The following is a 70,513-nucleotide window of genomic DNA, read 5'->3' as shown; positions in this document are numbered from 1 at the left end:
CAAGATTTGAAGAAAGGTTGTATTTGTTATTGATAAGGGGTAACTCTAGTTTGCTTACAAGTGCTTCTAGTGAGTTCACCCTTGCTCTAGATTGGTCTAATTCTAAAGCAGTAGAGTTGTATCCATGCACAGCTTTTGCAGCATCAGCCCTTAGGAATTCAACAGTTCTTTTTGCAGCCTCAAGTTGTCTCAAAGTCTCATTCACCAAAGCTTGAGCCTGAGCTGATTCCTTGCAATCCCTTAGCTGTGTTTTCATGTTCTCCACAAGAGAGAGAGATTCTGCTAAGTTATGCTTAAGGTTTTGAAGTTCCACGTCTGATGATTCAGCAATTTGGGTGTGTGCATTCTCACAATTAGCTACTAGTTCAAGTTGAACCTTGAGCTGCTGAATTTCATTGATGGCAGAGGTTAATGCAGCAGAGTTTTCTGACAGCTTCTTTCGGGCAGCCTCCAGCTCGGATTGCCATGCCTTATCGTGATCTTCTATGGTTTTCTGGAGCTCAATAACACGCGCTTCTTCAGTGGAAGAGAGCTTCAGAAGTTGCTCTTGAGAATCTTCAAGTTTCACAGACAAGGCAACTAGTTGCTCCTTGGACTCTTCAGCATCTTGCTGAGCTTGCTTCTTGCATGATTCAGATAAACTGAGTTGGTTCCTCACCACCTTCAAATCCTCTTTAAGCTGAGAAAGTTGAGATTCCAACTCAGATATTCTGCTAGGGCGTTTCCTCTAAAGCAACAGAAAAATATAATGGTTTAGAATTCTGGACAAAGAAGTATTGTATAATTGTTGTTGTGAGTTGTAGAAAAAAACACATCAGATTAGTGCTTCTTGCAACACGGATAGAAAAAACCCAAGCACAACAGAACACTAAAATAAGAGAAGTAAACAATAGAGGCTCAGAAGTGGATCAACCCAAGGTTTCACAGGTCTTGCATATACAATGCCATCACACATAAATAGAACCAATGATAAGTTAATAAATGGCAGTCGAGTAGCTTATTTTACCCGCTCTCTTTATTGATTAGAATACACCGAATGTTCAAGAACAGAATCCTTTAAAAAGACCCCTTTAATATATATCTAACTGCTAACGCGCTTTTGTACCAAAATTAATTGCTCACACTATTAGCCCCCCATAATTATCTTCTCATTAGCTAGATCAGTATATCATATAAAAATAACAATAACAATGTAAAATGAAATTAAAGCCAACTCTAACCCGTACATTAACTTTTCAAAAAGTAAGCCCTGAAAAAGAAAATCATAATAATATCCGACACTTTCGGCAAAAATCAAAAGCGCTATGATTTTTTTTCTTTTTAAGAAAGAAATTAAAAAAAAAAATTGGCTTGTTACCTTCTAAAAAAAGGCACTTTTTAAATAGGAAAAAAAAAAAAAAAAGCCTGTCCCAGTAATCACAATGATTCCTTTTGCCAAGGTTCCAACACATGCTATTTCTTATTGCTAGAAGACAAATGATAATATATAATAATAATAATAATAATAAATGTTACCTCCGGAGCTGGGCTTCTGGGTGATCTACGCTCAGCGACTTTGGGACTTCTATCCTTTGGTGTTTTATTAGCTTGGTTTAAGGAAGATGCAGAATCGGTGTCTAGTGTAGAAGGCCTGGGTTGGCGTCCTGCACGAGGAGGAACCTTCTGAGGCACCTCAGAGGAGCTAGTTCTGAAATCATAATATCATAGTTTTATGAATTATATTGATCATGTAAACAAAAGAAAAACTTAGGTATATGGGAACCCATATCTCTCAGTTCTAGCAATAAAGGCTTTTCCATTTAAAGCAAAAGCAATGTCTTTATTTCACTCCGAAACCTGAACTTGTTAACTCATTACAGAGATTCCTTTGCATGGTTCAGCATAGCGTTGATGCTCCGAACCGTTGGACAGATTTAAAATGGCAAAATGCAGATTAAATCGAAATTACAATTACTATTGGCGGAATGAGTAATTGAGTACTATAAATACGTGAGTAATAATACTCCCATAAGTTACAAGAAGTCGTGTCAAAAGTAACGTGAATTTCATTAAGCATGTAATTAATTCGACCTGCATATTATAACATTCTCTATGCCCATAGTTGTAAAATCAACGTTATGATCATTGATTTACAAGGTCATAAACATTGAAGTTTCGAAAATTGACCGAGACTGTTATTCTTTCAAAAGATATATCATCAACATTGTACAAATCAATGATAATTAGTGACGGTGTTATCTGATGCTATATTGCTCCGTCCGAAAAATATAATAATTGTTCTATAACATAACATTATAGCCATTTGAAAAGCAGCGAAATCTATTACCTTAGAACAACCAATCTGTTGTTCACACTTTTATTATTATAATTACAATAATAATTGAGAATAACTGCCTCAGGTCCCAATCTCCCATTCTGCAGTTAAAGCCGCTTACATAAAATGCATTTGAACAAGAAACTATTAGTCTTTTGAAGAAAAAAGAAAAGTTTAGGCTTTTCAAGGAAAAAGCTTACCGTCGATATTTTTTTCTCATATAGGAAAAATTAGGAAAAGCCCAGCAAAATTAACGGCACAAACTTGGTTTAGAGACGAAATTCCATGTAATGAAAAAATTAACCCCCCCAAAAAAAGTCAAGCATCATCATAATTTAAGATTCTCACTACCCGAATTCCAGAATGTTTCAACACCAATAGCTAATAATACCTTGATATGAAAATGGCATGAACTCAGTGAGAAACTTTGTAGAAACAAAGTTGAATCGAAAAGGCCAAATTGTGATGCGTTGACAAATATTTTCTTGCGCTATTGCTAACCGTGTGTAAACTTTAACTAGACCCCACTAATATTACAAAGTTGTATATACAGCTAATGCATTAAAGCTTTATATCTTTGAGCACAGTCTATTCGATCCATATATAGCAATGAACACGTGAATTTGAATCATGAGAAATACCACATCTATTAAGGTGAACATTCACAATCCCGCTGATTTAGCCTTTTCAAAGCATTTAAGCAATCATATATCAATTTGAACTAGGAAAGTACAATGTAACGTTTGAAACAGAGAAAGAAAAAAAAAAGTAATTGCCAAGCGTTTTCAAGATTACCTTGTCTTTGGGGTCTGCATGGTTTAAGTCCCTTGTATCCAGGAAAGTAAAACGAGTTAATAATTAGGACCTCTCTACTTGAATGCTCCTTGGCCCACAAGGACTATAACAGTTCAGAAAAATATCATTAACTGATGAGACAAGGGAATCCAATGTGAAGATGAACGAAGTTAGGGGGAAACATAAATTGGTTCATGCAGAATGTATGCGATCCTAATCATCCACTATCAAACCATAAATGCAGAAGAAATATTGCTGAAGCAATTTTCACGTCTCATTTCTAAAATTTCCTCGTTTATTCTTCTCTCTTCGACGCACAATTCAATAATAGATATCTAATATTCAAAACACCACTTAAAAAATATATATAAACAGGAAAAAATATGTACCTGCAACATGTCAGCTACACATTAGAAAAAAAAAAAGAAATTCTTTGAATAGACTCTTCAATATATTCTTTTCATTATATTTTTATTTCTTGTTAAATTAAGTGAGATTCACGTCATTTGTAATTTTTAATAAATTTTAATTAATAATGAATAGGGTGTTTGAAAAAGTGTATTAAAAATTATATTGTTAACAATTTTTATTTTAAATATATTAATATAAAAAATAATTACTTATTTTTTCAAAAAGAGACTTTTAAAAAAGTTCATCCAAACGCACAAATCTCATTTTGATTATGAAAAGAAATAGTTTGACATGAAAAACATGTTTACTCTAAAATGTCTTTTTATTAACTGATGCATTAGAATTTTTGGGCAAACAATTCCCAGATTGTATTTAAGAGGGACGTACAACTAAAGGACGAAATCACAGGGACGTCCAAATTACAAATTTACCCATACCGCTAGTAAAATCCCATGCATGTATCATGGGTATTTTTGTCATCCGCAAGTAAAAATTTCTTACCCTCCCATTTTGCCGTGAAAGAAGGGCTTTTGCCCCCCCCCCCCCCCCCAATTAGCTTATTGTTTACACAAACATAATGATTGTATAAAGGAGTGATTTTTTGTAATATAACTAGACAAATGTGTGGGATTTTCGTAGAAAAAGAAAAACCCCTGAAAATCGCGTTATGTAAGGACTTAAATTTACTTAGAACCAAGGAATCGAATCTAGAGCAAACGAGAAAGCATGGGCAACACCATTAAAAACTGCAACAAATGAGAGTGAAGGAAGCACTATTTAGAAAACTATTTATCTTAAATATTGATAAAGAGGAACAAACACGGAACTAACAAAGAAACAAAACAAGTACGTTATGGAATCGACCTTTCTTAAAATGTACTCCATTTGTTTTTCTAAAAGGTATACGTTAAAACATAAAGCTACAAAACCTTGCAGCTCCTGAACTTGATCCAAACAGAGAACCGCATTAATGTAAGTTATAATTTTAGCACAACTTTTCAATAATAAATAAATTATATAGCAGTTTAAAGTGAAAAAAAGCAGTCATAAAGAAACGCAATAAGCGCATAAAAAAGCATCATGGCATCATTTAGGATTAATAAAAAAACTTTTTTTCCTTCCTTAAATTAAAAAAAAAGAAAACAGATTTTCTGGGAAAAAAACCCCAACAAGAAGATGAGAAGGAGAGGACGAAATTCAAACCTCTAAGCTATATGGATCCTAATGAACCACACTTATCTTCTTTTCCATAATGTGCTGAAATGGTAATTATAATTAACCTGGACAACAAGTAAAGTAATATATTAGAAACATAATGTTTATGCACTTATGCTAACCTCTGCCAAATTTGATGCGTTTTCTTGAATCCAAAACGAGAATGCAGAACAAGAAATGACAAGGGGTGAGCCATACCCAGTGAACTTGAATGTACATATATATATAAACTCAAAGTAGAAGCTTCAATTCATGAGTTTTCTTGTGCTGTATGGGAGTGTGTGAAGGAGTAGAGAAACTACGCGAATTGGAGTGAGTGGGGGAAGAAGTGTTGAGTCCTTACTCCTTAGACATTTGTCCTTTCACAACGTTAATTGGTTTGAAGTAGAACCTTGCGTCCGCAGCTCTAGCTAGATTCGCACTAGGATTTTGACCCATGCGCACGATAGATATTTCCTTACATCTCCATTATTTAAATAATTATAAATTATTACATATTGTCGTCTTATGTATAGTTTTTTATTTTTTTCATATACGTCTCAAAAATATAAGAAAAATAACTAACAAAATCATTCCGGTTTTTTTAAAATTTCTTGCAATGTGATTGTTACCAAGTAAATACATTTCAATGCAACTCATGCATTATATAAAACAAAACAACAGTTTATAATTTATATATAAAATTTTTATTACTTATTAGTTATTATGCAAATGTTGATTTTTAATTGAAATATTAATGTAAATTTTGCAAATTACATGCTTTGCTTATCTTAAATTTTACAATTTTTTCTAAATTATATGTATTTTTTACTTGAAATAATCTTGTTCGAACTAAATTTAAATTTTATATATTAATATGAGTTTATGTAAGATATTAATTACAATAAATGGGAGTATAATAAGAAGTTAAGTAATGATATATAAAATTTAAATATTAATTAATTTTAAATTTATTATAAAATCTTAAACGTAAAAAGAAAAAGAGGGAATTGGTAGACATATATTTTTTTTATGTCAACAGGTAGACATATGTTTCATAGTCCTTTTCTTAAAAAATTTCACGGACCCACCAAAAAATTGTTATGCGGGTCATATGATGGTCTCTTTTTCTTATTGGGCTGCCCGGGTATCACTTGTTCTGTAGTCCAGTATAGACAAAGGAACATTCGTTTGCGAATTAGGAGTTTGTAGATTTTACTTTTCTAGAAGCATTTTAAGAAAATATATGTATGATATTTGAGAAAGGGATATATCAAAATTTTAGGTGCTGTTGATTGAAGATCTTTTAGAAATGGAACACGTAATTCAAATAGGTTCCTTGCACTTCAGCCATAATCGCAAGACTCTTATCAATTTATTCCATATTATCGCACTTCAGCCACTGTTCTGTCATTTGCATTATGCTAATGTTATACTATCTTTTTATAAGTTTTTAGCCATTCTCTTACTAATTTATAGAAAAACTATCAAATTAATAAAATATATACCTGAAGACATATACCAAACATCATTCTTTTTTCTGATAGATTAAAAATTACTAAAAATATTATGAGAAGATTTATAAGTATTCTTTACATTAATGCTTGCTCCTTTAAACCAGTCAAATAGAAACTATGAACACACTACTGATTAAAACAGTGGACAAAGGGTCTGGGAGGGTGATTCAGAACCGGGCTTACTTAGATTATTACCTTCAAGACCACTCGGATTGGTTTGAGGAATGTGTAGCCAGTGATAGCTATCAGGGGAAGATTAACTCTTGTATTAGAGACTCTACGGTTTGTAGTAAGCTTGGGAGAACATTGCGTGGGGTCCCCGAAACTGCTGAATAAATAAGAAGTCATAAATAATAATAATTGTAGTCATGTCATGTAACTTAAGTATAATTGTGTTTTGCATGTTGTAGTCTTTAAACTATAGTCATTCCAAGTGAATAATACTAATATTATTTGTTTTCAAAAAAGTTTAATTTGTATGCAAATATAAATGTTCTCAAATTTATTCATATTGTAACTAGCGATATTTAATGTTAATACACGTGGTCGATCAATGGGTTATGAGTTGAGCTGCTGATAACTCTTGTCTTTATGATGGCTCGACACATCACAATATTGGTAGTTGCTGTTACGTCTTGCTCGCAGATTTTCATCTTTTATAATGAATGGACAATTTTCTCAGTCTTATCATTATCCATCTTATTTTGCTTTATTTGGCAGATCAAGACACTGGCAATATTTTGGTCCTTGGGCTAGTGCTTGGTCCACACACATTGTAATCCATGCCCAATGCATTGGGCTACTAATCACAACAATAATAAGAATAAAAAACTTCTTAGCTTTTGATAGCATGCTGAAACATTTTTCCCATCTGGTTGCATTTATAATGGAAATAAAAACAATTCTAGCTTGATGGTAACGAGACACAGAGGATAAAGACATACATAAACCAAAATTTCATTTTATTATGAAATGCAAAGGAACAGAATGAAGTCGTATACAGTTGGTATACATTTTTAGAAAGGTCATATTTAATAACGCTAAATCAATGTATATATATCCAGAATCATTTAAACTCATATATAATATAAAGATACATGTATGTGACGTGATTTTTCGAACAAATCCGAAATATTTTCCCTTTGTGTTTGCAGTTTGGATGTTGCAAGTCCCCAACAGAGTGCGGTTTTATAATAGGTGGAGCAACGACCAACAACTGCTATATATGCTATATCCTGTGACTCTTGCAACTATTAAGAAGAGTTGGAGGAATGTCTCGGTGATTAATATTAGTGTGGTGCTCATCGTTGTGATTTGTCTACGTCATTGATTATGTGGCGTATAGGAACAACCGCAAGATGGATAACCACGAACCCTTGGGTGAAACAAAAGATGACAAAGGAACAACCTAGCTAGCTGCAACTGTTTTGGAATCCATGGGGTGTGTGTTGACTCATCTCAGGTTTTAAGAAGGATGTTACGTAACCTCATTGCCCTATGTTGCTCTCGTGCATTTGTATCGAAGACTTGGTTTGATCTTGAAGGGTTGGATGCATATTATTATGTTATCACTTTGGTTACACTAATACAACTTCAGTTCCTCCGAGGATAAAAACCACTTTGTCATTTGTTGAAATCTTAGCATGATACCTTTGTAAATTAGAAGACATTATTTTTTTTGGGTACTAATGATAGAAACTAATCTCTTTAGTCAAATTGAATTTTATTAACTTTAATAAAGTAAAGAATGATGCTATTCCATACCGAATATATATATGAATTGTAACGAACCAAAAAACTAATCAATTATGGGAAGAGAGATTTTTTGTATGTTTTTACAAACCGCATTTGAGAACAAACTGGAAGCATATTCTGTATTCATAAAAGCATTGTTATTTCCTACATTTATATTTGGTATGGATTATCAATGAAAGGAAAACAATCAAATTATGTAGGTGCTTCGAGTTAATGGCAAGAAAAAGAGAACTTATTTATCAACCACATATGAGAACTTGTTTGACACGATTTTGTATCCGTTTTGCAGAGCATTAATCCTTTTATATAGATAGCATTGCTATTTCATATAAATATACGAGTTATAGTGATAGGAAACCTGACCAATCAATTTTATATGACTCTGATTCATCAAACGGACCCTTGTGATTTTCGAAAGATATTTCACACCACACGTAACTTTTTTTGTTAAAAATAAAAATATTTGGACACTTGATTTATGTGGTTGCCGTATATGTCAATTGGATCCTATCTGAACATTCAACATCGGGCACGAGCCATTGGAGGGTTCTTGTTCCTCAACTACACGTGCTAATTAGGGTACTCAACTAAAAAGGAAAGTGTATCTGATAAAGATGAGGTCACTTAACTATTTATGAGAGTATAAAAGATAACAAAAATCAAATGAATATCTATATATATTTTTAAAGTTCATTTACATTAAAAAAAAACACAAATATAACATGTATTCATCTTTCCCAAAAAGAATATATGCTTTAAGATAAACAAAATATAAATTAAGCATATCTAGAAAACGAAAACATAATATACTCAATTATAACCCACACAGCTACAATTGCATTTGAAATTGGAGGTAATTACGTGCAACATCTCTTGTAAAATCTAATCAGAGTTATAATTAAAAACCTTATCATAAAAATGGAAAGAGAAAATGATAGATTTTGATATGAATAAACAATAAGAAATATTTCCATTCCAAATAAAAACATTGGCTAATAAAACAACATTTTCGTCATATAGTTCTTCCATCACCAACAGAACAGCACAGAAAAGTGAGAAGCGACGAGCGGTCCAAAACAAAAAAAAACCAAAAAGTAAATATAATTAATGGTTTGTGACTCTCCTTTTGTATCGATGCCAAGCTCAGAATTCTGACGGCGACGGAGAATCAGCTTCTCACCCATTAAAACGCATTTTCCCTTAGACACACACTAAACCCAAACAAACAAACCCTAAACCTACGCCTCCAACAATGCCTCATTGCATCTCTCATCTCCACAATCACAAACTCCCACTCTTCTCCTTCTCCAATTCGCGTTACCGTAACGGTCACCGAAACCGTATCTCCACACTCCTTTCTCCACTCACCCGAAACGACGCCGTTTCCACCACCTTCCGCACATGCCTAACCAAAACCTCACTCATTCGTTGTTCTCACAAACCTCTCTCCGCCGTCGCCAGCCCCGCCGTCGAAACTGCCACCAAAGTTGGCAAACGAACGGACATAAAGAAGATTCTCATTCTCGGCGCGGGACCTATTGTTATCGGTCAAGCGTGCGAGTTCGATTACTCTGGAACTCAAGCGTGCAAGGCTCTTAGAGAAGAAGGCTATGAAGTTATTCTCATTAACTCGAACCCTGCTACCATAATGACCGATCCAGAAATGGCTGACCGCACCTACATCACTCCCATGACTCCTGAATTGGTGGAGAAGGTTCTCGAATCTGAGCGACCCGACGCTCTGCTTCCCACCATGGGTGGCCAAACGGCGCTCAACCTCGCCGTCGCGCTCGCCGAGAGTGGGGCGCTTGATAAGTATGGTGTTGAACTCATCGGAGCTAAGCTCGATGCGATTAAGAAAGCGGAGGACAGGGAATTGTTCAAGCAGGCTATGAAGAACATAGGGATTAAGACTCCTCCTTCTGGCATTGGCACCTCGCTTGCTGAGTGCTTGAAAATTGCGAATGATATTGGTGAATATCCGTTGATTGTTAGGCCGGCGTTCACTCTCGGCGGCACCGGGGGCGGAATTGCGTATAACAGGGAGGATTTGGAGGAAATTTGCAAGGCAGGGCTTGCTGCTAGTTTGACTAGTCAGGTTTTGATTGAGAAGTCTTTGTTGGGATGGAAGGAGTATGAGCTTGAGGTTATGAGGGATTTGGCTGATAACGTTGTTATTATTTGTTCTATTGAGAATATTGATCCTATGGGGGTTCACACTGGGGATTCAATCACGGTTGCGCCGGCGCAGACTTTGACGGATAAGGAGTATCAGCGCCTCAGGGACTATTCCATTGCTATAATTAGGGAAATTGGAGTGGAGTGTGGGGGTTCCAATGTGCAGTTTGCTGTTAATCCGGAGAATGGCGAGGTGATGGTGATTGAGATGAATCCCAGAGTTTCGAGGTCTTCGGCTTTGGCTTCCAAGGCAACCGGATTTCCTATAGCGAAGATGGCAGCGAAGTTGTCTGTTGGTTATTCATTGGATCAAATCCCTAATGATATAACAAAGAAGACACCTGCTAGTTTTGAGCCCTCCATTGATTACGTGGTTACAAAGGTAAGCAACTTGGTTATCAATGATGCCATCGTATTATGTGATGTGAATGTGGTTTGGTAGAAAATTCAAAGCAGAGCAAGTATAAGTATTAATATTTATGCCATCTCGATGACAATGTATTCGATTGAACTGTTTAAATTTGCATTTACTTTTTCCTGTGGGTTTTTTGCGTTGCAGATTCCTCGGTTTGCATTTGAAAAGTTTCCTGGTTCTCAGCCAATATTGACAACACAGATGAAATCAGTTGGAGAGGCAATGGCAGTAGGGCGAACCTTCCAAGAGTCATTTCAGAAAGCAGTGCGCTCACTAGAGTATGGCTACTCTGGATGGGGGTGTGCTCAGGTGAAGGAGATGAACTATGACTGGGAGCAATTGAAGTACAGCCTCCGAGTTCCTAACCCAGAGCGCATCCATGCTATCTATGCTGCGATGAAGAGGGGGATGCAAATTGATGAGATCTTTGAGCTGAGTTATATTGACAAATGGTTTCTCACGCAGCTCAAGGAGCTGGTTGATGTGGAGAGTTTCTTGCTGTCTCATAATCTGTCTGACTTGACAGATACTGATTTCTATGAGGTGAAGAGAAGAGGATTTAGTGATAAACAGATAGCATTTGCAACTAAATCCACTGAGAAAGAAGTCCGAAGTAGGCGAATATCACTGGGCATTACTCCAGCATATAAACGGGTTGATACCTGTGCTGCAGAATTTGAAGCTAATACTCCTTACATGTATTCTTCTTATGATTTTGAGTGTGAATCGGCTCCCACCACGAGAAAGAAGGTTTTAATTTTAGGTGGAGGACCAAATAGAATCGGTCAAGGGATCGAGTTTGACTACTGTTGTTGTCATGCGTCCTTTGCTCTTCAGGTTCCTTTTCTTCTCTTTTGCATTAATTAGATTAGGTTCCAGATTTTTTCGATGTGGAAAGTTTTAAGTCGGGTGCAAATGCTGCATGATATCATACCAACTCTGATATTTTGTATCAGTTTGGTGTTTTTAGAATGATTAAATTGCCATGCTTTGGTTTGAATTTCAATATGATAGGAAACGGTTCGCACTCATCTTGAGATTTGGCCACCTATGGTTTTTTCGTTTTCAATTTTCCTGCTGCAGTTGCTACTATTGTTAACATGTCACCCTTATCTATTGCATTTGCAGGAAGCAGGATATGAAACAGTCATGGTGAACTCAAACCCCGAGACAGTCTCCACAGATTATGACACCAGTGATCGTCTATACTTTGAACCCTTGACTGTTGAAGATGTTTTGAACATTATTGATTTGGAAAGGCCTGATGGTATCATTGTACAATTTGGAGGTCAAACACCATTGAAGTTATCTCTCCCCCTACAACAATACCTAGATGAAAACAAGCCAGCATGTGCTAGTGGGTTTGGTCATGTATGCATATGGGGAACATCTCCTGATTCCATAGATATTGCCGAGGACAGAGAGAGGTTCAACGTGATGCTTCATAAACTAAAGATTGAACACCCAAAAGGAGGAATTGCTCGGAGTGAAACAGATGCACTTGCCATTGCAACAGAAATTGGATACCCAGTAGTTGTTCGCCCTTCTTATGTTCTGGGCGGTCGAGCAATGGAGATTGTATATAGTGACGATAAACTGGTGACTTACCTTGAAAATGCTGTTGAGGTGGATCCAGAGCGCCCTGTATTAATTGACAAGTATTTGTCTGATGCTTGTGAGATTGATGTTGATGCACTGGCTGACTCACAAGGCAATGTTGTAATTGGTGGAATAATGGAGCACATTGAGCAGGCTGGGATACATTCTGGTGACTCTGCCTGTTCTATTCCCACTAGAACTGTACCAACTTCTTGTTTGGAGACAATCAGATCATGGACGGAAAATTTGGCTAAAGAACTGAATGTTTGTGGGCTCATGAATTGTCAGTATGCAATAACTCCATCGGGGCAGGTATTTTTGCTTGAGGCCAATCCTCGAGCTTCTCGTACAGTTCCATTTGTATCGAAAGCAATTGGCCATCCCTTGGCTAAATATGCTTCCCTTGTCATGTCCGGAAAGTCTCTTCACGATATACAGTTTACAAAAGAGGTTATTCCTAAATATGTGTCAGTCAAGGAAGCAGTTCTTCCTTTTTCAAAGTTCCCAGGCTGCGATGTGTTTTTAAGTCCCGAGATGCGAAGTACTGGTGAGGTCATGGGTATTGACCCTTCTTATAACACTGCATTTGCCAAGGCTCAAATTGCTGCCGGCCAGAAGTTGCCACTTTCTGGTACCGTGTTCCTTAGCTTGAATGACTTAACCAAGCCTCACCTTGAGAAGATTGCAAAGGCTTTTATTGAGGTTGGATTTCAGATTGTTGCTACAAGTGGAACAGCTTATGTTCTTAACGTAGCTGAAATCCCAGCAGAGCGGGTGCTGAAGCTGCATGAAGGGAGGCCTCATGCTGGTGACATGATAGCCAATGGAGACATTCAGCTGATGGTGGTAACCAGTTCAGATGATGCACTTGATCGGATAGATGGTCTGGCCTTGAGGCGGATGGCTTTGGATTACAAGGTTCCTATTGTGACAACAGTTAATGGAGCTCTGGCAACTGCTGAAGCCATAAAGAGCTTGAAGGCCAACGCTATCAAAATGATCGCTCTTCAGGACTTCATTGATGATGAAGTTAAAGAATGAGAGAAATTTTGCAGACAACCTCTTTCTCTCTGAATTGGTCGGGGGATAGATACCCGTAAGCACCCGTGGTTTTTCTGTCTTTGGTATTGCTATTTTATGCTCTAGGTCTTTTTGCCTACCAAAACATCAATTCTTCCATTTTTTTTAAAAATTTGAGATAAATTATTGGACAGTATTTAGGATGTGTGGCATGATTTGAGATTAACACACATTGGATGGATAATTTTGGCATATGACATGAGCTTAAATAACCTTGTTAAAATACTTCCATACACAGCCCTAACGAACAACACTACAGAGAAATCGGAACTTGCATGCTTATAAGATTTACAATATTGAGTTATTAGTAACGATCGCTATTCTTGTATTTTCTTTAGAATGAAACCTTCATAAGTTGCATCATATTCGATCGTCTTGGATTCCTATCCTTCACCAAGCTTACCCGTATCTTCAAAGGTTTTGTATGTTGACTGTGCTTAAACTTGGGCTATTGCAGATTACCATGAGCTTGTACTACTTGCTAGATTTGGAAGAGGCAGGTAAATTTCTAAGGTATTCCTTCATTTGTAGAGTGAAAGAGACAACAAAAGATTTGAAAGGTCATGTAGTCTGAGTCCTGACTCCTGATGAAGCACTTGTGCTTTGTGTAAAAGTTTTTGTAGTACATTGGATTTCCACTGCTCAATAATTATTCTAGTTTATAAAATCTTGCAACTCGCACTTGATGCTACTACTCAGGCATTTCATTATTTGGCAATCGCTAACTGAACACCTTGGGTAGTAAAATTTTATGCTAATTATCTGCTTTAATAGTAAAATTATGTAAATAAAGTTTGTATTTTTTAAAATAAATTAAGGATTAAATATATTTTAGTTGCTTAAAAGGTTTTTTTTTTTTTTTGTAGCCAATTGGTTTTGGCTTTAGTGACTTTTAAAATGATTATTAACTCAAATATTGTCATATGTTAATTTTAGTGTTACATAATAATTTTTGTGAAATCACATGAAATGCAATAACTGCAACGTGGCTAACTGATAACATTCTACAGATTAATAGTATGTTTGGTTTCTTTGTTAATATGAACTTTTTAAGTACGCAAATGAAATATTAATAATCAGTTGTTTCTTGACAAATGAATGTTAAGTTCTATTCTAATAGAAAATCGAATATACATCTATTAACTGGAAATTGATTTCACATCCAGAGATCTTAAGTAATCTCATTCTACATTATGTCCTACTCAATATAAAATTACACGTTAATTGTTTATAATAATTATAATTACTATATAATCGTTTTTATTTATTAATGCTAGTTAATATTTCTGTACATATCATTTTCCTAGTATATTTACCGCTGTTAGAATGTGTATATATTTCACATATAACGTCGGGATGAAATATCATAAAGTGAAAATTTTAATAAAATTTTTAATAGAAGTGAATATTTTTTTTCTAGCTATTTCATTTAATTTTCGTATAAAGTATGCTTTTGTGTCATGTGTTTGTTTGTGTATATTTAATTATAACTTTTTAATTATATTTTATTGAAAAAATATTAGAATATTTATTGCTGTTCTACTGATGATTTAAATAAACATTAAATTTTTTATGAAAATAATTTAATATAGCAATGATGATTAAGATTTTCAATTTCGTTAACAAATATAAATTTTCTTTCTAGATGTCTAAATAAAACGTAAATAATATTAAAAATTTAAATGATATTACCTAGTTCTTATTTGATTTTACAAGTGATTTGTAAATATAATTCACATATTTTAGTTTTAATTGTATACACATATGATGAGAGGAGGAATTTTTATATTTAATTAAATATACACATATAACTCACATATATATTTTAGTTTTATTTAAATAATTAAATATATAAATTAAAAGAATCATCCAAAATTTTGATTTTAAATAATTCAATAATTTTTTCTTTATAAAAAATTTATTATATTTAAAATATAAAACTATACAGAATATAAGTTTATTTAAAATTATAATTTTTTAGTATTTTAAAATTTTCTATTTTTTGTTTGGTACCTTATTTTTTTTATATATATTTCTTATTAGAATATACGCTTAGTCTTTAATAATTATTTATAAATTAGTTTTTATTGTTAAAATTTATATTTTAATTTTTATATAAGTATCTTTTTTTACACTTTAGTCTCTCTCAATGTTGCTAAAAGGATTTTAAATAAAATACTAATCTAAAAATATTATATCAATTTCTATAAAAAAAAAAAACTCTAAATATACTCAATAATAATATCGTACTTGTAATAAGATAACATCAATATCGTCAACTTGATAAACTATTTTCATAAAATCTATCTAACAAAAATCCTTCAGTAGTTTTCTCTTCAAGTCAAAATCAAATTATTTAACATAGCAATAAGTTCCTTAAAACTATTATTGCAATTTCTAATATGATTATAAAGCCCTAAAGCCAATTAGTATAAGAGTCTTCAGTTAACCCACCAAAATTACTACATTAAAGAAAGAAAAAGGTTACCGAACTAGACAAAAATGTTAAAAACAAGTAAGACTCGAGTCATGGAAAAAACTCGTATAGTAAATGTTGAATTGCTTGAAAATAATCCAAATAAATTACAATTATGGAAGTGTGATATACACAGAAGTATTCATTACTTATTAACATTAAGCTTACCTAACCTGAATTAAAATTATTGAAATAACTAAATTTAATTTTAACTTAAACTTAATTATTTAACTGGATTATACCCGTAAAAACGGATTGTAAAAATAATGTAGATTCGAATGGTTGGTTGAACCGCAGAAGAAAACACTGACAAGAGTACAAGGACGCATGTCAAAAAGAAATTGTACGATCATTCAAATCATTTCTTCTATATGTTTCTTGAATTCTTGCAGGGCAGAACGTACAAAGTTATGATCACCAAAGCGGCTAAGGACCCCTCCCTTCAACTAACTACAAGATGGAGCCTTTTCTCTTTTTTTGGGTCCCCTCGTTCATTTTCATTCTACCAGTGATGCATCTCTTCATCATTCTATTTCTTATTTTTGCTGCCCAAAAAATGACACCTCTATCTTCAGTTTTTCACACCTTAGAAGTACCATATTAAGTAAAATAAAAGACTTGTTTGGTATTTAACTCACCATGAGATTTTTCCTACTAAATTAATTAGTCTTTCTGAGTCGGATTTTCATATCAGAAATGTTACATCCATAGCTAGACATGTATAATCAAAGTTTACCACAAAAATGTGTATAAAAATAGAAGCTTTACAATATGTCTAAAAAGGGTTTGTGTTAAAATGTCACATCCATAGCACATGCAATCCATAAAGAATGCATAGTGGAGCAGGACACTCTCGGAACTAACCTTCTGAAATTGCTTTGCGTCTACACTTTCCCCTGCTTCACGATGAATGTGAAAATATTTATTCATGTGGGAGGAAAAAACAAAATCAGTCATAGAAGTTTAATGGCCCAAAAACACAAGTCATAGTGGGAGTAAACCGTAAAGTGCAATTGGCTAATGTTTCTTCTCTCTAAGGTCCACACGCTCATGACTCTGCAATGCCAGAGATATTGCAAATGGGAAAGAAAAATGTTATAAATTACAAAAGTCCAATGTAACTAATTCCACCGCAAAGTTGATAGCTAAATCAAATTCTTTTTCTAACGTGTGGAAAACTTTACACTTTTAAGATAAGGTAGAACCCAAATCCTGAAAATAATATTAATTATTAGAACTCATTCAGCATTGTATAATGTGTACTAGAATAGAATATTCTGTCAGAGGCAGAAATTAACATTTTAAAAACTATATTCATCATAAATTGCCTTTTACATACAATTAGATAACGTTTGGAAAATTTCAGTTCAGTGACTCATTTACAAGGAGCTTAATTGATATACTTAACAAGATATATATAATAATGATTAATGACAACTTCAAGAAGAATACATAGAGCTTAATTTATTAATATTTCAATTCTTTCTTATTTTTTCATCGTTGGCCATATTGTGGGTGCGTGCGCTCACAATGATATGAAATTTAAATGATATGTATATCTACATGTCAATTACTCAAAAGTATGATGACAAAATAATATATGAATAAGGCTTTCTATTGAAGAGTTTTTAGACCTCTAACACAGTTAACAAAACTGAAAAAAAAAAATCTTCACTTCTACCTCATCATAATTAATTTAATGATTTTTTAAAGTTTTACCAATAATAAATATAAAAAAATTGCATCACACCATATAAAAAGAAAAAAATTATGTGGTCCTGCCTAACATTCTCCATAAAATGTAAATAACATTTAATTATAAATATATTATAAACTTAAGTTAAAATAAGTAAACATTTAAATAATTAAATGGTGTATAAGTGAGTTAATGTGTTTAAATTGTTAGATATATATTTTTTTAAAAATTAACAGTTTAAATTTTTTACCTTTACTTAATAATATCAGTATTTATATATTTATAATTTAATTTTCTGTAAAAAAAAATTTAAGTCTTCAAAATTTATTATTTTAGCTCTTTTTATGATTATATTGAGAGTCATTTTTTTAATATAAATTTTATATATATTTTGTATTTAGATGATAATTTTAATAATTAAAACTTTCATATGATGCATTTTCAATTTTATAACAAAAATAAATTTTGAGTTATTGAATTTTATAATAACTAACTTAAAAATTATATTTATTATATATTTTAATTAGTTAATAATATAAAAATATTTATTCTGATAATGTAACAAAAAATAAAACTCAATTAAAACTTTTTAATTTATTAACACCATTTTAAAGAAATGGAAATTTTAATGAACCACATGATAGAGGTGCAATGCAGGTTAGCATATTCTAACCTATTAAAAACTTGTTAAAAAGTAGTATGAGTCGTCCATTTTTTAAAATGAACTATATATTTTAGTATGATCTCTTTAATAGTGGGTTATTAAGCAAGTTGGTCAATTAAAGATTAATTTAAAAAAAAAACATGAAGTGAATTAGATCGTATAATTTGATTAAGGTGTGAAATGAATAATACGTGAAAATAGTAACATTATATATTTTAAGAAATACTAACAATAATGAACCAAATAAAGAAATAATTTTTTTTAAAAACTAAGAGCATGTTTATTTTTGTTTTTAAAATAGCTTTCTGATTTTAAAAATTAATTCTAATATAAATTTGTATTAAAATTAATTTTTAAAAACATAAAACTGTTTTAAAAACAGAAATCAAACATACCCTAAATATTTATTTAAACTTTTTTTTTTATCATTTAGTATTACTATTGTTGTCTTTATTTATTTTATTTAAACTTGTACACTTAATAATGGGAATTAATGACACAAAATCTATTAACAAATTAATATAAGTTTTTAAAAATTATTCAGTTTGAGAAAATATTTTTAAATTTTTTTTTTATGTTTCTAAAGAGTGAAAATAAAAAAAAACAATAATTTTTATAAATGTTTTAAAAAAATAAAGTTACAATAATTAAAAAAAAAAAAACTAAATAAGTCGTTAGGTATCAATTGCAACAATATATGGAATGAGTTATTCATCATATGATTTTAAAAGTTGCAATTTAATGGCAAAAGAATTTGATTATAGTTTCAGTTCATCTTTTTTTGTATGTTCCACGAGCCAAGCTGCCCTTCACCAACCTTGCCCCCACCTTGTTCTCGCGCACGCATGCTCACAGCACACAGCACACAGCACACAGCACACAGCACACACTAACATACCCATTCTTTTCTGCAATTATTCAGACACTTAGTTTTACAAATTCTTTGCAAATTAATAAATGAAACACATTGTCATTAGGTGTTAGCTAAGTAGGCAGCTACCCCAATTACTCACTTCAAACAAACCGTTCCCAACTGTTAATTCTATCCAAACCTATGCCACTTGTCACTACCACATTACATTAAGACAACTAGCAGTTTCCGCGTAGTCCATGCTTGCCACCAAGAATGCGGAACATTTATATGAATATGCAATTTGTATTTTATTATTTAAAGTGAATTTAGTATGCGTATGCAAAATTATTAAAATAACTTGGTAACCATGTTGTGGACTATGCTGATGTTGTCCTGATTTGTATTAACCGGAAATCCAGAACAAGTAGTCTAAGTCTGGAAGTAGAAACATAAAAGATGAGACTCGCAAGTACAAACACGCACATGCGAGTGCGCACACACTTGACAGAATGTGGTACCATTCTAGTTTCGTCATGCAATGCGACAATGAGAGTAACTAGGTAAAAGTTTAAGTCATCTGTTGTTAATTTTCAATGTATCTTATTAAAAAATTTTGACCAGTAAACCGAATATTTGTCCAAATGAGAACGTGTTATTTTTCTTCGACCCCTTAGACTGCTATACATTGTGTTGAATATTACGATGTGATTTAAGGGCAAGAGGGTAAAAATCATATACAAACAAAAGGGGATGGGTAATGGCTTAATGTCTAATCTACCCCATTTGTTTTGCAAGTATTGCTATTATCAGTTACTGCGTCCTTAAGCATGTTATTGAAGTTTGACTTTTTGGGTTTGAAGTACTATGACTCGGGTCCAGAAAAGCTGGAGGGTGAATTGGACATGCTATGCTGTTCATACATTTCTTTTTCTCACTGGCAAAAGTCACTTTACTAGGGCTATGCAAGTTAGCTAGGCATGACGTAAGGGTTTTATTTTTTAGTGATTATTACTATTACTAATAAGCAATTATTATAGACTAATATTGGAGAAGTTTAATCCTATAATGAAGGGGGAAAAATAGGGAAGGAACAAGGAGAATATTGAAAACGGTTTTGTCAAACTTGCCAAGAGTTTTCATACAATAAGCCAAAAGAAGCATCAAATCACAACACCTAACGATGAAATGGGAAAAGGAAGACAGAGGGCGCAGCCAGTTATGTAAAGAATTTCATACGCTCAACCTTTTCCTATAAAACCATGGTTTTGGCTTCCAAACAACCCCACACTTATCTCACAACCTTCTTCACCCCTTGTGTTCCTAAAATACACAAAATAGCATCCAAACACAAAACAACAAACTAAGGTTCATCTGAGAAAAATGGAGAGTGACTCAAACACCCCAACTTCCTCACCCACATTTTCTCATTCTTCTAATTCCCCGTCATCTTCACCTCCCCAAGTTGTTATGAGCCCTTGTGCTGCTTGCAAAATTCTGAGGCGAAGATGTGCTGAGAAATGTGTGTTGGCACCTTATTTCCCTCCCACTGAACCTGCCAAGTTTACCACTGCACACCGAGTCTTTGGTGCCAGCAACATCATCAAGTTCTTACAGGTAGTTATTTAGTTAGTTATGTACACTTAGCCAACAAAATCTCCAGATATCATCAGACAAAGTTAAGATATTATGCACATTTTCATCGCATACGTGACAATTTATTTCAATGACATCATGGTTATGCAAATGAAAAACAGACACTAACAATGATGGTAGTAAAATAGATTACCTATTTTTAATTGATCCCCTGAAACCTCAACAGGGACGAAGTGTACGGAGAATTTGATATAGCATATATTTGATATACAACTGAAACTTCATGTATTTCTAACATGATATACATTCACAAGTTATTTTACATGCTAAGATGGGAAAATTTCTACACAAATGCGAAGTGCTTGTCGTTTTGATTTGGTGAATCGGCCTAATCTAGCAGGCCCAATGGCCAATGTGACATTCCAATTCTTGGCGATATAATGTCTCAAATAAAATGCAATTTCAACGACTAAATTTTAACGAAATCTTGTGGTGGGCCTCTTAAATTCTAATAAGAAATCGATTAAATATTTCAAGACAACACACCTGACTGGTAGTTTTTACATACATAACCTTTAATAGTACGACCAACTAAAATACATTGAAGTATTCATTATTGAAGAACTTAATTGATCAAATTATTCTTTTTCTAGGAACTTCCGGAGTCTCAAAGAGCTGATGCAGTGGCTAGCATGGTTTACGAGGCTGGGGCAAGAATAAGAGACCCAGTATATGGATGTGCAGGTGCAATTTGCCAGCTGCAAAAGCAAGTCAATGAGCTTCAAGCACAATTAGCAAAGGCACAAGCTGAGCTTGTAAACATGCAATTCCAACAAGCCAACCTCGTGACTCTAATTTGCATGGAAATGGCACAAACTCCACAGGAATCACCACAACAATCAGTGAACAACTTCATTTCAAGTCCTTCCCACAGCACTGGCTATCAAAACAATCTTAACTTCTTAGAGGACACCACCAACCTAAACTCCATGTGGGAGCCTCTTTGGACATGAAGAATGAGAACCATTAATTACTTATGCAAGACATTCTCCTAAGGAGAAGTTCAAGGAATTAATCAAGAAGAACTAATAAATTATAACCGTAACTTTGATAGCTAGAACTTATGTAGTTAGGTTAATTCCCTCTCTATGACTAGGATTTTGGAGAAAATAATGTTATGTAACATGTTAAGTGGTTTTTCAAACCACGGTAATCGTTGCAATATTGAAGAAAGCAGGGGAAATGTTATGTTTAAATGTGTTTTTATGCGCTGATATGTTGAATCTTAAACACCTTTTTGGTCACCTACTATAATCATTATAAAATTTGATCCCTCATGAATGCTTAATTCCTAGTCATAATAACTTTTGACCTTGTGGCTTTGGATTCTTTATAGACCTTCTGGAACCAAATTTTCGTTTGTAGATGTATTGTCAATCAAAAGACAAATCTAGGCAATATCAAGATGGAAGACTGAACAACCAAGCATAGTTAATTAGGACTTAATGGAGATTAATAATAATACATGGAAGACGATTATCATAAATGGTAATTATTAATTAAGACCAATTTGTGACTTTTTTGTTACAATCCTTTTAAACATTTTTATTGTTGAATTTGGATTGAACTTGTGCTTCTATTTCAAGGCTCTAACCAAAAAAAAAAAAAACTAGGCTTTTTTATCCATCCTGTTTTAATTATCAACTTTACATGATCCGGGGGGCATGAGATGGACAAAATTTGGCACCTTTTAATTGAGAAATAAGATTCTTTACCCTTTTCTTTTTGAAGTGCACACTTCATTCTTTGATTAAACTGGCTTGATCGATAGAAACGATGTGGTGAGCATATGAATAAAATGAAGACAGAGGAACGTGACAGTGTGAAACAATAATCAAAACACCATTGGGGTTATGAACTTATGATGGCATGAGTATTCTTAAACGCGTTTTGGGGGGCAGTAATTGAAATCATGTGCTGCCCACGTGAGCTGATTCTAAAGCAACCCAACCATACAACGTCACTTGTCGGCAACTCATTGGTGATCCATCTTTCTCGTCATCGTAGACAAAAGCACCTTTTTCGCACCCAACATTATTTTTTGTGTGTGAAGAAGGGAAACACATTTGCTTTTTATTGACTCAAAATTGTAGCTTTCCACTGCCTACATTAAAAGCACATCTTAACAAGACTTGTACAGTGCAATCCGTTAATTAGTCAGTTTTGAATAGTTCACATCAAAATTGTTTCTATATCTCAAAGTCATTTCTTATTAAACATAGCGAAGAATAAATAATATATAAAGACAACACATAGACATCAAATTCCCAAATGGATGCTATATGTCAATGTGTGTATGGAATTGGAAGGCAGAGGATTTTCAATTTGAAGAAAATTAGTTTAGACACTAAAATTACTTTTTACTATTAATTAATAATCGGTTTAGTGTTTTCATTTTTCACTTTGTTTATTTTTTTCGTTTATTGTACACAATTTGTTGATATCATAATCATTGTCTCACAGTCTGGTAGGGTGTGATATATGTGTAGGAAAGAGAGAAAGTGTAAGAGAAATTAATCATATATAATTGTTGATGTCTTCTTATTCAATAGTTCTTTCTTTAGTCCAACCTTATCTTTTCATTGTTGTAGCTGAACCTCAAAGTCAAGATATATCAATTCAACATAGTACGCTTTAATTAACAAACTACATGCATGTTCCACTCTAGAATTATTAGTTAAGAAACCATATAATTAAAATTACCCTTTTAGTCATACATAAGTTAGTTATTCTACGTACCAAAATAAGTTATAGATATTTTATGTTTTTGTCAACGAAGCTAGCTTGAAATTTTAATCTATGGAACATGTTTAAATAATTGTTTATTTAAGCACTTGTATCTAAATTTAGAGTTAATTTGTTGAAAATGTATAGTATATATCATATAGTTTATGCGAAGATTCATTAATGAATCAAAGCTGCGGCCTTTCATTTATTTATTTATTTATTTCAAACCATTTCGGGTAACTGTTAAGTACATTCAGAAGAGGCATTTATTCAAAGTATATTTTTAAGAAGGCAGAACCACAAGAGAACATTTTCAATAGCCCAATGACACAATATTTGCTACTGAGCTAATATAATAATTATAAGAATGAACTTCATGAAGGGTGACTACCATACACAAGGTTTAAACTGGTATTAAGATTATTAGAATATGAAATTATCTAGGGATATATAGTTATTCCATTTATGTAAAAAGATATATTTCCAAAATATTTTTCAGAAATTAGAATAATAGAAGAATTCAGAACAATTAAGTACTACGGTGGGTTCTGATTAATGTACATCACAGTGGCATTAGGTTGAGTTATGTCTGAATGATGATCTCCCTATACTTAAAAGAAACCAAAGTTTGAAACTAACAAGACGACGAAAGTAGAATTATTTTGTTCACACGCGAATCAGAATCGATAAAAGAAATCAAAATCGCAAATTTCTACATTACAACAAAATATCTGAATTGTACCAAAAAGTAATCTTCATGATATTCACACAGAGGAGTTGGTGGTTGGAAGTGGGAACAAAGACAACATTCACATAATATCGTCTAGGTCCACTTTTGAGAAGTTTTTTGAACAAGTGTTTATAAACTAGGTACATATATTTTTTCATTAATTGAAATTGATTCATATATTTTTTTGTGTTGGAGAAGTTATCTTAGAGAGTTTTTTTAATATATAAATACATAAATTAATTTTAACTTACAAAATATTTATTCGTTCTATTTTCTTATTTTATTTTTATAAATTCTCATTAAAATGTTTATCCAAATTAAATTTTAGTTTCTTTGGCACTTTTCTTGTAGCCATTAGTTTTTCCATGAAAAATACTGTTTACAAATAAATGAATTTGATTATTATTTATGTCATGCAATTTTAGTTTGACTCTTGTATATAGAGGTTAATATATAGTTTTAAAAAAAGGAATAATTAGCATGTCAATAAGAAGTAAAAAGGCGTTGTGACGGATGTACACATATAAAAATTAAATTAAAATTATGTGACATATATAAGAAACATAAATATAATATTAATTTTTAAATGCTAAAATATGATATAACTACTTTCTCTCCTATTTCCTTCTAGGTCCAATGCATTTAGTTTTGGAACAATGATACATTAATAAGATATAATAGATAATGTGATTTTAAAAACTAAATACAGAAAATAATCTGAAAGTATAATAGTTGTTAGTTTTGGCCACAGATTTATATATCTATACCACCAACTTGTTTGCGTTAATGAATGTGCAGTCTTTTCACAAATCCGTTTTCATATGTGCATATATGGTTGATTATATAAACATTATAAAATGAAACCACACCACCATAAATAATGTTGACTCAATGTCACTAGTCGCGCACTGTACTATATACGTATTAGGGTCATTGATCTTTACAATGAATAAAGGGAAATTAAACAGTTTTTTTTAAATCTATTTTTAATTTATAAAAAATTATACATTTTTATTGAACAATTATTATTTCTCTTTCTTATTCAGTTAATGAAATCACAAGAAAACGACGTCGTTTTATATTGTTTGACCTATATTATATTTCTATGGCCCTAATGTTTTGTCCAGTGGGATGCGGGTTGAGAGAATTTATTCAGGGCTCTGAATTGTATTATTTTTGGTCAAGAGAACTCTAATATTTTGACTCTGTTTCTGTTGTCCCAAGTCACAGTTGAAATGATGGAAAACCAGTTTCTCCATTTTATGAACTTCAGATATTTACATGGTTGATGACAATAAATAAATAAATGTTTACATGTTTCTGTTTTATGGAGTGTGAAATAAATGAATTTACATTCATTTGAATATCAGGATAAATATATTTTTATTTGAATTCCTCTAAAATTTATCCTTTTTAAGTTTTAGTATCTATATTTTTGTTATTTTTTAGTCTTATTTATTAATAATCACTAAAGATAAAATAATTACTAATTTAAAAGAAATCCCAAATCAAATAAAAAAATTGAAACATAAAACATATTCAAGCTTAAACTATATATTTATATGGTTTCTTGAAGAAACCCAATTTGCTAAGTATGTATACATTAATTAATTATTGACTTGGAAAGTTAAATTAATGGTCCTTTTTTTTTTCTCTATATATCACATTCATTTATTGAGTGATATCCGGGGTTCAAACTATTTTATACGTTTGGTCTCATATTTTTAAATGATAACAAATATGCACTTATATACATACAAGTAATATCACATTACATTTGCATAGTTTCATTGTTTACCTAAAAATCAAATAAGCCTTCGTGATGATGAACTTGATCTGAATCTGTATTTATTAAAATTAACTCGTAAAATTCTATTAGTTTATGAAATTTGCTAGGTATATATTTAAAGTGGGTTGAATACACACAACAGTTCTTCCACTAAACGTGCAATATGCCATTTCTTTTCTTATTTTTGTTTTCCAAATTTGTCACGATGTGAATTTATTCCGTTCTATACCAATTCTCATTTTTATTTTTTCCATTCCTACTTTGTGTCAGACTTTGCCACCAGTCTTTAGTGATAAGTTTCTTTAATTTGTATTGTCTTATTTGTCATTAGTCTTTAGTAGTTTGTCTTTAACTTACCTCTTCGTAAACTTCTCCGATTCCTCCTTTTGAGCATTATCAGACATTTACTTTGAATGTTTACTCATTCGACTCTTCAAATAAACAAAGATTTTATAGAAAAATAAACGACAGAAATTAGACTAGGAATATTTTTTTTCTTTTTATAATAGTATTTCATTTAAGATATAAATTAAGGTTATTGTTGACGAATTCAAACTATTTCAGATACGTATTGTAATGATATTTTAAAACGAGCAACTTAGTAAACTTATTTGTTTCTTAGTTGGGCAAAAATAAAATAGAATACAATTAAAACACCTACTTTACGTGTCAAAAAATTTTTAGAGTCACATATTTTGACTAGGTCATGGATGGATTTGGGTGGGTTTTAGTTTGTTTTATTTTGAGTATAATGAACCGAAATTGGCAAAGACAATATCATAATACCCGTCTCAAGAAATGTTTTGGTTGGAAAATAAAAACATCTTGGGCCACTAAAAGACTTACCATATAAGGATAGTCTTACCTATTAAAGCCCATTTTCTTACAACTGGCTTGACACTACAGGAACAAAAGTACGGAAAAAAAAAAGCTTTTTCCTTGTCTTTTTTTTTTTTTAATTGTTCAGAACATTGTTTAGCAAAAAAATAATAATAAATTACTTTCACTATCTAGATGAAATCGAGAAATAGAACTATACACACTGTGGGAGCGATGAGGTAATCATTACTTGTTATATATAAGAGCATCAATGCATCATCTTGTGAATTTCTGAAATTGAATATCATTTTGAGCATACCTGCATTTGAAAAAGAAAAATATCCCAGCCAAAAATTTGAACTCCTGTTGTGAAGATAGGTAGCATACGTTAACAACTTATTGAATTAAGATCAATGAAAAGGGTTGCAAAAGAAATATAATTCAAAATCTTGTTTCTATCTCCCTAACTGATATCAAATAAGTGGACCTGTTTAATGTCTATTTGCAAAATAGACACAAATTTTAAATATAATACTGAAATGTTCAAGCCACCAGGAACACAGAAAAAGGTATAAAAAAAACATGTTTAGCTACAGTTTACATCATAATTCAATTGTTTTTCAGCTTCGAACACAAGAAATAAAAGAAAATTGTTGCAAAGGAGTAGGAGTCATATAAGGTGATATTAATGTTAAAGTAGAAATTTTCAAACACAGACTTTGTTCTAAATCGAAAATTTCTCTTGGGAGGAGCTCAATTAAGAAACATGTACACTTTATATAGCATATATATCCAAAAAATTCCTTGAGGTTATACATGGCCGACGCGTGTATCCCACAAGATTATCTGACTCCTCTTTATAAGCTCTTCCCATTGCTGATCATAACACAAGCAATCAAAAACAGCTAAGATTAGTGAAGTAATAGTAAGAAACTATGGGAAATAGAGGCACCCTTTTGGTGTTGCTCCTTGTTTTTTGCCATGGTGTGGCAATTACAATGGGGTTTTGGATGACAGAGGGGAAAGAGAGAGAAGAGAGATCTGCAAGGGCAGATAAAATGTTCATGATGCAGAAATCCAAGCGCGTAGCAAAGACTGATGCAGGTGAGATGCGAGTGCTAGAAAGCTATGGTGGTAGGATTTTGGAGAGGAGCTTTGAACATTGGTTTCATCACTATGGAACCAAGGTCCCTCTTCATTCCTCAGTATCTTGACTCTAGTTTGATCATATTCCTGCGTACAGGTATCATAATCTCTCTCCAACTCTTTGTCAGGTTTTTCATGCATTGGAAATCACAGGTGCACTTACCTAGAATTTCAAGAGTGCTATATATATTTGGTTTTTATTAAATAAGATAGCGAATGAAAATGCATGAAGTTGAACCTTGATGTCAAAGGATACGTAGGTAACTTTTGTGGCGTGCACAGAAGGGAATGAAACATTGTATTTTGTTATGTACGTCAATGTACCACTTCTCATGTTTTAGTCTTTTTTATTATGTGTCAAACAATAGAATTTGCTTATTATGTTACATTTTATTTAACCCGTGTATTATGGCCCCACTTGGGATTTTATAGTTAACTTGGAAATGGTTTCAGGAGAAGCAAAGTTGGGATTCATATACAAAGATGAACTAGCGGAAAGGCATTTGAAGACGGGGGATGTGTATCAAATTCCAGCTGGTTCTGCATTCTATTTGGTGAATATTGAAGAGAGTCAAAGACTTCACATTATCTGCAGCATTGACCCCTCAGAGAGTTTGGGAATTGATATTTTCCAGGTACATATATCCATCCATTTTAATAACTTAGTAGTTCTTTATAGTTTTGAGAAATCATGTTACACACTTTACTAGAGATAATAATTGTCCTAGGTCTAACATTTTTCAATGTTTTGTAGTCCTTCTATATTGGAGGAGGAGCCAATCCAGCATCGGTACTTTCTGGATTCGAGCCTGAAATCCTTGAAGCTGCTTTTAACGTAAGTTAATAATTAACTTTATTATATAACAACATGGAGAACCAAGTCACCAAATATACTCACAAAACACTAATTAACCAAAGTTTTGTATAAACTAACCCAGGTATCAGGAGCAGATTTGAGAAGACTCCTTAGTAAGCAACATGAAGGCCCAATTGTGCATGTGGGCGATTCACATGCCACAAGCATATGGACCAAGTTCCTTCAACTTAAGGAGGAAGAAAAACTGCAACACCTGAGGAACATGGTGCAAGAACTAGAAGAAGAAAGTGATGAAGAAGAGCAGCAAACAAGTTTTTCATGGAGGAAGCTCTTGGAATCTGTATTTGGTGATGAGAACAAGAACACAAGGGATTATTCTCGTAAATCCCCTCACTCTTGCAACCTCTATGATAGAAAACCAGATTTCATGAACAACTATGGTTGGAGCGTTGCTATAGATGGCTATGATTATTCTCCACTCAAAAGTTCTGGCGTTGGCATTTATCACGTCAATCTCACAGCGGTATGCAAGCAAAGTATTCAATATTTTGATCTTATATATTATTCTTAAATGCACAGTATATTTTAGTAGATTAAGTACAAAATAATAATTACTAATCACATTTCATCAAAATCTTAACATTCATTTTCAAATTAACAATTATAAATGTATTTAATTTTATGCTCCAAAGTACACATGGATGCATCATTATATTTGGCTATAAATTTGATCTTACAAAGTGTCATTAATTTTTTTTGCATTGACTGTATGGTAGGGATCTATGATGTCACCCCATGTGAATCCAAGGGCAACCGAGTATGGCATAGTGTTGAAAGGGTCAGGTAGAATCCAAATTGTGTTTCCAAATGGAAGCAATGCAATGGACACCCACGTCAAAGAAGGAGATGTGTTCTTTATCCCAAGGTACTTTGCGTTCTGCCAAATAGCATCAAGGAATGAACCATTAGAGTTCTTTGGGTTCACCACCTCAGCTCAAAGGAACAAGCCATACTTTTTGGTTGGTGCCACGTCACTTATGAGGACCATGATGGGGCCTGAGCTTGCAGCTGCATTTGGGGTGAGTGAGGACACCATAGATCGTGTGGCTAAGGCCCAACATGAAGCTGTTATTCTACCCACTCCATGGGCAGCACATGAACACCAAAATAGGGAGAAGGTGGATACGCTTCCAAAGCTTATTAGGAATAAGATGATTATGGGTTTTTGATTTTTGATCATTATTCATGAGTTGTATTGAGTAATGAATAAAATCACTTGCTTTCATTCTATCCATTCACGTATGTCCGGTTTCTCCTTTGACTGTTGAAACACTTACTCTCATAGAATTATCTTCTCACCACTTTACTTAGCATTACCCTTTTTTTTTTGTTATGATTTGTCGATTGTATAAGGAAAAATTTTGAACATGAAGTTCCTAGAAGTTCTTTATTCTTAAAATAACTTATATTAACTAAAACAGTTTAAAATGAATATTATTGAAGAGTCCAACTTATTACATGATCTAGCTTTTTCACTCGCAATAACCAACATTTGTATATTTCAATAAGAAAAATGTTAAAAGATACAAAACACTTGATTTGTTAGGAATCATTTGCAACATCTTTTATTAAAATATGTTCATATATCAAATAACATTGGTGCTCGACGACAATAATGAATAATGTTACGAAAGTCACATTTCGAAACTTGATTCACAAAATCTGGCTGAATTTTGTTCAAACGTTTAGTTTTATTTAACTTTCTTACATTTCTTTACATTGTATCCCATATACGAAGGAATTTTTGATTTAGCGTGAAATTTTCACTATAAAAACCATATACCATCAGAGAACAATATGGGTGTAGAGTCTTTTTTATTTTTAGAAACCTTATATACTCTCACTTTCATAAGATATTATTATTTTTATAATATAAAATATAAAAACATAATACAAATCTATTTATATTATCTCATTTACTAAAAAGTATTTAAAAATAAAAATTATTATCCATTTTTAAAATGATCACTTATTTAAAGTAAATTTAAATATGAAAACTGATTATTATTTTTAAAAATATATAATTGCAAAAATTTAAATTATGATCGAATCATTTAACATCATTTTATATTTATCAATTAAGAGTTGATTTTTACAGAAAGATCATACGAAACAAAAATAAACAAAAACTGTATAACAATAACCGCCCTGATTTCCGTTAAACCATTTATGTTTATTATTTTTCTAATTTAATAATAGACCAATGATAATAATAAAAATCACACGGTTTTGTTGAAATTTTATTAAATACTTTTCATTGAATAAGTTAAGTTATCAGTTTTTATTATTTTTAAATTAATTTTGTCAAATACACCAAATGTTAATTTAATGGGTAACGAGCAAAGCAAACAAGGTATATATCTCACGCGCAAAGCACGTGCCCCTGAAATCTGCAAACAAAAATTGGTTGCGGCAGAGGGAAAGGTTTAGATCAGCCATGACCATGAGAACTCACTCTCTTCTCCTTCTTCCGCATGCAACCATAACAGTAACATTAACATTTCTCATTCTCCTCTCCTTATCTATTCCCACCCAATCTGAGGTTATAACGTTAACTTCTGACACATTTACTGATAAGGTACATCATCTTCTCTCTTTCCTTCGTTTCTTACTTTTTCTCTCAATCAACATTCCACTTTTCTTCCCTTACTATGCCTCAATTTGCAAACCCCACTTTTTTTTTTTACTTAATTATGCACTATTGAAACCCTATTGGATTTTCTGTTTTGTCAAAAATAAAATAAAATCGATCGAGGGTTTTTTAATTTTTTAAAATCCCAATAATATTCTATCGAAGTTAATTGAAGGTTGCTTCTAGATGCAGATAGGGATATGTATAATTTAATTAGGGTTTTGTATGTGTTTAGGAGTTTATGGGGAAAGTTTTTTTTGTACAAAAAAAACACTGTTATAGAAATGTATCTCGCTCATTAATTTTGCTATGGTCTCGATTCTCAATTACATTTTTTTGGTGATGTCTAGGTCAAGGAGAAAGACACTGCATGGTTTGTGAAATTCTGCGTGCCCTGGTGCAAGCATTGGTGATTATTTCTTTTATGCACTTTGCAATAACCTAAACTTGATGCTGAACCAGTTTTTGTTTTTCATTACTGTTTGCTAACTTGTGAAGTAATAATAATGGTTGCCAGTAAGAACTTGGGTTCACTGTGGGATGATTTGGGGAAGGCAATTGAAGGAGAAGATGAAATAGAGGTTGGAGAAGTGGATTGTGGCACGGATAAGTCAGTCTGCAGCAAAGTTGATATTCATTCATATCCTACCTTTAAGGTTTTCTATGATGGTGAAGAGGTTGCCAGATATCAAGGTTAGAATTTTTCCCATCAGCAAAAGATGGTCATAATGGATTCTGCTCAATCCCCTGTATTCTTCAACTTAATTCACATGCCCAAGCTTAACCCTTCTCTTTTAATAAGCAATTATGACTTTTGAACATTCATGTTTGCTTTTTTATATTCCTTGATTTCTGCTTAATAACTTATCTTGGATTAGGACAAAAAAAAAAAATAGAATGTGGAAATTTAAGTAAAAAATTAGGTGATTGTGATGGCTTTAACCGCTAACCCTCACACATACTTTCTGCTGATGAATGAAGGTTCAAGATGGCACTTTTCAGTTGTGTTAAATAATGATGATGATCAAATGTAGCAGTAACATAGGGTAGCAAGTATCCTCATAACAGGTGTATCCACATGCCCTACTACAAAGTTCAGCGATTCAAAGCTTTTTTATAGTTAAATTTTTCCATTGCATTTAACAGTCATTCAAGTCTTGGGTACTTGAAGGGACAGACTTCTGCAAGTGTGAACTACCTGTTAGGAATGGATTTTAGATTTTTATGATTTTTTCCCATTTTATTTAATCATCCCTGAAGGAAGAGATATTTTCTCTAATTTTAAGGAGAAACAAATTGTGGTATTTTTATCGTAGATTATTTTATGGCTTATTTATTTTAGTTTTATATGATTTACTTAGAGGATGCTTGTAATTGTAATAGCTACCTCCCTTTTCCCAACCAAAGCTAGGGCAAGCAGTGGTAGATCATAAATCTAATGTTATTTTTGCATGTGGTGCAAATGGTTAGGTTCAAGGGATGTCGAATCAATGAAAACCTTTGTTGTGGAAGAAGCTGAAAAGGCAGCAGCAAAAGCACAACTTGACAGCGATAAAGAATTATAACAACTTTTCAGGTATACTAGGAAGACACCTGCCTCCTTGGATTTATTTTTCTATTCTCTCTGTGGAGGCTTGTAATAATATTTGGCATTCTGTGATGTTTATTTTTGGGAGAATTGCAACTTAGGATATTCTAGTGAACAAATTACCAATTTAGAATGAATTAACTAAAAGAATGGTTAATTAAATCTACACATGAACTGTTTCACCATTCTTTTGGATAATCATCTTAAATTTGAAATATATGTGCCTCCACATTCTAAATCACAAGTCTCCCTTTAATTTTTCATATAATAAATTAACTATACGATTATGTGATATGCCAATTAATTGATTATAGTGTCTTCCCGTGCAGTCATTATCTGATTTGCAACTAGCTCTTCACTGCAGGCAGTGCACATCCCAGACTAGTAATTACCTTTGGGTTCAGGCTGAGACATGCATTCTGCACCGTTACTGATCAGCATTTGTTTGTTTGACTTAGCAGTTGTGAATTAAGAACTAATTTTGTACACTACTACATTTTGTTTCTTTTATACTCTACAAAACTGTTTTTTATTTTTGGTTTAAGTATACTCTGCATAATTGATAGGGGCTTGGCAACGTTAAAGCTTCAATACAATGATCTGTGATCTTTAATCAGGAATCTTGCTTCAGGATTTGTCCTTTTATCATCGAATGTTCCATTTTTTAGTGGGATTATTATACCATGCTGTGATGATCTCTTGTGCAAAAAAAAAAACACATATGTTGATAGCCGGTGCATACAGTGGTATCAATGGTTTAGAATTACTCAATGGATTTGCAGTATAACCTTCAAAAGCACGTTATTTCCATCTACTTCAAGTAGAACAGGGAAGCCAGGGTTTCTTTTTCATATAAATGAGGGTTATTTTACACTAAGCTACACGATTTAGCAAGTTTATGAAGTTGGATGATTTTGAACAGTAAGAAAAGTGTTCTAAAAATAACCGGGATTCCTTGCATTGATAAATTATCCATCCGAATGACATGATGTGCCATTGGTTTGGGATAGATTCCAAATAGGGAAAAATATAAGTTATAAGAACAGAGCTTGGTGGGTTTGGAGCTAACAAGGCGTGTGAAAATGGAAGAGAGAGAATCTCTTAATTCATGTGGCTTGGCGATAAATAGATGTGACGATCATGGCTCTGGCAGAGGAATAATCATGGACAAACCTCAAGATGCTCTTTATTGGGCTAATCATGGAGTGTGTGTTTTTTTGTTGGCCTCGTGTCTTGAAGAATAAAGTGGTTTAGTTTTTACAGTGTTTTTGGGTGAGGACAGGGTTTTTTTTGTCAAAATAAGGTACAATAAAAAAAATACAAAATGGTACATTTACAAAACATTTTTTTTATCTGAAACTTATTTTTTTAATAGTGTTGTCAACAAAATAAGTGTTATCCGTAAAACTTTGATACTCATTTTTTTATTATTAAAAAATTGAAGTTGATCAAATTTATTTTGTAAAGTTGGTGCATCGTTTGTATTCATAGATTGATCCAGCACTCAACCTTGATCATGTCCCTCACATGCTGAAGAAGTGCCTTGATGCTAATACTGACCCAAAGGCCGTGCGTAAGAAATGACTGTGGCACGCCCATGATTCTAAATAACACCTATTGCATGAATATCTTGGACAACAAGCCCGTGATTCTAAATAACACCTATTGCACGAATATCTTGGACAATAAGGGTCTTTTGATAGTAGCTTACCAAGACCAAGCTTTGTATGAAGAAAATGGCTTAGAGCAAGGAGTTTTCTAGAACTATTACCCTGTCTCAGAAAACAATCTATTTAGCTGACATCAAAGGTGAGATCGGATATGGTATGCAATATTGTCGACAAACATCACGAAGAGCCTTCACACAATGGCTGGATCAATTTTAATTTTTTAATAATAAAAAATAGTCAATGGACGACACTTAAAAATTGATAATTAAAGTGACGTAAAAAAATATCTCAAAAAAAAAAAAAAAAAGAGGACAGGACTAAAGGCATTAGCTGTCTGTGCTCGAGATGTCGTTTTCATCATCATGATTGAGGCGACACAAATTGCTTTGCATATGACAGGTTGTGAAACCAAAGTGAGTTCGGGTTTCTTAACAAATAAAAACAGCTTTTTTAGTATAAGTATTTAAGGGAAAGGAATGAAGCAATTGAGTTTTGGGCACCGTACAATTCTAAGTGTCCCATAGTTTGGGTGTCTTTTGATATAAATGTTCATCTTATAATAACTGTCGTGACTCTCATTTCAAGGTATAAAATGCCTTCAGAATATTCCTAATCTATATTACTTTGCCCCTTTTCAAATAAAAGTTCCTGCACTCAAGAAGTCACCTCATTTCAAGGCATAAAATAGCTTGATAGCATTCCCTAGTCAAAGTCTATCAAGCAACCAAATCAGTGCTCCCACACTCAAGAAGCTCTCTCTTTAATTTTGGGCTTCTCACTCACTGTACTGTTTGTTAGAAAATATAATAAAAAATTATTTAAATATAAATTTAAAGTAAAATTAATAACTAATAACGATAAAGGAAACATGTATTTATTACCATTAAATCGTGAATTTTAAATACGCTTACAGTAAATTAGCTCGTGAAGCATTTCATCTTAATTTCGATGAGAACAAAACTTAGGTATGCTGGTTTAAATATTTTCGGTGTTATTTCTAAATTAAAATTAGAGTTCTTTTTTATAATTTATGGTAATATTAAAAAATTATTAAAATAAAAGTTTGATTTTAATAAAGATATAGAAAAAAATAATTTTAAAAACAGCACATGTTTAATTTCTGAACAATGATTACTTTGTTTCACTCAGAATTATAATTTACTTGTGTCCCAATAAGGCATTTTACAGCACTACTAATCTATCTATCTATCGTAAAGCATACACGTATCCAACTGCTATTCATAGATTTGTGTGCACTAATATATCAACTCCAAACATGTTGTGCTTTTGAGGACATTTGTCCCTATTGAAAAGTTCAAATATTTGTCCTCTTCAATTTAGACTTTTCCAACTGTCTTCACAGTGGGGATATGTTAACTTCAGAAGTCATTGTTAACTACTTGATTATCGTCATCTTGAGCACTTCGCTCAGCTCGTCGGTGCTAAGATACTGTATATAAAATTTTAGTGTTAATAACTATTTCTTTAGTTAGTCACTGTATAATAATAGTTAATTGTTCTTTGACTGAAGTTTATCTGTTTGTTGGAAATTGATCACCTCAGATGACAAGCTAAAAAATTCTGACCTCAAAATATTTGTATTTTGATTTTAACAAAAAAAGTATTAGAGTTGTCTGATACAAAAAATATCAAGTCTGCAGAGTTTATATTATATAGTGAGACAACACTGGTATGCATTTTTCTCCCTTAACTCCCACACAGAAGCAAAGTAGAAGAGGAAGATTTACACTCAAATGAACTTAATACGGATCCTAAATTGACACATCTGATACACGTTTAGGTGATGACCTCTTATAGCAAAATCTAACAATATAATAATTTATTTTTAGAAAAATAATGACTAAGAATGCTAGGTAACGGCAAGACTTCTAATGCCAACGAAAAAGTAAAAAACCTACCAAATTCTTGCTTTTTACTTCTATATAAATAATGGGTGCAATCTTCTCATGGTGTGTACCATGATATTAGCAGAGCAAAGTAGCTTAAACGTTCCAATAGAATAGGTTTTCAAAAATTGCTGCACTTTCCTTCCATGCAGTCTAAGCACAGCTACTGTAGGCTTATATATTTTAAAAAGCTTGATTTAATCATCTTTTACTCACAAACAAAGTGCAATTAAAGCTGGAAACATGTCCAATTGTTCTTTCTCTTTTATTTTTCAACAGAACTCTCACCTAATTGGTTGATATCTTTGCATCTTTGTTTTTCACTTTTATGCAATTCTGAAATCTTTCCTGTTTCCCACTATTTCCATGTAACTTGGAGCTTGTTTTCACTTTAATTCATGAGCCAGTGATCTTTGCAGAACAGCAGAAGACATCAGGACACTTGAACTTGAAATCACCGTTTTAAGTATCACCCCATCAAACAAACTGAAGATATCCGTTAGCCTGTTAAATTCAAAACCTCAAACTGCTTTCATGAGAAAACTAATAAGAGATTCATTCTCAAGCTTTTCTTAATACCAAATAAGACAACATAATAGTCACAATAACTTCTACAAAGTCTTATCTCATAAAGTCATTTACATAAATTATACAATACTATTAAGCTCGATCAAAATCGAAAGACAACATAATATTCATGTGCTTAAAAAAGTGGAAGCAGTTGAAAAATAAAGGGACAAATCTAGGTACTTTCAATCAAAAACCATAGAGGGCTTAGCATAAATACATACATACAGTCTCTTTGGAAACACATATTAAAAGATTAGTCTTCCATGATAAATATGAGATTCCTGCAAAAGGAAATACTACTGTAGAATTATCAACTTAACAAGGGAAATCTCAAAGCAAACAAGACCACTTACCTTGGCTTCCATGTTGCTTCTCTTAGCCATTTGAAAACAGTATTTCATTTTGCATATGCAAGGTTTACGTTGCAGGAGATATGATGCTAGCAGATCTTGCTCTTACCGAGCCAAGGAAGCTAGGAAGGATGTAAGCAGATGGCGCCATATCTCCTGCGTAGCAAACCTTTCAATGCCATAACCACTTCTCCAATCTTCATCACTATTTCTTGTGTTCTAAAGCAGGAGGCCAAGCAATAATATATAGACCAAATTTTTTACAATTTTTCATTTGCTTATCCAAACTAGCATCCCACTAGGACTATCACTGCTTGGTACTAAATTCTAACCACAAAGTGCATACCCATTTGCTGCATCATTATTGTTTGTACGTGCTTTTCTTAACTATGTGGTCCGGGTTCATAGAATTGGCCTAGTACAGAAATATAAAAGCGATGTTCGATTGATGTAGTAGACCTCTATAGTAACAGAAAAGAAGTCTACAATTGCTTTGTTGTTGTTGCTGTCATGGGGTCTGGATTCCAAAATACTTCAAATAAGTGCCAACTATGATGAGGTCAGGGTTCAAACGTCACCTGTTGCCACATCAACGTCCACAAAAAGCTGCTACATTGCTGCCACTATGCTCTTGTTGACGCGTCTTCATGGTATATTTGTAAAATAATGTTTACACTTTACCGAGCCTTTCATTTTCATCTAGATGGCTTCTAGTGGATTCATGCAATTGCAATGACATTCTGATTTTGGTTGTAAACTTGATAAGGAAAATGTAAAGAGCATGTGTTAGTATTATCTAAAGACATATATTCTATATACTTACCATTACATTGCATATTTGAACAATTTTTTCTGGACAAAACTGTTACTACTGTTATTAAGTCAAAGTTGAAGTTTTACTTTATTAATATATATTGACATTAACACTTTGTTTTTAGTGAAATAAAATGGACTGAAATGATTAAATTCAACGCATTTACTTAGTTTGGATAGGCTGAAATTTGAACATGAAATTGCTGCTATTTCTACAGGATCCACGAATACCATTTTTCATCCTTCCAGCCAAGAAATGCAATGGAATACAGTAATGAAATTTTTTATTTTTATTTAAATTTAGATAGTAAGGTCAATATAGCCAAAAAAATTATAAAAAAATAATTACTATTTTTCTATTAAGATAAAAATAAAAAATAAAAAAATTCAATTTTTAATTAAATTAAATTATTTCTAAAATACTACAAGAAATTATATCATCTGTTTTTTTATTCTCATTTCCACCTATTCAAACATTTAATTGTTTTTTACTTTCTTTCTATTCCTATTCATCCAAATAATACATCATTCTCATTTTATTTTCTTGTTATTTACATATTTCTTATTTCATTCTTCCCTATTTTATTTCTCAACTAAACATGCATATGAACATTAAAAGTCAACACATATTATCGAAATAAAATTTAACTCTGATTGAAAACAACATTAATAAGGATTGCACCTAAGTTTTCTATTGTAATATTTCTTCAGTTTCTTCCCCCAAATAAGGCCTTTTTGTTTAAATAGAGACACCCAGATATTGTTCCATGGGCTCCTCAAATTCCTTTTAAACAGAGTGTAAAAAGGGAAGGTAGAATTGATTTGCATTTACGCGGCCACACATATATTAAAAGAAGTACATCTAGCAGGTGTGTGCACATTGATCATTTTGTATGGTCTTCTGCTTTAGAATCCACCAAGATATATGCTACTTCCTCCCTCCGGTCCTTTTTATAAAAAAACTAGAATGAAGAATTAAAATAGATTGCTTTGGCACCCCTTTGCTATCTAGAATTATCCCAGTGGTCCTGTGGAATAACACCAGAATGAAAATAAAAGCAACATTAATAATGGTTAGTTGGCAGTTCCAACCCATTTATACAAGTAGCCATGTAATTTCATAATCATAGAATTAATGAGCAAAATTTTAAAAATATAGAGGGAGCCAAGCCAACACCATTTGTGTCTAATTAAAGTTTTGTTTTCACAATCACAGATATTTAAAGTCAAGCATAGCTTCTCACAAGAGAAGCAACATGTATCAAGAAAGAAAGGTCCAAGAAGACCGTATAAAATAATGCCATCAATGCACAGTTTTCGTGTTGAGATTCTTTTAGAAATTAATATTTTGCTTAAAAATATTAATATAATTGACATTTGCGGATTTAGAGACTGAAGTAGAATTTGGATCCGAATTCAATGCAGCAACTGCGCCATTCCGTTACCTGATTTTGTATTTTCGCTTAAGTTTACATTTTTTGGTTTAAATAAAAATGTAAAATTTTACTTAAATGCATGGCGCAGTTTTTGCATCGACTGCATCGAATCTTGATCTGTAAAATTTTTATATTCATCAGAATTGATGTGACATCCGATAAATTTGTCTTGTCAAAGACAAATTTGGATATTTATTTAAAAAGAATGCAAATTTATTTAAAAATTGAGTTAAAATTTTATTGAGGTAATATTCTATTTTTTTTTAAAGAAGGACGAGCAAGTAAATTACTTGGCCCAAAGAAGGTACCAATGGAGGGATTAATGGTTTTCAACCACTCTGTGAAATGGGTATAAAATTTGGTGTGAATTTAAGAAGAACGAGGAGGATAATGTTAGTAATATATATTTTTTAATACATCTTTTATTATTAGTTAAAAATTATTAAAAATTGTGTAAACTTTATTTTTTATTTTTAAATAAATATTTTTTCTTATATTCTTTTAATTTTTAATAGATTTTAAAAATAATGTGTAGGCAGCATTTATATCACGAAGGGAGTCTGCTAATGCTTTTTTGGGTGTGTGATCGTTGTGCTTTGATTGCTTTGTCAGTTGAATTTAATAAACCAGCAAGGTCTACTTGTCTTGTTTTTTACCAAAAAAAAATAAAAATACTTGTCTTGTTTAACCACATTAAAAATTGTTTATTTTATAATTTCATAACATCTTAAACTGTTGCTAATTCAAGAGTGAAAATAAGTTAAAACTAATGAAGGAAGTACATATATTTTAAATTAGCAATCATACTGTGTCGTACCTTTTCAAATACGTATTTTATATTAAATAGTTTATGAATATTTAGTTATATTAAATAAGGTTAAAAAACATAAACTTTAAAAAAAAATTAACGACTATACGATTTTAATATATTATGGGAAAAATATAATAACAATCATGATAAATTGTACATGTTTTCTTATAAATATTGATCTAGTAAAATTTAAAAGCCTTCTAAATGATATAAAATTTGATATTTTTAAATAAATAGGTTAAGAATAACTTAACTTAATTTCTTTTGAAAATATATTAGTCTCAATGCAAGTCATGTTGTAAATCTTCAATGACTTGCTTGATTTATTTTCTCCCTTGTCTACTACATGGGTGAAATTTTAGTTGCAATAAGAAAAAACTATCATGCTATGTGAAAACTTAATTAATTATTTCTTAAAACTAATAATTTATTTTTAAAAACTTTGAAAAATAAAATAAAAGGTTATTATTTTTCGCATGAATTTATTTAATAAATGTGTGGTCATAACAAACTTAGAGTTTAATCTTTTTAAACTAAGGGATAATGCACCATAAAGGTTAAATTAAACAGATCATTTGAACTGAACTATAACTTCACCTCATATCATAATCTAGCCCAATGTTAGACTTAAATTCTATAAATAAGAGCTAGGCATATTTTTCACACCCCAATCAATGTCGTAAATCAATCACTTATACACATTATTATACGATTAAATGCTTGCCAATTATTACCCGCCAACCAATCAACTTTGATCATCCTATCGAGAAAGAATTTTACTACAAGAATTAAATGTTGTAAATGGTAACGAAATAGACTTTTGGATTAATGCGAAAGCGCACAATTCAAAAATAAAAGTTTACTATAATAATATAGCACTTTCGTTTTACAACGATAATATATAAAATTTCAAGCCATAAAATTTTAACTCCACAAAAAATACATAACAGACACTTCACAATACAATAATACATTAACCATAGTGTTAATTTAATATTATCGGATTAGATAAAGAGATAAGTTCAAAGAAAATGATAGAGACAACCGGGGAAGAAGACAAGTAAGTAAAAAGGAATGGAAAAAACAGAAGCAAAATTACGGAGTTTCAGCGTTATTGTCTTGTACCTGTCATGAACGGTTCGTGGATAGGACGAGCGAGACGTGACACGGTTAGAAATGTTCACAAAAACAAGACTTGTCCTTGCGCTTTACCTCTTCAGTTCGCAAAGAAACCAAAAATAATGCAGTCCACGTTAAACATCCATGGTCTTCCTCTATGCCTTTCAGGGATAATCCACCCTCTTGCTCTCTCTCATGAGTAACCATTCAATTCCTCCCTTCAATTAATTCACCACCCTTTTCTCTCTTTCTCTCTAATGTGTATGATCTGTTGTTGTTGGTGGTGTAGGATCGCAGATCATGACCGTAGGAGGATGGCCATGAGGAAGCAAAGATCACTCGCTAGAGAGCGTGTTCATGCAAATCAAGAAATGGGAAGTCAAATTAACGTTGGAAGAGACTTTTTGGAGGTTAAAGGTGAGATTGATTTGTATGATCTGTGCCACACTCGCTCGGGTTTAACAGCAAGAGCTGCTTAGCTTCTTCAACAAAATATCACTACCATCACTTGTGCATCTTGCTTATTTTTATTTGTGCCACTTCTCTTCGTAAGTTGTTTTCAATTTTATCATGTCGATCGATCTTTTTCTTGTATTTCTGCTCCATGATTATTATTTCTCTTGATGTTGCATATATGCACTGCCCATTTTCATGTGAGCACTTCAATTTGATCTCAAAACTTTCTTTTTAAATAAACAGAAATTCTTGTTGAACTTTGTGTTCAAGGGTACTCAAAATTTAATCTCAAAGCTGCCTTATTAAGTTGGTCCAATTAGTCAAAGGACAAAAAAATGATAATGTTTGTGTTCTATCTGACCTAGTATTTGTGTGACATTGATTAAAGTAGCTAATTCTGATGAGTCACACATTCAGTACTAGGTAAGAGCGGGCAGGTCCATTTACTACTTTTGAAATCCCTAACTCTGCTGAAACTACCCTAAACGTAATTGATTCCAAAGAGAATATATCAAAGAAGGTAAGTGAAGAATAATATAAAGATTGAAAAACAAGAAGAAAGGGGAGTTTTGATTTCTTTCATGTTATTTCAAGCATGCTTCATTTTTAGTAGCTTATCTTGGTGAATTTAATTAAGCTAGTTATAGAAGTCTTGTTTCAGATAGATTCAATAATATGTTGATTAATGTTTAATACATTTTAGAACAGTTTAGAATTTTATTTAGTTTAAAAAAACCACAAAAGATTAGTGAAATAGCTTGGTACACGAAAATCCCATTTAAAATTCATGGCTGAGGGAGCTCCAAAATAACTTCTATTTCATGAGAAATTAAAGAAACATACGCATCTCTGATGTAAGGCTAATAATGGATAAGGTTCGGGCAAATTACTATAATGTTTATTTTTATATTTGTATTTTTAAAAAAATCATATCTAAACTCGCGATCATATAGCAACTTTAATATATGTATTCGAATTCATTATTCGCATTCTAATTAACGTAAATTAAAATTTTATTCTATTTTTGCATGACAAACTAATGAAATGTGAAAGTTATTATAATACTAATATTAATAATAAAAAATATTAATTAAAAATGTTTAAAAACAATTTAATTGTTAATTATAAAGTATTACGAAATAGAGCTCTTTAATTTGATCAGAAAAATTTTAAAAATTTTATATTTTAATATAAAATAAAATATAATAAATATATTATTTGAATATAAATAAAATTAAGTAATATAGTACCTATACACCCTTACTTAAATGCAGAACTATTTAATACATAAATATTATATATATATATATATATATATATATATATATTCAACTATTGAATCTCCATCTCATCCTTTAAATCAAAGATAAACTTTCATCTTTGCAAAGCTTGGACTAAATATAACAATGTTATTGTATTGGATAAGAGACGACTCAATTATTTTTACTTAAACAGGAAACTGAATATTTTTCTGGCCTCATCTTGAGCTAAAGGACACCTACACCCTTTTGTCCTCATCTTGGGCTGAAAGGTAACCTTACCTTGGGTCAAACAGTACTCACTTCCTTCGGTCACATCAAAATAGATTAATAGGATAATTAAGGTAATTAATCAAATAAAGAATGATTAATTATCTAATTAATCAAAAGGTAGTTTAAGGCTGATTCATCAAGTCTATTAGCCCAATATTATGCCTATAAAAGGAAAGTAAGAAGGACAGGTAAAGAAAGACTGAAGAATATTTAATAACATTTATTGTTCTATTCGGAATACTTACTTGACCATTGGAGTGCCATTGCAGGTACTCTCCTCCTACGGACAAATAGAATTTGGAATATTCTAGGAGGACGTCATAGTAGTACGCGATGACAGAAGTTACAGTGAACTAGTGTATCATTTGTAGGAATATTTTGGCGCCTATCGTGGGGCTTAAATTGCTTCAACCCTCAGTAAACATGGTACAGACTAGGAGTCAGCAAGAAGACCCCAGCCAACAGTGGGGAATGCCTGGAAAACCCATAGGACCCATTCAAAATTAGCCTATACCAGAAGAAGTTTATGTGGAGAGGGGGAAAGATGAAGACTTGTCCTCAGTTGTTAGGCAGCTGAAAGCAGAGATAATAGAGATGCAGAGTCTCCGAGAAAAAGATGCTTATGAATTGTCTGCGTTACAGAGGGAGAACGCTAATCTCATAAGTGAAATTAGAACCTACATTCCTTCCCAAGTTACACCCCTTGTTCACAAACAAGAATCATCTGCCCTACAAGAGAAGTCGACGACCATTCAGCAGCAGATGAGGGCTAATCTTGTTGATTTGCTTTTTGCATCTGAATCCTAGTTTTCTGCTTAGTAAATAAAGCCAAGATTGCAAATACTTGTTTTGCAACCCTAAACCCTAAACCCTTTACTCAATGAACTTTGGAAGCGAGATTACTAGACGAATGGAAAAGTTTGACGCTGGAAAAATATGATGGAACTTCTGATCCTGAGGACTATGTGGATATATTCACTACCCAAGTTGGCCTTTACACTAACGAAGATGCCCTACTATGTCGAATATTCCTGATATCGCTCCGTGGACCAGCTCTCAACTGGTTCACTAGATTACCGCTCGCTTTCATAGATTTGTTTGCGACACTTATCACGCGCTTCAATTTGCAGTTTGCCACTATTCATCCTTATTAAATAACCTTATTGGCTTTGGTTAATATTAGCCAGGAGAAGAAGGAAACACTTGGGGTGTTTATGAAATGTTTTGGGCAAATATCCCTCTCTATTTGGAACTTGGATTCGGCAGTTGCGATGCACCATCTCACAACAGCCCTTAGGCCAAGTTCGTTTGTCAACAGTATCTACAAAAAAAACCTATGTCAACCTAGATGAACTACATTGCCGAGCAACCAAATACATGCAAAAGGAAGAACTGGTTGAGTTTCGCAACCAAGCCCGGATGGAGCAAATGCCTAGTTGAAGAGAATCTGAAGGGAACGAATAAGTAAGAAATAAACATGGAAACAAGAACCAAAAGATCAAAATTGAACGTCTTCCGAGGGGACTTAGGTTTGCAAGTTACACAACGTTAGACACCAATCGGTCCAGGGTACTCGAGCAGGCTTTAGCAACAGAGATATTGACAATACCGAAGCGCACAAACACTCCCACTTGGGCTATAAATTGTACTTTATAAATTTAGTGCACTATTTTCACTTAGGTTTTGTCCTTTTAAAAGAATGTAAAAAGAAGTTTTTCGGATAAGGTCTTTAACTGGACACTTCATCAATAAAACAACAAAACTTTCTTATATGTCAACAGTCTCTTATTATTCCCTCTCAGGTACCTCACTTGGCTAAGGTTGAATCAAAATTCTTTCCCGAGTACTTCACTCGGCTAAGGTTGAATTAAATATTCCTTCCCAAGTACCTCATTCGGCTTAGGTTGAATTAAATATTCCCTTCCGAGTACCTCACTCGACTAAAGTTGAATTAAATATTTTCTTTTGAGTATCTCACTCGGCTAAGGTTGAATTAAATATTCTCGGATATCTTGCTCAACTAAGATTCAATTACTTTTTTTGGATAACCTATCTCGATTAGTATATATATTCTCAAGTACCTCGCTTGGTTAAGAGTTTGATTATTTTCTCCTAACAACCCCTCTCGGTTAAGGTAAAATTTACATTTAAAAGTATACATTCTGTTCGAATGTTCGCTGATAGGTACCTCACTTAGCTATTGTCTAATAACGAATGATTACTGTCGTATAACGTATTAGGTTCGAGACGTTAAAAAACTACAAATATCGTTGATACTAATCATCTTTAACTTGTTCATTTTTAAACGTTATTTTGAAAGTTACCATGAATACACAAGTAATCATGAAAATAAAAGTTGTCTATTTCATCCTTGAATGAAAGGTGCCTAACACCTTTTTGGCCCCATCCTTGGATGAAAGGCGCCTAACACCCCTTCGATCTCATCTTTGGAGGAAAGGCGCTTAACACCCTTTTGATCTCATCCTTGAAGGAAAGACGCCTAACACCCCTTTGGTCTCATCCTTGGATGAAAGGTCGGCCTCATCCTTAGAGGAAAGGTGCCTAACACCCCTTCGACCTCACCTTGGAAGAAAGACGCCTAACACTCCTTCGACCTCATCCTTGGAGGAATAACACCTAACACCCCTTCGGCCTCATCCTTGGAGGAAAGACACCTAACACGCCTTTGGCCTTATCCTTGGATGAAAGGTGCCTAACATCCCTTCGGCCTCATCCTTGAATGAATGGCGCCTAACACCCTTTCAGTCTCATCCTTGGAAGAAAGATGCCTAACATCCCTTCAGCCTTATCCTTGGATGAATGTCGCCTATCACCCCTTCGGCCTCATCCTTGGATGAATGGCACCTAACACCCTTTTGGTCTCATCTTTGGACAAAAGACGCTTAACATCCCTTCGGCCTTATGCTTAGATGAAAGACGCCTAACACCCCTTCGACCTCATCCCCGGACAAAAGGTGCCTAACACCTTGTCGGCCTCATCCTTGGACAAAAGGCGCTAAGGCAGCACAGCTCCAACACGTAATTTCTTTGAAATCCTTCTTCTGTTGATACATTAGTTAAAGCCCTTACGTCATACCTCCTCGGGCTTAGGGGATAAGTGTACTGGATAAGATACGACTCGATCATTTCCACTTAAACAGGAAACCGAATACCCTTTCGGTCTTATCTTGGGCCAAAGGACACTTACACCTTTTTATCCTCATCTTGGGCCAGAAGGTAGCCTCACCTTGGGCCGAATGGTACTCACACTCCCTTCGGTCACATTAAAATAGATTAACAGGATAATTAAGATAATTAATCAAATAAAAAAGGATTAATTATCTAACTAATTAGAAGGTAATTTAGGGCTGACTCATCAAATTCATTAGCCTAATATTATGCCTATAAAAAGAAAGTAAGAAAAACATGTAAAGGAAGACTAGAGAATATTTAATAGTATTTATTGCTCTATACTGAATGCTTACTTGACCATCGGAGTGCCATTGCAGGTACTTTTCTCCTACGGATAAATATAGTCTGAAATATTCTACGAGAACGTCATAGCAGTACGTGAGAACAAAAGTTACAGTGAACTAGTGTATCCTTTACAGGATCAGTTATATTTTCGAATTCATTTTTTCAATAATAAAAAAATAAACCTTAAAATAAGGACGGTTTAAAAATACATTTTGATTAACTTATTTTATATAAAAATAACCTTTAATCAAATTTTGGTACCAAATTCAATTTTACATTTAATATAAAAAAATTATCAATGTGTAGATAATTTTTATCAACTCGTTAGTTAAATTTGATAAAAATATTATTTTAATTTCTTTAGCGGGTGACGCAAAGGTGTGCGTCCTCCAGCAAAGCTTGAGATCATAACCGCAACAACAAAGCTGAAAGAGCCTTCGTTTACCCAGAGAGCTTCTGTGTTTTATGTTTATAGCTCAGAAAACAATTCTCCCATTATTATCGCGTGGTTTAATAAATAATTGTATCAACGTGGAAGAAGAATGCTCGTAGTTGGCTTTTAGTGTTTTGCGTTGCATCTTCAATAATTTAATTTTTTGTTTTCATCATAAATAATTGACGAGCCCACTAGGCACTAGCTAGTAGCTTCTTCAATCTATGTGCCTCAGTTGTCGTTTCATAATCTCCAATTTATAATTTATTTTAAAGTATAAGTAATTAAGATTAATAAGTTAACATATTTTTATTCACATGTTTTATTATATTTCAATATAATTCTTTTATATCTTTCTGATGTATCATCTATTTTTTCTATCTCACTTAATTATTAAATAACTATGTAAATGTTAATTTTTTATAAAATTAATAAATGATAAAATGGAATATTTCACGCATCAATTATGTACCTTAGTTGTACTACTACATTTATAATCCAACAGCTAATTACGGTTACGTATAAATTTGGACAGTGTTTGATTCAATGTTTTTTTCTCTCCTAAAAAGATTTGCCAAATAAAATTTATTTTTTTAAAATACGAGTTCATAAATAAATACCAAAAACATAACTTTATTTAGGAAAATAAATAAATAAACTTTTTATCCTATGCAGATTAAGACCATATATTTCACAAGATCGCTTTTAATTTTTTATTCTACGAGTTACGTTCATTTAATCTGAAAAATTAAACAAGCTAAAGATTCTTCAATTTTGTAAACTTGTATTCATTATGGACACTTTATTTAGCATCTGTTTGCTTGAATTTTGAACTACTAGACAATGAAACTGTTTTGACTAAAATATCTTTACTTCAAAATTTTATTTTATTTCTAACATTTTTCATAATATTTAATTACTTTTTATTTATAAATTACATTCTAAAAGTGTTTGTTCAGTCTTTAATAAATAACTAAGTAATTAAACCCATGCAATGAACCAAGAATTAGTTATATACGTGTTTTATCAGAAAAGTGTTAGGCTCAGATTTACTATAAACAATTAATAATAATAAAATGTTATTGAAAAAATAAGTATTAATTATATTTTTATGACTTTAATATAATAAATATGTAATTTTTATAATTTTTTATTTATAAAATTAATAAAATTGTTTTTTTAAATATTGTCACGTTGTTTAAATTTAATTTTGATGACTTTTCTTTAAATACTATTGCAACTTAAAATTAAACAATTTTAATAAAAAAAGATTTAAAGTATGTTTGTTTCTAATTTTTAAAATTTAAAAAAAAAACTAAAAATACATGTATTTTTAGTTTTTAAAAAGAATTTTTTTAAATTAAAAATAAATATGTTCTTAATTCACGTTTTACTTTGCGGGAAAGAAGACAAAGACAATAATACTAATACGAAAAATATTAATTAAAGTGAATGATGAAAACTAATTATAGTAATTTTTTTATTAAAAATTATTATACTTTAATAAGTTTAATATAATAAACAATTTTTTATAAAATTAATTTTATCATAAATATTTAAACTTAATATTAAGAATTAAAGTTAACAAAATTTTAATAGTAAAATACAAATATTTAAAAAAAAGTGAATGTTAATTGACAATATAAATGAAGATGTAAATATAATCTGTGATAATTCATAAAATCCAATTTATTGAATTTAATAATATGGATCATTTCTTATTCTCTAAAAAAAGAAATTCCTATTATCAGAACAAGTAATAAAAAAATTGGAAAATTGAAATGGCGCTGGAAAAACAAAGAAAAGGAGAAAGGGATGGTTGTGTCCGTTGAACTTAGACGCGAGCATACTGAAACTTAACCCGGACGTGTTCCCGTTAAAAGCCGGATTGGATAATCGGCGATAGGTCCGAACTTTGAAGTGTAGATTTGGTTGAGTCAAAAACAAACGCTCACCAACGCAGACTCCGCGTAAGTAAGCTCCCTAAACCCTAACTGTCACTGCCTTTACCTTTATTCTTCTTGTGTGCCTCGATTTCGATTCGTTCCTATCATTCATACTTTTCAATTCGCTGTTAATTTCCACTCCTCGTTCCGTTAGTTATGAATTTCACTTTTAATTTTGTTTTATTGGGTTAATCTATCTTCTTAATTCTGCTGGTTGCTTTTGTTTTGCTTGGTTTACTTTATTTGAGTAGATTGATCACTGCTCGGAGCAGCATGTGCTAGCTTCTGTTGCTTTGTTTGCCAATTGATTTCGTTATTGCTGAAGATTCTGCGCGAAATGGATTTGGTATCCAGTTGCAAGGTATATTCAATTTTAGGATAGTATTGCGGCTTGCTAAAATAGTCTTTTAGGGATCGCTTTTTAGTTTTTTTTTTTTTTTTGTTTAATTTTTGTTTTGTTTGAGTGGTGCTTAACTCGATGGATTCCTTGCATATTATTTATAAATCGTGTTGGCTTAGTTCCTTATTGTTAAAACGTTAATGCAGAATACGGTTTTGATTTTCCTGGTACTTGGTAGTATAGGGTTTGGAATAGCGATTAGGAACTAGGAAGAGCTAGGAAATTTATTGTTTTTGAATTTTATTTTCATGGATAGATGTTAGCCATTTCTCTTGCAAGCTAAGTTTGTGCCTGGCTCGTTGATTTGACTCAGTTTTTGTTTAGTTTAATTTACTTATCACTGAACATTGTTAACCAGGGGCCCAGTGGCTTAACCTTTCACTAGAGTTTTATGCTGAGATATTAACCATGGGGTATACTTTTCTACTTTACTGATGTAGTGATTGTTCTTGTAGGAAAAATTGCAATGTTTTCGTATAAAAGAGCTCAAAGATGTGCTCACTCAGTTAGGACTTTCAAAGCAGGGAAAGAAGCAGGTGAGATAAGGAAAAACAAAAACTGATTATGTAACTTCAACATTAGAATTTTTCTTCAAAACCAGAACGCAAGCACATTGAGCATCATTGAATGGTGCGTGCTTGCTGATTACTTCTATTTTTTAGTATGATCTTTTTTAACCCCCTTACCCTCAAGATTGATTACATGCGACTTCAATTGCAGTATTTAGGCTGTGGTTTAGACTTAAATGTTTCCTAGTAATCAAGAATATGAGTTTGAAACTCTTGGAGAAGATGGATACTCTCACATTGGCATGAATTTTCACAAATATTGTAACTTTGGGTTTGTAGCCCATGCATTAATATTTTTCAATCCCTAATTTGATACTATTTACTTTGGAGTTTTAGGATGACATAATCATATGAATGCTTCATTTTCTGTAGGATCTTGTCGATAGGATATTATCTATTCTCTCTGATGAACAAGGTATGATTATAATCTCTCTATGACACACACACACACACACACAGAGAGACTCAATCTTTAGTTCTAATTCTGCCTTGTTTTCATAATTTTTCTTAGATATTGGGAGGTTTAGACTATATATGCATAACAGAGTTATTAACTAAATTCTTGAACTTGAATATTCAGATGTTTCAAATTTAGTATTTGTCTGTCAATATCTCATTGCAGTTCAGTTGTTATATGCATTAATGTATTAATTTTGCATAATTCAAGTTAGATGGAAATTCTTGGAAAATGCAGTGATTTTTTCTTTGCACCAATTATTAAACTTACCTAGTTAATCAGATGAATTTGGGCTGTTTCTTTTCACATGGGCTTGTGTTTGTACCTCAAATTTCTTTTTGATATCTCTTCTTTGTTATTTTGGAATCTGACTTGTCATATAATGCGTGTTTAGACTTTAGAGCACATTTTAAAACTTCAATCAATCATCAACTTGGCTGAAGTTTTCAGTCAAGGGGTTACACTCATCAAACCACATTAAATATATCAATATTTAATATAAATTTTAAACATATATTTGAAAAAAATGAATTTTATGTAATAAAATTTATTTTCCCCCTTTATTGACTTGTTTTGATGGATGGAACTTTTTGGGTGTAATACTAATTCTGATTGAAAGGCCCATATTAAAAATAAACTTTTGAGCGTTTGAATAAAAAAATGGAAAAAAATTAAAAATAGGAAAAAAAAATAGGAGTGTTTCACATTAGTCACACTGCCGTATACTCCATCTTTTTTTACCTGTATGCTTTGCAATCTGCAGCCTCAAAGCAATGAGAAATAGTCATTAAGTAGCTAGCCCAAGCTTTGTGCCATAGTGCAATCATTGTTGTCAAGATCACTACTATACTCGTAGGATTGTATGATCCTATGAGTTTTGCCCCTTCAACAATCCTATTTCCAGTTTCCACTTAAGATTGGAAAGTTAATGGATTGGATGGTATCAGTGGGTAAAACTGCAGACTCATGAAATTGGAGACAGGTTGCACAACCCAGCTTATAAAACCTTAACCCTCTTATTTTGTTTGACCCAGTTTCATCCTTCTTCCCTGCACCTAACTCACCAACGTCCCTTTCTGTCATGCCCATCTGCCCTAACTCTCCAAAACACTGTATCTGTATTGCACCTCTCTTCCATATATGCATATTCGCAGGTTGGAGCTCTCAGTCCTAGTTGTGTGGGTGGGTGGAATATCAATGGTGTCAGAATGGAGTTCAAACTTTCTGGTTGATCCTCTATCACTAACCTTAGATGCATCTATGACTGATTGCATGACAATGGAGCAGAAGTAGATGGAATGTGCGCTAGAAGCCATGGAGATCTGACTCATACAGAATCCACCTGTGTCCCCACAACCACCGGAGCCATCAGACTCTAGCTCACATGTGATGACCAGTGGTTTATTCACTGCTAAGTCATCATGGTGAGGACCTGAGAGGTATGTCTTGTTATAGTAGACTATTTGGTTCTGGAGAAGGAGAAAGAGGAAGAGGCAGAACTGAAATTCTGCAAAACTGGCTCCAATATATAACCTAATATCTTAGGCTCTAATTGGTTTTAATAATCAGATCATGAAGAAAGAGGGGTAAATTGGAAATTCTGCTTGCCAAGCTCAATTTGGAAGTTGATCTTCCACTATTTCAACTGGCATATGCTGGGATTTTACTGAATTTCTCAACAGGGGACTGGAGTGATGAGGATCTTACCATGTGGTTATCTAGGCATTAGAGTTGGTTTACTTTGGAGGGTTTATGTCTGATTTCTTTCCAGTTTCCACAATTTCAATCTTGAGGACAATTGATTTTCATGGGGTGGCATTGTTAGGATAGAAGGGAAGAAAAAGTTAGCTAGGGACAGTAGTTAGATAGGGAGGATCAATTAGACAAGGGAATTAAGGGGAGAAAAAGGTATTCAGAGAGATAGAAAGTTTGAAAGAAGCAGGAATCTTTGTGAAGGGAAACCGTGGAGGCATATTTGTGCTCCTATGCTCTGTTGTTAATAAATCTGTTCAGTTTCTTTTTAATTCATATCACGTTTTCATTTCTCTTGTTTATGTAACAGATTCTGTGGCTACTGCTTACCCTGCCTCTCCCTAATATTTACTCTATCTGATGACTTGCTTTGCATTGTCTCAGCCTTGCATTCTGATATGAATAAGGCAACAAACTAGTTACTGTCAAGGGTTGTGGGCACACTGCCTTACCAAGTGCGGGGGGTGGATGGTGCAGTCATTGTGTTACTGTTTCCCATTCTCTCTTTCCCTGTCATGCAAGATGTGTCACGAATTGGTCGGTCTTTTTTTTACTTTGATTAAATTTCACCAACTTGCTGGTTTGGAAAACTGGCTGGTTCTCAGGGCGTGCTCCAAATTGACTGAGTTAAATCAGTTTTTACTGGTTCAATTACATTTCCAATATAATATGAGGCTTGAAATGGGTTGAACTGGCTGGTCTAAGCTGAGTTTTAGATCACTGGTTTTGAGTGTTAGCAATTTGTATAACAGCATACTTTATTGAATATAAATTTTTTAAAATATTTCATAATGATGCATCTAATTTAGTTTTATGATTTTAAGATGTGAATTTAGCTTTCTAATGTTCCTCCCTCGTTTCTCATGAACTAAAAACCAATTACTTTTTCCCCAGTTTCCAAAATGTGGGCTAAGAAGAATGCTGTTGGAAAAGAACAGGTGGCAAAATTTGTGGATGACATATATAGGTCAGTGTCAGAGACAATTCTGTTGACATTTTCTTCATTTCGCTTTGGTATGCTTTGGATAAATTTAATGGTCAATTTGTAGATCACTGTTCATTCACACATGATTTGGCATTTTATTTTCAGGTTTCCTTTAAGTTGATTATACTGGCATGCATGTGCTATAATCTCCTTGGTTATTTTTTTCTTTCGTAACTTTTTGTGTTTTCATTTGGCACAGAAAATTGCAGGCAGCGGGGGCTATTGATCTAGCATCCAAGGGACAGGGTGCCTCAGATTGCAGTAGTTTGAAAATTAAACGTGAAGTTGATGATTCCTTTCAAGCTGATACGAAGATTCGCTGTCTGTGTGGAAGTTTATTGGAAACAGAGTCATTGATAAAGGTGTACTATTCAATTTATGTTTTCTAACCTCAGGATGTATAAAGTTATATGCCTTCTTATATTCTCATAATTTTGTTGATCGTTTCCATTTTTTCCCCTTGATAACATGTATTTTTCATTAAAATCCCTGATAGAAACTTATTTTTGTTAAATAAAGATTTTTTTTTCTCATCTAATTGCAGTGTGAAGATACAAGATGTAGTGTGTCACAGCATATCAACTGTGTTATTATTCCAGAAAAACCTATGGAAGGAATCCCACCAGTTCCTGATAAATTCTATTGTGAAATATGTCGACTCACTCGTGCCGACCCGTATGTTGTGTTTCCTTATTTTTTTTCAACAGATGGTGTGGGAATAAATTATTCAGAAGTCTTTTCATCCAAGTTCAGTCTGAATATTTTTTGTGTTTACTTAAAGAGCCGTCTGTGTTTTTATGTATTTATGATGTCAACGGCTTGCTTTGGTTGACATTATTTGCTTTTTATCTTAAGTTTGTTATCTATGATATCCTTTATTGGTGCAATGAACTGAGCTTATTAGCAGTCAGATGATGGCATGTTACAGTGCAGTAACTTTATTGTTGATGGTCCATTTAAGTATCATGTTCATAGTTGCTGAGGTGGTCAATTTATATATGTTTATTCTTATATGATAGCATTCTTATATCTTAGTGAATGCAAATAATTGCTTATTTTTCAAAAGCTCTAAGAGAACTGGCAAAATAAGCAATTGTTCCTTCAAAATAAGCTAAACTAAACATGCACTTAGTCTTTTAGTTGTGAATAGAGATTCTAATTATTATTATGGTGCTCTGTAAAGCTTTCAGTTTTTGTAGAACATTTTCATTTCAAGAATATGATTATGATTGATGTGTGCTAAATTTTCTGTATAGAATGACTTCCTCTTTTTTCTGTTATATTCTCTTGAAATTGAAAGGAGCTTCCTATCCAATTTTTTCGTTTTCATTAAACCATCACTCAAATTTGTTTTTTCTGCTTTTCTTTATACAGGTTTTGGGTTTCAGTCGCACACCCTTTGTTTCCTGTGAAGTTGACTACAACCAATATTCCAACTGATGGGTGAGAGTACATTTTGTGAACTTGTTGAAGTTCGACTAGTTTGTGTAACTGGGTTCATTTGACTTTGACCAAAATGAATGTCGTGTTTAATTGTTGTATCTTATATGCCAGTAAGAGGTTTTGTTGCCTAAATTATAAATTACAAGTAAGAGACTTTGGGGGTAAGAGTGTGTAAGTAAGGGTGAGGGAGTGATATCTACTTCCATTATTCTAACACAAGCTCATGTGCATTGTGTATAGCTTTTTGTTGCTTTCTATATATGTTCTACATTCAGTTATTTGTTGCTATTTGTAGGGATATTATTATTAGTGCTATTTCCTATTTACATTGTGTGAAGAAAATTTGTTTGGGTAGGGTATTAAATTTTGTTTCTGAGGTGAAAATTCTCTTACGACAATAATTGTTTGAAAGTAAACTTCTCCCCTCCTCTTTATTTGACCATTTTCTTTTCTTGTCTCTTGGTTTTCTTAAATCTTTCTCAAATCCATCACAGATATTTGTTGTTTACTATTGTTTGATTCAAATTTTTAATGCAGCTTCATGATTGAATAACTTAACTATATTTCTGTTTGAATTGTTCAGAACCAACCCAGTACAAAGTGTGGAAAGAACATTTCAACTCACTAGAGCAAACAAGGAGTTGGTATCAAAATCAGAATATGATGTTCAGGTTGGTTTGGTTTAATTCTAGTTAGTTTAACGCGTAACTCTGAGTCTAAGTAATTTGTCAACATCCAATTGACATCATATCTAGGTCTGGTGTATGCTTCTGAACGACAAAGTCCCATTCAGAATGCAATGGCCGCAATATACAGATCTACAGGTTAATGGTATGTTATTACAAGTCATGATCCCACACTGCTGTTCTTTTGGTTTCCTTTTGAGAATTTTGTTTCATGTTATGGGTGTATATTATGTTTGCATATCATAATATTATGTGTAATTAGAAGTACGTAATCTGTGATTAAAACATCAAAATTTGTTCATGTACATGAATTTTGTGGTTGAATTGAATTTTTTGTGCTCATTGAGTTGGCTATGTTCATATAGGTCTTCCTGTTCGTGCAATTAACAGACCTGGGTCGCAATTGCTTGGGGCTAATGGTCGTGATGATGGTCCAATTGTAAGTTTATTGTAATCTATTGTTTATTTTCTATTCAAAGATTTCTGTTGTGGACTTATTTACTGTGATCTTATGAACAGTGTTGATTAAATTTCATTTATAATGGTTTTATTCAATCTCTTATTTTATTTCTCCTTTGTCAGATCACGCCATATACAAAAGACGGAATTAATAAGATTTCCTTAACAGGGTGTGATGCTCGCATTTTCTGTTTAGGGGTTCGTATTGTTAGAAGGCGCAATGTGCAACAGGTAGATTGCATTCTAAACTTAATGTCTAGATAAAATATTCTGGATGACTTTTGGTTCCTTTAATCCAGGCTTATTGGAATAGTAAAGTTTGATGTTAAGAATCTCCTTGTATAATGTCATCCAAAGTTTCTAAGGCTGCTTCCTTTTGGTTGATTTTTTGAAATAATTGAAATTTGGCAAAACATGGAATGGTTTTGTGATTTTCATTCTTTGTCAAATTTAAATAATATGATTGATTGAGGCAAGTATTGAGGTGCCAAAGTGCCATGGCTTGATATTATAGCTCTTGCTGATCTTGGCATTTATTACTCATTTTAATAATGAAATACATCTGTCTTATTGTTTCTGACAAAAGAATGGTCTTTATCATAGAGTTCTTATGCCTTTTTAGTTTCATGATTTTTTGTTATTGGCTTATTGCTTTGAATTTTGTGATCTAATTTACATAACAAAGTCAGGTATGGTTGGGTGTATTGACCTCTTGTACTTAATATGAATCTTGTTGATTTGCTTTTTGCATCTGAATCCTAGTTTTCTGCTTAGTAAATAAAGCCAAGATTGCAAATACTTCTTTTGCATAAACTTCTTTTCTTGAGATGTTAACTGTTTTGATCTCCATTTCTCGTTATTATTTGGCATAGCCATTTTCATCAAGCTTTATTTTTATCATACCAAATTTTGTTTTTCATGAAGTTTTGGTGTTTCCAAACCAGGCAGATATGCTGCTGTGATGTTTATGTTAGTGACAATGTCTGAGACTTCACTGTCTAATTGAAAATTCTGTTACACTCTATAAGGGATGAAATGGAGAGGAAAGAAATAAAGGAGAAAAGAAATAGAGTAGAAATGATTTGAAAAAATGTGTAGTTTGGATTGGTAAGAATTAGTGGAGAAAGTTTCCTTCTTATTTGGATGAGTGAAAATAAATGAGTAAATTATATAAGAAAATCATTTGTAATAATCATAAGAAAAAAAATATTTTTTTCTTCAATATTTGTCTTAAAAAGTTTTAAGAATTTGATTGTAGATCGAGCTTAATAGCGTTATGTGATTCATGTTCCCAACCTTACCTAGTGGGATTTAGGGTTCAAGGGTTGATGATTATTGTATATAAAGTATTATTTAAAATAAAAATAATTAGAACCAAAAAAACTAATCCTATTCCCTCCTTGAATTCCTCCCACTCAAAATAGTGTTATGGAAAAAGAAATTGCTGTAGATGGATGAAGCAAAGGAAAGCACATGGCATTGAGGTTAAGGTATCCTTTAGAACTGGCAGAAGCACGAGGAATAAAACTGAAAAAAGGACATTAGGACCTGATTTAAGGAAATGCATTTTGTTCTCATTTTCTGTTTTCGCTAATAATTACAAAAATGCACATTGTTTTCAATTTGCCTATTGTTTACAAATAAATGTTCAGTAAATGGTGAAAACAAGGTGACTTTTTTTGTTACTGTTAGTGAAAACAAAATGGAAACAAAGTACATTTGCCTAAAACGAACAGGCTATTAAAGGCAGCAATCTAGCAAGGCTGTCAAATCTGTTATAGATTCCCAAATCTCAGCAGTTAGTTAAAGTAAGGCATCTAGTGTGTGAGAGAATTTAGAAGAATGGGTTTAGCTTAAATAGGAATAGTAAGGAGTGGCATTGAGGTTTGTTAGCCCGTGGGTAAACAAAGTGCTGTCATTGCATAGTTGCAAGGTTGGAGGAGCGATTTTATTTTTTGGTCTACCTATACAATCACTCTTCTCTCTATTTCCATTGTGGGTTTCTAACTGTTGAAAATGGATACCATATTGAAACAACCATGGACAGCAGTGCTGAACATCAGAGCAGAAAATGTGACTTTATCCCTTTCTAAGATAAAAATTAACTCATGAATGATGTGGTATTTAGGTGTATATTTTGTTGAAATGTCCCTTTGCATGGAAATTTTTAAAGTTTATATATTGATTTAATATTTTTAGTTATGCTTGTCTTCCAATAGTGCTGTATAATTAATGATTTAGTGTCTGATATTTAGATCCTAGACATGATTCCAAAAGTGTCTGATGGTGAGCGTTTTGAAGATGCTCTTGCACGGGTCTGTTGTTGTGTTGGGGGTGGAAATGCAAATGATGATGCTGATAGTGACAGTGATTTGGAAGTGGTTTCAGATACTTTTAGTATCAATCTCCGCTGTCCAGTAAGACTCGTGTATTGGATTATTTTGGTTATCATTTCATGGAGTTTTATTAATGAGTTCCTAAAGTCTTCCAATTTTTTATACAATTGTGAAATTTATAGATGAGTGGTTCAAGAATGAAGATTGCGGGAAGATTCAAACCCTGTGTTCACATGGGCTGTTTTGATCTTGAGGTTTTTGTGGAAATGAATCAACGATCAAGGAAGGTAAGATTCTCCAAAGTTGAGTATGATTTGATAAATTCCTTCTCTTTTTATTTTTTACAAAGTGTTTGATGAAGATTTAATTGTCTTTGCAGTGGCAGTGCCCCACGTGCCTGAAAAATTATGCTTTGGAGAACATCATTATTGACCCTTATTTCAATTGTATCACTTCTATGGTAGTTTTTTTTTCCACTTTGATCTTTATTTCTCTCCATAATGAAGCTCATATTTGAGTTTGATGAACCTGTAGTTATTACTTACATTGGTTTGCTGATACAGATGAAAAATTGTGGAGAAGAGATCACAGAGGTTGAGGTGAAACCTGATGGTTATTGGCGTGTTAAGGCCAAGAGTGAAAGTGAATGCCGGGAGTTAGGTAATCTTGCTCAATGGCACTGTCCTGATGGATCCCTTGCTGTTTCTACTGATGCAGAAGTCAAGAGAGTGGAAAATTTAAAACTCAAAGAGGAAGGTGTTTCAGAGAGTCCTATTGGTTTAAGACTTGGCATCAGGAAAAATAGTAATGGAGTTTGGGAAGTCAACAAACCTGAGAACACAAACACCTCTTCTGGTAATAGATTGAATGGTGATTTTGGAAATGATGAACATGTTGTTATTCCCATGAGTAGCAGTGCTACTGGAAGTGGCCGGGATGATGATGATCCTAGTGTAAATCAAGGTGGTGGTGGGCATATTGATTATTCTACTACCAATGGGATTGAGATGGATTCACTGTGTCACAATAATATTGATTCAGCTTATGGATATACTGTTCACAACACTTCTGCTCCCATGGGTGATGCAGAAGTTATTGTTCTTACTGATTCAGAAGACGACAATGATATATTGATGTCTTCAACAATTGGGTACAAAAATAATCCAACTGGTGCTGCAGTTGATGTTTACTCAATGCCACAGCCCATAATTATTGATTCATATACAGAAGATCACAATCTAGGTGGAAATTCATGCTTGGGAGTTTTTAATAATCCTAATGAAGATGATTTTGGGATGCCCTCCCTCTGGCCTTTGCATTCTGGAACTCAGCCAGGTTCAGGATTCCAATTATTTAGTTCTGATGTGGATGTGTCAGATGCATTGGTCCATTTGCAGCATGGTGATATTAATTGCTCCTCGTCACTGCATGGTTATACATTGGCTCCAGATACTGCTTTGGGATCTAGTACTCTCATACCAGACTCCTCTTCAGGTCGACCTGATGCTGATTTGAATGATGGCTTGGTTGACAATCCATTGGCATTCGCCGGAGAAGATCCCTCTCTTCAAATTTTTCTCCCTACTAGACCAGCAGATTCATCTATGCAGCCTGAACTGAGAGATCACGCAGACATGTCCAATGGTGTCTGCACTGAGGATTGGATCTCTCTTAGACTTGGAGATGGTGCTGGTGGAAGTAATGGTGATGCATCCGGTACAAATGGGTTGAATTCCAGACCGCAAGTTACACCCAGAGAAAATGCCACAGAGTCTTTGACAGATACTGGTTTGTTACTTTCTAAACCTAAATCTTACATTACTTTTACTAGTATGATCACCAAGATTTTTCTGACTCTTGTTCATAGTCCACTTGAGTACCATTGTTAGCCTGGGGAAATCATTTGTTCAACTTAACCTCACAATGTGTTAGGACTCGAAGTTTTAGATACACACAATACAATCTCACATATGTGGAGTTAATATCCTCCAATTTTCAATTAGGCAACCATGCGTTTATTATTCTATGAAAGCAAATATAGGTCATTGTTGGAATAGAGAAATTCTTACATAATATTTTTTTCCAGGACAACTTTTTTTGTCCCTCTGCAGATGAATGAGCATGCTTTTATATAGGTTTTTGAGAAGGAAAGGCCTTCTTAATTCCTTTAATCATATGATCACTAGGATTTTTTTTGAGTTCAATGTCAGAAGGACAATCGGAAACTGAATATTTCATCCTCTTTTCATGAAGCATTTCTGGTGTTAAACTTTAAATATCATACATAGATGCTATTATGTTGGTTGTTTCTGATGGGGCTGTATGTAGATTTGTCAAAATACTCTGCACAGTTCTATTAGTCTCCTTCATCATATCTCTGTCTAATTCAACTCATAAGTTGAAAGTAATTGAAGAAAAGGAAATAGCGCTCAACTCAATGAACTGTTTGCTAGTTTTACAGTTCAACCATCATTAGCTAGTCTTTCGGGTTTTTGGTAAAGGTGTGCTGTTTATTACTGGCTTGGGTTAAATTATTTTAGTAGTTTACATGAATTAATTTGTTAGGGAGAGAGGAGGGACAAGAAAGGAGGATATAATTAAATTATATAGAGACCACTTTTTCATAAAAATGACCCTAATGGCTATGATTCTTTGCTTCTGTATAAAACTTTAATGGATGCTTAGTGCACCTTGAAAATGCGGAGAAGCTAACCTCTGGACACAAAGTTGAAGAAGATACCTGTATGTAATAGTGCTTTCTCCCTGGTCTGTCTCCTTCCTCCTTGTGTTCAGTTCCTCAACTTTCTAACTCTTGTTACAATTATATACTAACTTGTTTGAACTATGTTCAATTTCTAACTCTTGGTTATTCTTAATGCAATGTGGCATTTCTTCTTCTACAACTTTGATGACCTGTAATTCCTCCTTACGCAGCTTCTTTGCTTCTTGGTATGAATGATGTTAGATCTGAGAAGGCAAGCAGGCAAAGGACAGATAGCCCTTTCTCATTTCCCCGCCAAAAACGTTCAGTAAGGTCCCGCTTGTATTTTTCTATTGATTCAGATCCGGAGTAGACCTTGTGTCTCTAATAACTTTAGATGCCCTTCTAAACCGTGCACATTTTTTATTTAGAAACTGCAGAAAGTTGAGCAGCATTTTTGGTCCTTAGGAAATGGAAGTTGATGTGGTATGAGGCACCTCTGGTGGAGCAGAGCTACAAAAATTTTCCGTCAAAATGTTTGCAACTGTAGGATATCCTTTCCCTATTGGTGGTTAAGGATGTTGGCTGCAATGGTTTCAATTCTTTATGCTTAATATTAAAGTTGTTCATAGGACACTCGAAAAGTCAGGGGTATGCTATAATTCCCCAGTTTTCAAGGTGGATCTGATGGTACTGGTGTAGTGCTGCTTCGTTGTCAAGATGGACGTTCAGATCTGATAGTCAAAACTTTTTGATGTGGTGGAGGGTTCCCCGTAAAAATATTATATCTGCAATTTTGTCTCTGCTGAGAGCAATCAACATGTAAATGTTAAGCCAACAGATTCTATAGTAAAATAAAAAATAGTTTAATCTTATTTACACCCAGGTTGACGCTTAATTTTTGTAATATATGGTTGCCGATATTTGTAATATATTTAAGGTACTAAAGTTGCATCCTGGATTGTAAATCCTAGTGAGGTTCCTACCTTCCTGTTTATTTAGTTACAGTTAACTGTCTTGGTATTCTTTTGAGCAGTTTAAGCAGGTGGAGTTAAATAGTTGAACTATAAGCTTGCACCTCTGGACAGATGTTATACAAAGGGCAAATTATGATATTCTGTTCTATCATAGGGTTCTGGTGATGAAGTGATAAACTGCTACTGTAAGGTCATACTCTGGTCCGTTTGGACATCGAAAAATAAGGATATATGTTATGATGTCTCTTCTTTTCATTTGATGTTTAACTTAATTTTTCCAAAATTTGAACGCCTAAATCGAAGCAATTTTTTTTTTTCAAGGGTAGGTTCATAGTAGATTTTAAAAGGGTGAATCGAGGAGATTAGAAAGTGGGAAAGGTTCGAAGTTTTAGGGGAGATGGAACTCACGTATTTGGAATAAAACTATGTTCTCGATTTTACCCTCATTTTTAATTAAAGTTCTAAATTTAAAATAATTCTGCGTGATTGTTTTCCATTTCAACGAAGTTTATAATACGTATTTAATTGCAATAATTATGATCATTACGTTTTTAATGAACTTAGAAATTTGTTAGTGAAATCTATACTACGCTTCTTTATTATAATCAATAGAGATTTCACAGAAATTTTTCATCACAATCACGTGTTCTTTCTTTATAGTTATATCCAGAATTGATTTTGTATGGATTAAGACGTGTGTATCTAAAGCTTTTTCCGAAAATAAGAACTGTCAAACCGCGGACGGCCATTTAAATTGGCATGACAGTAACGACACAAGCCATCCAAATTATTTTGTGTAGCTAACACAGCGAATTCAATTCTAATTTGGTGGTTTTCAAGAAAAACGAAAAAACACAACGAGTTTGGCATAAGGAAATATTTTGTTTTATCCTTAATAGTTATAGGATATTATATTGGTCATCTTCTGTATTTTTAAATATTTGTACATCAAATAATAAAACTGACGCTGTATTGTTTTTATAATTTGAATACTAATAATTGAAAAACAATAATCAAAATAAAAATAAAGTGATTTTTTTAATTGTTAATAAAATAGTATGAATGTATCCAACATGTTTTTGTTGCACTAGTTTACATTGGAAAGAAATTTAATGCAAATTTCTACGTCTTAGACAGGATAATTTTATTTGCAAGGGCATATGTGGATATAAAAATCATTGTTTTTATTTGTTTAAGCTTTTGAGTGTTTTTGATGTAGTACTCGAGTGATTTTAAGAATGATTCATGCTATTTTCGCTCTACATAAACACTGAATTTCCTAGCAAGTTTGTATGTGCTCCAAGTTTCAAGAGAGAAGGAATTGTTGCATGGGGAAGCATATTGGATATGAAATCAATCACATCAAACAACTTAAGTTCTGAGAGTAAATTATACAATACAGCTTTTCTTTATAACATATCAAGTTACTGATTTAGTAGTCCGGTGCATTGTTCTCCATTTTCTTCTGGTTACCCCGTCCATTTGGGTTGTCCTGATATTTGGCGGTGTAGGTTTTAAAATTTATTCAAGTTTACTTTATAAGGACAAGCTTCAGTTCAACTATGCTTTTATTGAGGAAAGCACAAATACATGATGCATTTGACCGTACAATTTAATCCAAACGTGGCTTTGGCACAAGGTTGGTCCCAGATTGTTTCATTATACAAGTTATATCTGACCACCGCCATTATTACTTCAGAGAGTACGTTACTTGGTAATGGTTTATTGCATAGTGCATGACAGCATGTGGTCTTATTCAGCAAGTTTAGGAGGGCACAGTTCTCAAGTTTCGCTTTTTTTACCCCTTGACTGGGCTTACTAGCTCAAAGATAGTTATGGATCATCATATTTGCAAATAGCATTGACAACATAGAAATGGGGCCAACAAAATATTACTTCAACACAACCAGAAACTAGATTCTAACCACTGTTGGAGAAGAATCTGGCTGGCCCACGGAGGAAGACTTCGAAGCCTCCATTATCAGCGGTGCCTGTTCCAAACAACTCTGGGTATCATCATTGGTCATCCCAATTGTCATTTTCTCCACTTCTTCTTGTGTATGTATATGAATCTTGGATACCACATCGCAGAACTCACTGCAGCCAAAAGGGAAAATGCATTTTTCAGCATGTATCAACTAGGATGTTACATAGGATAACAAATGGAACATGTATGAATGGGGTTCTGTCCCATCAGTTAATCAGTGTGGGAAGCTAATGGCCAATGATAACTGACTAAAAGGTGGCAAAGCAGGTTCTGGATAAATAAAAGTTGAGTCTTGGAAGATGAGTACTTACTGCCATGGGTCATCCCCCACAACCATAATGTCATTTTCACTGTCAGTATACAGGATTCTCCATCCCTTACTAGGATCTCTTAGAAGGCCTTCCATGCTAAATAGTCTCTCTAGTTCGATCAGCAGGTCATTGTAGCTGCTCAATCTTGAGAGATCAATGGCTCTTCCAACTAAGCTACCTTGCTTGTGAACCTTCATTCAGTGTTATGTTACATGGGTGGGCAAATTGTCAAAGGAAGAGAAAAAGGCATATCACAATATAACTCTGTTGCTATCATCGCTCACCTTTGTGCAACTCCTTTTAGCAGAGTTCTGTAAATTTTGGGTGGTAGTTTCCCCATATAAGGGAAACCCAAATAGCTTACAAGCATTTACCTTCCCCTCGAAATTGTCTTCATTTGAAATCCTCATGTTTGCCCCTAACGAAGCAGCACTGGAAATATTGTCCTGCAGCCTCTGCTCATTTGGGATTGTGACATCTGATCGTCCAACTTCATTTCTCATGATCCCTGATTGAGTGGAAGGAGTGTGAAATGGTAGATTCTCTCGTTGGAAATTGGTGGGTTTAGAGCACAACATGCTGCTACCTTGACCAGTTTTGTGAATGTCACTATAAGGAAAGTATGCAGTTTGAACAACTTCTGGTCCTAAAGAGTGAAAGTTAGGTTTGGTTGCCTGATGCAGGTTGTAATTTGTGCAACTGACACTGGGTTTGCCCCAAGCACCAAGGTTCAAATCAACCTTTCCTGTCAGGGATCTCAAAGGGCATATTTCTTGACCTTGCAAGACCCTTGGAAACCTGTTAGTTTCCGTGAAACCTGCATAACTAGAAGGGTGAACCTTCATAAGCTCAGCAGCAGCAATCTTTCTCATTCCAGTTGACAGAAGATTAGGATGACTTGGAGATCTGATCTCAAATTCTGGCTGCTTAGTTACTGTGTCACATCCATAATATAGTGACATAAAACCTGTATTTTCTTGACCTTGCAAGACCTTGGGTGATCTTACAGACTCCTCAAAGTCCATAAACCCACTGCCTCCTGCTGCCACACCTCCCATGCAAAAGGCAAAGAATAAATAAAGAAGAGAGCATAATTAGGATGCATTAAGTTTACTGATTTTTGTTATTTTGGCTTTCTCAGCATTATAAGGATTCATACCAGTGATGAGGTGACTGGGTGAAGCAGCCTGCAGACCTGGCCGCAGTTTCTTCAGCCTTCGGGAGGATTGAATGCTCATGGGAGGGAGAGATACAGAAGGATCTATCTCCCATGGAGATACTCTATCTTGATGATTAATCTCAATATCCTCATCCCATCTGACCTGTTGGATATCACAACAAGCTTTATATTAAACAAGCTATCTCAATTTGCTCTATCAGCGTACTGTGTTAAAATTCAAAAACACTAGCTTTGTAGCGAGAATATGATTGCAGCCTTAGATGAAAGATGATTTCTTGATGTGATGTTGTGCAATTAAACAATTTAGGTGAAATCTTAGCCCAAATAGACCAGTATATTATGCGTGAAGAAGACAATATATTGTGCAAACACGTATTCTATAGAGGATTAGATTTCTCAGTGGTTCCAAATAAAGTGGCTTAAAAAATCTCAGTTATAAATTCCTTACTCTCAAGATTTATCAATTCACTGCAACTACAGAAGCAATGATAAAATGAAATATATAAATAACAAACCTTGTATGAAAATGCATCATTAATATAATTCGGTTGATGAAGCATATGTTTCAATCTCAAGGTTGGTGAAGATAAACATAGAAATGCGAAATGAATAATAATACGGTTAAAACATACAACGTAAAGAGAAAATAGCAAATGTACCATCAAGCACCTCCATTTTGACTTAGGCCATTTGTAGGGATCCATATCACTCATTCCAGTCACTACACCACTAGTACACCTGAAGACAGGAAAAGATGTCTTATTTCTTGGTAAGATTTTTATTGGTTCAAGGAAGGCAATGGTTAAAGATTTATAACTATGCTGTAGTTGACCTTCTTTCTGGAGATTCATCCATTTCAAATTTCATTTTGAATCTTGTCCCAATGGTCACAGGATTCTTGATGCTTTTGACATATTTTTGGTAGGACACAACAAAATCTGCATGACTTGCTCTGCGTCATACCAAATATAAACCCGTTACAAATTTATTGCTAGATTCTTAAGCCAATCATGAGTACATTAGAATCCTTTATCAAGCAAGAAACAGGAAAAGCTTCATATATATAATGAACATGTCCAAACATGTTAGTATCCAACCAACAATGAACAATTCAATAAAGAAGGGAAAAAGGGGATAGATAATGCAAGAGGAAAATTAAATCAGCTGAAGAGAGTTATCCAGTTCCTTTTTATAGGAAACATCATATTTATTTTATTTCTTCAAAGGGTGAGAAGAAGATGGAATTCATTCTCTCCCTCCCCACCGTTCAAAAAAATCAAAACTAGTGAGCTGTTAAAGTCTTAACATCTAAGTTTTGTTCAAGTTTAAATCTTCATTCTTTACTATGCTTGCATCTACATTCATATGCTAATAATATTCCCTAGCACGTAAAATGTCTGTGTCAGATCCCACTTGATGGTCAGGAGTCTCCAAGGCCCATTCCTCATGGGTTTATCCTATGGACATGACCAACAACTAAAATGTGATTCCACCAGACAATTTCAGGTAGAATTAAAATCCTTTAATGCCAGATATGGTACTGCAATCGTTTAACAGAAGCTGGTGTAGCTCTATCTACAGCTGCGCTGACTATCCTGATAGTTATAGATATATTAGCTGATGAACCCTACTTGCCTATTTCTGACCATTAAATCCCTTCCTTGACAAGGATGCAAAGCCCTTAACCAATTTTGTCTGTTACAGTCACAGCATCAAATCAGAAGAATAACAGACAACTAGTAGACATTAAATAAGCATGTGGCCTATCATTTGAGCACTTTCTAAGTGAAACAATGCTTTTACAGTGTGCTCACTCTTTTTTCCAGATCTTACCATGTGAACTTGAACAATACAATCACTTTAATTTCATTGTGACCATAAGAGTCAGTTACTAACTGATAGATGAGTTTATCGAAGGTTAAACAATTAGACATTTTGCAATGTAGTACCTTGGACTGTAGAAAACATGAAACATGCTTTTTGCAGATATAGCATTAGCCACAGAAGAAAGGAAATTGGGATAACAACTCTGGCTACCAACAATTGATTCAGGAAGACCATTTTTTGGTCGCGCAGCCCTTCTGATTCCCAATCTCAATTCTCCATTTTCACCCCTACAGAGAAATTAATGAGCAATAAGAAATCTAAAAGAAACTAGAAGGATAGACTCCTATCTTCCTTACAGACTGGTACAGAGAATTTCAAGAAAAGTATTTGGATATCATTATCATTCATTTTTTATGCTTTCAATTTTTGGCAAGACATAAATCATCGATCCTCATGAACAAAATAATGACAGGAGGTTTAGAGATATGTTCTATTTCTGTGAGAAGACTGCAGATTCCTCGTGCTAATTTGGTACTTAACAGTCACTTTGACAAGAAGAACCTTAAAATTAATAATCAACAAAGAATATATACTAATGATTTATGATTCCGATAAAAAAACAAAATTAATGACATCCAAATATTTTTATTTGGCAGTCTTGGCTAAATATGGCAATATGGCATCAATTACTAGAATTTCATATATAAAATTGGTTGCATACATATCAATAACAACGAAAAAAGAATTATCTTGGTTCAACATACACACACACACACAAACATCCACCTTAGAAAGAGCACAGCATCTCCAGAAACAAGATTCTTTTGGCTAACAAAAATACTCCAGCCAGTAGTGAGCAGATGCCGCCTTGGCTGACCTGACAAAAATTACCACATGGACTTTCTGTATCATTGATAGTCAAAACATGATTATGAAGCCAGCTTTTTATTATTATTATTAATTACCTCGGTAAATATGACGAAATTTCCACTCCACACCATGCAGGTCTTTGGCAACAAGCTCTTGAGAGGGTCTCTGCTGCTTATAGTCCTGTAAATAAACATTAAAGGAACTCATCAGTCATCACCCTCAGGGAAACAATGAATTCAAAACTCTTGAACAACTTTGTGAGAAATTATCAGTGCAAAATAGAGCATGATGTCACACCAAAGGAGGAAAACAGTCCTCAGCTGCTCTGCGAGGAACAGAGAACCCCCCATGAGTGCTGGTGTCAGAGGCAGTAAGCGTTTTGCAGAACATGTGAGGGGTTGATTTTGTAGGTGTTGTTCCATTCCCCTCTTCATCTTCTTCCAATTCCTCAAGCTCTTTGCCCTCCAAATACATCCCTGCTAACTGAACACAACCCAAGATTTCAAGCCAAGTATGAAAATGGCTCAAAGTAATAAGAAATTATCATCATTCCATGGAAGCAAAACAAACCAAAGCTGCACTAAAACGAATAATAACAACCAACCTCTGTCTGGGGAAGCAAAGTAACCTGAGTATAAACCTCATCATTCTCCTTATTGGCCTATTGATAGAGAAAAAAAGAAAAAGAAAAAATAAACAATTAAAAACAAATCAAATGAACAGAACGAACCAACACAAGGGAGCAACTTTACATGAATTAAGCATATAGAAGTCTATCTAAGAGGAGAGTTCACACTTCACACTTAATTTGAGTACTCACAAGTAGTTGAACATTGACAACTCTACAAAAGATCTGTGGCTGAAGATCATAAGTGGGCATCTCCATTGGTGTAAAGGCAGAGAAAGATGCAGCTTGTTCCAAGTGACCCTGTGGAAAATACACCACCACATTCCCTTTCTTTGGAAGAGAGGTTTGAGGGCCAGCACAAGCGTGCCATAGCTCAAGATATGAAGACGACATACGTGCAGAGGAGGAACCAGAAGTTGAAGAGGACAAAGAGCAAGCACAAGTAACACCTTTCTCACAGACCCCATTGCAAGATGCATTTTTTTCAACCTCAGTCCCAGCATCATCGTTCAGATCAATTTCCATGAACACCCCAAGTGTGGTTGTTCTTGGGTTTCGTGGAGTGGGACTCAAATGGGAAACCGAACAGAATATAAAAAAAGAAACAAAAAAACAAAAAAGGAAGATAAAGGAGGGACCAAGCGAGAGAGAGAGGGTTTTGAAAAAAGGGAAAACCAGAAAGTGAGAACTGTAACAAAATGGAAATGAGGTCAAATCATGAAAAAGGAATTCATGTTTGGAGGGACACCACAGAAACAGGGGAGGAGTGAAACAGAGGAGAGAAGAGTGTGAATCAAATAATAACAAGGAATTCAAAGTATGATTCCATTTTCACACCCATTTGCAGGTACTGAGAAGAGGGAGCAGACATGGACAAATGCATAGGAAGCACAGAAACAAAAGCCAACAAAAGCCAATGTAGTAGTGGCTTTTGGATTTGGAGAAGTGTTAGAGAGAGAGTGTATGTGTTGGGTGGGGGGGACAGGGGAAGACAGAACAGAACCCACACTCCCCCACCCTCTTCTCCTTTGCTTTTCCACTTCGCTTTATCTTTTCTTTTCTTTTCTTTTCTTTTCTTCTTTTATTAATATTTTCCTTTCACTTCTCTCGTGGGTGAGGCCCTCCACCAACACAACCAAACCCTTTCACTCATTTCACTAAACAATTTCTACATCATTTTTTCCCATCCCTCATCATTCTTAAGAAAAATACAACCTCTCAACTTCACCCACCACACACCATTTATTAGGTGTATGTAAATAACTAACAAAAATCTTAATCACTGTATTAAAATATTAATCAAACAAACAAATATAAATATTTTATTAATATACATGTTTATCGTACTTTCTAACACATGCTTTAACATAAATTTAATAACAAATTATCTATTAATTATTTTCAAGTATTAGCTAAAATGACCTTAACTATAGTTTTGTGAGATTTTTAATAGTCTCGTGAGATAAATTTTTAAAATATGTAATTATTTTAAAACAAAAAATTCATCCATTTTTTAA

At 33.3% G+C, this 70,513-nt stretch overlaps 8 protein-coding genes and 1 pseudogene across 26 annotated transcripts in view; 7 read left to right on the top strand and 2 right to left on the bottom strand.

The window, feature by feature from the left end:
• The window catches only part of LOC113855352 (interactor of constitutive active ROPs 3-like), a 4,090-nt gene extending 941 nt beyond the window's left edge, over positions 1-3,149 (bottom strand). The window contains exons 1-3 of the mRNA XM_027486966.1: positions 3,110-3,149; positions 1,516-1,687; positions 1-727 (exon numbers count right to left, since the gene is read on the bottom strand). The exon at positions 1-727 is cut by the window's left edge and continues 941 nt beyond it. Coding sequence (XP_027342767.1) covers positions 1-727; positions 1,516-1,687; positions 3,110-3,129 — 919 coding nt within the window. The 5' untranslated portion in view covers positions 3,130-3,149. The remainder of the gene's footprint in view (positions 728-1,515; positions 1,688-3,109) is intronic.
• Positions 3,150-6,348: 3,199 nt separating this feature from the next.
• LOC113855955 lies at positions 6,349-7,647 on the top strand (annotated as a pseudogene).
• Positions 7,648-8,997: 1,350 nt separating this feature from the next.
• On the top strand, positions 8,998-14,080 carry LOC113853936 (carbamoyl-phosphate synthase large chain, chloroplastic). Of its 3 annotated transcripts, none has more exons than XR_003502710.1 (4): positions 8,998-10,546; positions 10,724-11,416; positions 11,708-13,274; positions 13,716-14,080. XR_003502710.1 is itself a non-coding variant. In XM_027484658.1 (3 exons), exons 1-3 carry the CDS (start codon positions 9,239-9,241, stop codon positions 13,217-13,219), a joined length of 3,513 nt encoding a protein of 1,170 aa, XP_027340459.1. In that variant the 5' UTR covers positions 9,031-9,238; the 3' UTR covers positions 13,220-13,919. The 3 variants fall into 3 exon arrangements, 1 of the variants encoding a protein (XP_027340459.1); XR_003502711.1 differs by having other exon boundaries at positions 9,139-10,546; positions 11,708-13,302; positions 13,716-13,948; XM_027484658.1 differs by having other exon boundaries at positions 9,031-10,546; positions 11,708-13,919.
• A 6,151-nt stretch (positions 14,081-20,231) lies between these two features.
• LOC113856138 (LOB domain-containing protein 1-like) lies at positions 20,232-21,791 on the top strand. Its single transcript, XM_027487825.1, has 2 exons — positions 20,232-20,561; positions 21,194-21,791. The coding sequence occupies exons 1-2, from the start codon at positions 20,328-20,330 to the stop codon at positions 21,551-21,553; spliced, it is 594 nt and encodes a 197-aa protein (XP_027343626.1). The 5' UTR covers positions 20,232-20,327; the 3' UTR covers positions 21,554-21,791.
• Positions 21,792-27,600: 5,809 nt separating this feature from the next.
• Positions 27,601-29,857, top strand: LOC113855954 (vicilin-like seed storage protein At2g28490). The gene is given in 6 exon segments (XM_027487584.1): positions 27,601-27,816; positions 27,818-27,908; positions 28,265-28,446; positions 28,566-28,646; positions 28,750-29,151; positions 29,405-29,857. Coding segments are annotated over 6 exon segments (1,425 nt in total).
• A 1,227-nt stretch (positions 29,858-31,084) lies between these two features.
• On the top strand, positions 31,085-33,522 carry LOC113856281 (protein disulfide-isomerase 5-1). The gene is made up of 5 exons (XM_027488033.1): positions 31,085-31,266; positions 31,671-31,729; positions 31,838-32,013; positions 32,791-32,896; positions 33,238-33,522. The coding sequence occupies exons 1-4, from the start codon at positions 31,126-31,128 to the stop codon at positions 32,883-32,885; spliced, it is 471 nt and encodes a 156-aa protein (XP_027343834.1). The 5' UTR covers positions 31,085-31,125; the 3' UTR covers positions 32,886-32,896; positions 33,238-33,522.
• Positions 33,523-41,621: 8,099 nt separating this feature from the next.
• Positions 41,622-42,237, top strand: LOC113856504. The gene is made up of 2 exons (XM_027488337.1): positions 41,622-41,783; positions 41,874-42,237. The coding sequence occupies exons 1-2, from the start codon at positions 41,707-41,709 to the stop codon at positions 42,061-42,063; spliced, it is 267 nt and encodes an 88-aa protein (XP_027344138.1). The 5' UTR covers positions 41,622-41,706; the 3' UTR covers positions 42,064-42,237.
• A 7,054-nt stretch (positions 42,238-49,291) lies between these two features.
• On the top strand, positions 49,292-62,446 carry LOC113856159 (E3 SUMO-protein ligase SIZ1-like). 15 transcript variants are annotated; one of them, XM_027487855.1, is made up of 19 exons: positions 49,313-49,456; positions 49,680-49,789; positions 50,284-50,364; positions 50,770-50,812; positions 53,501-53,573; positions 53,791-53,953; positions 54,136-54,266; positions 54,966-55,034; positions 55,618-55,705; positions 55,790-55,865; positions 56,086-56,159; positions 56,303-56,410; positions 58,435-58,596; positions 58,698-58,802; positions 58,895-58,975; positions 59,079-60,303; positions 61,201-61,257; positions 61,450-61,544; positions 61,657-62,446. In XM_027487855.1, exons 2-19 carry the CDS (start codon positions 49,766-49,768, stop codon positions 61,696-61,698), a joined length of 2,697 nt encoding a protein of 898 aa, XP_027343656.1. In that variant the 5' UTR covers positions 49,313-49,456; positions 49,680-49,765; the 3' UTR covers positions 61,699-62,446. The 15 variants fall into 15 exon arrangements, 14 of the variants coding, with proteins under 14 accessions (XP_027343657.1, XP_027343665.1, XP_027343656.1 ...); XR_003502871.1 differs by having other exon boundaries at positions 49,324-49,456; positions 61,201-61,281; positions 61,648-61,676; XM_027487856.1 differs by lacking the exon at positions 61,201-61,257 and having other exon boundaries at positions 49,292-49,456; positions 61,648-62,446.
• A 1,300-nt stretch (positions 62,447-63,746) lies between these two features.
• On the bottom strand, positions 63,747-70,054 carry LOC113853743 (auxin response factor 4-like). 3 transcript variants are annotated; one of them, XM_027484329.1, is made up of 12 exons: positions 69,189-70,051; positions 68,973-69,029; positions 68,666-68,851; positions 68,464-68,548; positions 68,285-68,375; positions 67,621-67,785; positions 66,504-66,623; positions 66,331-66,409; positions 65,651-65,813; positions 64,776-65,533; positions 64,492-64,682; positions 63,747-64,290 (listed from the first exon to the last, which is right to left on the bottom strand). In XM_027484329.1, the coding sequence occupies exons 1-12, from the start codon at positions 69,519-69,521 to the stop codon at positions 64,107-64,109; spliced, it is 2,412 nt and encodes an 803-aa protein (XP_027340130.1). In that variant the 5' UTR covers positions 69,522-70,051; the 3' UTR covers positions 63,747-64,106. The 3 variants fall into 3 exon arrangements, with proteins under 3 accessions (XP_027340130.1, XP_027340129.1, XP_027340131.1); XM_027484328.1 differs by having other exon boundaries at positions 63,751-64,290; positions 64,776-65,542; positions 69,189-70,044; XM_027484330.1 differs by having other exon boundaries at positions 63,996-64,290; positions 64,776-65,530; positions 69,189-70,054.
• Between the last annotated feature and the right edge of the window lie 459 nt (positions 70,055-70,513).

This window comes from Abrus precatorius, unplaced genomic scaffold (genome assembly GCF_003935025.1).
Source record: "Abrus precatorius isolate BTA unplaced genomic scaffold, Abrus_2018 Scaffold11, whole genome shotgun sequence".
NCBI lineage: Eukaryota > Viridiplantae > Streptophyta > Magnoliopsida > Fabales > Fabaceae > Abrus > Abrus precatorius.
This window is presented reverse-complemented; position numbering and strand designations above follow the sequence as displayed.

Excerpts from the sequence above, each read along its gene's own strand:
- LOC113853936 (XM_027484658.1), top strand. The coding sequence starts at position 9,239 with ATGCCTCATTGCATCTCTCATCTCCACAATCACAAACTCCCACTCTTC. Across the intron at positions 10,547-10,723 it reads TTGATTACGTGGTTACAAAG|ATTCCTCGGTTTGCATTTGA; the intron begins GTAAGCAACTTG and ends TTTGCGTTGCAG. Across the intron at positions 11,417-11,707 it reads ATGCGTCCTTTGCTCTTCAG|GAAGCAGGATATGAAACAGT; the intron begins GTTCCTTTTCTT and ends TTGCATTTGCAG.
- LOC113856138 (XM_027487825.1), top strand. The coding sequence starts at position 20,328 with ATGGAGAGTGACTCAAACACCCCAACTTCCTCACCCACATTTTCTCAT. Across the intron at positions 20,562-21,193 it reads ACATCATCAAGTTCTTACAG|GAACTTCCGGAGTCTCAAAG; the intron begins GTAGTTATTTAG and ends TTCTTTTTCTAG.
- LOC113856281 (XM_027488033.1), top strand. The coding sequence starts at position 31,126 with ATGACCATGAGAACTCACTCTCTTCTCCTTCTTCCGCATGCAACCATA. Across the intron at positions 31,267-31,670 it reads CTGACACATTTACTGATAAG|GTCAAGGAGAAAGACACTGC; the intron begins GTACATCATCTT and ends GGTGATGTCTAG. Across the intron at positions 31,730-31,837 it reads GTGCCCTGGTGCAAGCATTG|TAAGAACTTGGGTTCACTGT; the intron begins GTGATTATTTCT and ends AATGGTTGCCAG.
- LOC113856504 (XM_027488337.1), top strand. The coding sequence starts at position 41,707 with ATGCAGTCCACGTTAAACATCCATGGTCTTCCTCTATGCCTTTCAGGG. Across the intron at positions 41,784-41,873 it reads CCTCTTGCTCTCTCTCATGA|GATCGCAGATCATGACCGTA; the intron begins GTAACCATTCAA and ends TTGGTGGTGTAG.
- LOC113856159 (XM_027487855.1), top strand. The coding sequence starts at position 49,766 with ATGGATTTGGTATCCAGTTGCAAG. Across the intron at positions 58,597-58,697 it reads GTATCAATCTCCGCTGTCCA|ATGAGTGGTTCAAGAATGAA; the intron begins GTAAGACTCGTG and ends TGAAATTTATAG. Across the intron at positions 58,976-59,078 it reads TCAATTGTATCACTTCTATG|ATGAAAAATTGTGGAGAAGA; the intron begins GTAGTTTTTTTT and ends TTGCTGATACAG.
- LOC113853743 (XM_027484328.1), bottom strand. The coding sequence starts at position 69,521 with ATGGAAATTGATCTGAACGATGATGCTGGGACTGAGGTTGAAAAAAAT. Across the intron at positions 69,030-69,188 it reads TTGTCAATGTTCAACTACTT|GCCAATAAGGAGAATGATGA; the intron begins GTGAGTACTCAA and ends CTCTATCAATAG. Across the intron at positions 68,376-68,463 it reads ATTTCGTCATATTTACCGAG|GTCAGCCAAGGCGGCATCTG; the intron begins GTAATTAATAAT and ends AATTTTTGTCAG.